General features: G+C 38.2%; 1 long non-coding RNA gene across 1 annotated transcript; it reads left to right on the top strand.

The window, feature by feature from the left end:
- Positions 1–17,934: 17,934 nt before the first annotated feature.
- On the top strand, positions 17,935–34,867 carry LOC119087384. Its single transcript, XR_005090805.1, has 5 exons — positions 17,935–17,996; positions 20,012–20,134; positions 31,804–31,858; positions 33,707–33,816; positions 34,489–34,867. It is a non-coding gene; the product is annotated as an uncharacterized LOC119087384 (long non-coding RNA).
- Positions 34,868–72,089: the final 37,222 nt, after the last annotated feature.

A 72,089-nucleotide genomic window follows, 5' to 3' on the forward strand; every position in this document is an offset into this window, starting at 1 on the left:
GCCTCTGAAGGAAAGCATGGGGATACACCTGGGTGAGAATTAGATTATGAGGTGCACGGTGGTGGGGGGATCAAAAGGATAAGAGAAAGGAAAGTAAAAGAAAGAAAAGGCTAGATGACAGAAAGAGAGAATCCACTTAAATCAAGGCTGGGTCACATGACAACCCTACAATCCAGTGTTGTAAAAGATTTTACATACAAATAAGGCACATGCAATCATTCTGGTTAGAATAGGGAAAAGATCAAAGGGATTTCCTCAAGCAGGGTAAGGTGGCATTAATATAGAAATAAAGTAAATATTGGCTAAGTGAGGATTTCATTCGACTTGCTAATGATTGAACCTGCATTCTTCTTAGACTCTGGGTGCTGGATTGACACTCTTGGAAGAACCACCAAGCTTCAGAACTTGAGTGGGACACAATCATGTAACTGTTGACTGTCCCATACTGTTGTCAAAATTTTAGGAAATACCCCTTCTCCTTTATAGATGTTTGTAGTTCAGGCAAATAGAAAAGGAAATAACCAGTGTCAGATGTTCATGTGTGAAGAGGACACGGTGAGGAATTGAGAGGCAGCAGGGTGCAGGGGGCTACTAATGAAGAAGAAGGGTCACAGAGCAGTCTTCAGGAGTCAGGGACAACAGACAAAGAACTCTTACAGCAAAACTTCGTGACATAACCTGACTTCATGACTACGGTAAAAATGGGAAGTCGGCTTTGCACCTGGCAGCTCACTACAGGCTCGTATGTTATTTTCTTTCTCCTAAAATGTCACATCACTTTTACTATGTTTTAATTCTTTGCCAATGGACAGATAATTGGCAGAGAAGACCGAGAACAGACATTTTCTTAGAACATCCTGGTTCTGATTTGTAAGCTTCTGATCTTGTCTGTCATGGAGAACAGGAGCAAGGAAGTGCCCAGGTGGTGTCAATTATTCCTTCCTTTGCATTGAAATCATCAGGATCCAGTCACCTCTAAGACATCCAGGAACAAAGGAACACAAAAATTAAGCTTGCTTCTAAGTATGATATTTGTAAGATAATTAATAGTTTAATTAAAATTCACATTTCTAAGTAAGCCAAACTGTTACACTTTTGGATTTATTATATATAGATTCAAAATAGAAGATGATCAGCTTCCTTGTGAATTAGGTTAACTGATAATTTCCAATTTTGTATGTGTAGGTATTTTGCTTGCATATATGTCTGTGAACCACATGTCTACCTGATGCCAACAGTTATCAGAAGAGATTGTCAGATTCCCTGGAATTGGTGTTATAGATGGTTCTTAGCCATCATGTAGTTGCCGGTAACAACCTGATTCTCTGGAAGGAAATTCAATGATTTTAACCACTGAATACTCTCTCTATGCCCCATTAATTCATGTTGAGACTTGTTTTCAGTCTATAGTACAATCTGACCTGAAAGTCACTTTTGTAGGCCTGCCACTTTGAAGTCATGGCAATCCTTGTGTCTTAGCCTCCCAACTGGTGAGAGACAGGCTTGAGCTACCACAAACAGCTTTACTTTGTTATATTATGATTAAATGAAATGAGTATCAATTATAACATAAATCAGTAACAAGGCAACATAATAAAAATTTTGTCGGTATTCTTTTATAGCATTTTATTATTATTTATTTTATTTTACCTTATTTATTTTACATCCCGATCATAGTTTCCCTTCCCTCCTCTCCTCCTAGTCTCCCACCTCTCCTCTGCCCCTCCCAATCCTTTCCTATTCCATTTCTACTCAGGAAAAGGCAGGCCTCCTGTGGATCTCAACAAAATATGCATCAAGTTGCCATAAAACTAAGCACCCCCCCAACCCCTTGTATTAAGGCTGAAAAAGGCAACCCAATATGAGGAATAGGTTCCCAAAAGCCAGCAAAAGAGTCAAAACACAGCCCCTGCTTTCACTGTTAGGAGTCCCACAAGAAGTCCCTCAAGAAGCTATAGTGAGGTCACATATATGCAGAGGGCCCAGGTCTGTCCCATTAAGGCTCCCTGGTTGTTGGTTCAGTCTCTGTAAGCTCCTATGAGCCCAGGTTAGTTACCTGCCTAAAACATCTGATTGGTCTAATAAAGAGCTGAACAGCCAAGAGCTACGGCAGGAGAGAGAAAAAGGCAGGACTGGTGGGAAGAGAGAATAAATGGGAGGAGAAATCTAGGGAAGGGAGCAAGGAGAAAGAAAAGGAGAAGAGGAGGATGGCAACAATCTAGCCACCCAGTCACACATCCAGCCATGGAGTAGAAAGGAAAGAAAGATATACAGAATAAAGAAAGGCCAGAGGCAAAATGTAGTTAAAGAGACATGAGATAATTTAAGTTAGAAAAGTTGGGTAGAAACAAGCCAAGCTAAGGCTGGGCATTCATAAGTAAGAATAAGTCTCCATGTATTCATTTGGGAATTGGGTGGTGGGCCCCCAAAGAGGAAAAATAAATCAACTACATACACGCCATTCATAAAAGCTGAATAAGTAACATTTCACAGTTGGAGGCATCATCTATTAAACCATATTCCAATTTTTTTTTGTCCTTATGACAAATACACCTTCCCTTCCAACAAAAACAACAAAAATCTTAGAAGAAAGGTTTATTATTGCTTTCTGGAGTGCCAGTGTATCACAGTAGAGATGGTGTGGCATAGCCCAGTGATTCACATCATGGCATCAGGGAAGTAGAATGTGAGAATGCCCATATTGGCAGGTTTTCCCGATTTCCCCTCTTTTTGCTCTATCCAGGCCTCAGTCTATGGGTTGGTGTCTCCCAAATTCAACACAGGTCTTCATATCTTAGTTAATCCTCTCTAAATATTCTCACTGAGATACCCAGAGTATGTTTAATTAAACTCCTACCCATATCTCAATCTTGGTGAAAATCTTCATGTTGACAATCAGAATTAACTATCATGCTCTGGTATGAATATTTAAAGATTTCAAAGCTTTCTACACAAGTGATATGTAAAACCTCTACAAATATTTTCAGATTTTTTTCTGCTTCTTATTGTATTGAAACAGAAAAGAACTACCACACATATGAACCTTATCTTGAAATCAAAACAACCTTAATAGATGCTCTAGTGGGAGTGTGTAAAGTAGGATGTTGGTTTTGAGGGTCTGTTGTACAATAAAGTATAAACTGAAAATATTCGTTATTGAAATATCATTTGTGGAGACATAAACCTACTGTATAAAATCTAGTAGGTAAGCAAGATATTGTACTTTCATAGTTCAGTCTCACTAATAAAGCCAGGTGCCTTGTAGCTAAACTAATTGTAACGGATTGGAAAGGAAGCTACTTGTTTATCACATAGTGGAGGAATGAAGAACAGAAACCAAGTCTTCTTACAGAATAGAAAAGGCATGCACTTTGTTACGGTCTGAATTTGAAACCCTTTCCATAGGCTTATATGTTTGAACACATAGTCCCTGCTGTTGGTGATATGTGGAGAGGCTGTGGAACCTTTGGAGTTGGGAATTAGCTAGAAGTGGATCAGTAGCTGGACTGAGCCTTAGGGTTGTAGCCATGTCCTGGTTCTAAACCTGAGCTCCCTGCTTCTTGGTCTGCTAAGATGCAGGGTATCCCAGGCATAAGCTTTTTTAGCCACAAGTGTTCCTTACCACCACGGACTACAGATTGTGAGCCCAAATACATCAACCCTCCTTTAAGATGCTTCGGTGACAAGAGAAGTAACTATTGCACTCTTGTTGCTAAACATTCAAAGGGCCAAATTTTGAACAGAGGCAAAGGAGGACCCATGAGGTGATGATTGATTCATACCATGGGTTCTGGGTTTTTTTTTCCTCAAAGGACCTCAGACTGAATGCCCATAACATATACATAGGAAACATTTCTAAAGCAAAGCCTCAAGAACCACTGCATATGGACTAGAGACTTATTCCCAGACTTGATACCTCAGCACCCATGCACATTCAAAATGAACAAATGGCATTATACACAACTTGTCCCCTTAATACTCCAAGATGCCCTATGAGGAAAAAAACTCCAAAAGTTAATTGGAAATGTGATTGATTTAGAGAACCAACTGAGGGTAAAGTGAGGTATGCATTCATTCTGTATTGCAGATCTTCTATGATAAAATATTGTGTTTCTTAAAAAGGAAAATTTCCCAAGTGATAAATTATTCATTGATAACATTAGTTATTGACAATACTCAGTTAAATAGTCTAGGCTGGCCCACTCAGATTTCAATGTTGTCATCAGGTTGATAATCTTATTTCCACTATATTTTCTTCTTTTTCCCCCTGATTTTAATAAGTAGGAGTAGGTGGCATTTATTATAATCTCTCTTTCTGTGTCATGGTGAAGAAAAGTGATGACCAGTCTTACATATGGGAGTAGGACCGAGGTGGAAATTGGCTTGGATGGTCTATACTCTATAACTTTGTATGCATATGGCAGAACAGCCAAGAAAAAAAAAATCAGAGATCTCCTGTGTGTCTTTGCTTTGCTCTTTGTTCACTCTGGCTTAGCCTGCCCTTGTCTCCAGACTCACTGGAATCTGAAGTTGGATTGGGGCTGATCCATGTGTGTAGGAGTGACAAGCAAAGACCTTGGGAGTCATTCCTTCTCTGAAATCATAAGTCTTAAATGCAGTTTGCTTCCAGCCTTCTTCTACCATGGGTCCAGGGCCCTGCTGCTTTCCAAATTTCTCACAGTTGCACAGTGCCGTGCAGCAATCAAAACCAGTGATCTTTCTGATTTCTCTCTGTTCCCACCTGAACAGGTTATTGTGCTGCTCCATAGACCTTATTCAACACACTTTTCGTCAACACTTGAGTGACTTTTCCTTCTCTTGGCTTCTCTTTCCATCACCTTTGTCACTCACTCATTTATCCAAAAAGTCTAGAATGTGCTACAAGATTGTTATTGAGTTGAGCACTGTGCATTAAAAACACTAGTATTTCTACATGTGAACCAAGCATAATGGAAGAGTTTTTCTTAAACCATGTAGGTATTGCTTTTAAAAACCTATTTATCTGACATTTCTTTTCCTCCTCTACATAGCCTTTACTCTGATTGCCCATTTACTGTTTCCCAAATGTGTCTAAAATATTTGGGAAAGCATGGTTCTGCCTTAGCTAAAGATCCCTATGTCTCCTCATTGAGGTCAGGTCAACGTTGCTAAGCCACATGACTTGGTGCCATTCCTGGATGAATGGTTTTTTTAAAGTAAATGAGGCAATGCACACACATACAATTATAAGGCTAAAATAATCAAGTTTACATAATTTGTTTTGTTTTTCTCTTTTTGGTATTAAGATATAAGGTCATTCTAGATAGATTTTTTTTGTTTTAATGATATTAATTGGAGAGAGTAAGAGGTGATGAAATTCTTTGTTTTTCCATGAAAAATTATGGTTCTGTGAACTTTTACTGGAAATTTCCATTCTATATCTACTGTTTTTGACAAGTTAAGTCATGGCCCTGAACCTTTGGCAGGAAAGCTTAGCTGCCGGTGGCCACTGTTTCTCCCGAGTTCCTCCTGCACTTTCCACCTCTGTCATCCATTCATTTATTCATTCTTCATTTATTAGAATGAAGCTCACAGCCAGAATTACTATAAGATGGGTACTAAGCTGAATACTGTGTGTATGGTAATGAAGAGAAAAAGTTAACTTTCTATCCTCCAGAAATTTGAATTTTACTAGGAAAATACAACGACAGAATTATAATTGGGAAAGTTAAAATAAGGAAATTTGCATAGAAATTTCTCAGATGGAAAAACGCTTTGAAGAAAAAATATTCTGAAGAAAAAATATAATAGATGAGTTTTTGTGTGTGTATGTGTATTGAGTGACAGGTGGCTTTGGAGCCCTACATGGTGAGAGTAGGTTGTTCAACAGAAGCATGGCTGTGTTAGTGCTGGTAAGTGGGGCATAGCATATCCCAGTTAATAAATTACATTGATTTCAGGACCAGTCTGTGCTATATCCTATTTATTATTGTCAAAGGCAATTTTAAATGTCATTATATTCCAAAAAGAAGCTAAAATACCCATTGCAGGTTTTTAGTACAAGGGATTCTAGATATCTGGAGAGCATCTTCAGATAAGACATAATATACTTAGTATTATTCTACATAGTTTACAGTCTGGTAGGTGACCCAAAGGAAACAAAAGTCTGTTATATTGTATAGTGATACAGACTATATTAACTCTAAGTAGACAGCCTTTCTTTTTCCAAGAAGGAGAGTGACATTTTATATAACTAATTAGTAAACCATTTAGGAGCCTGGATAGTTTTGAAAAAAAGAAAAAGGTTCTTTCAGGCAAAAAAATTGTTAAAAATTTGTGTGCTTGAATAAATTGTGTATTATTTAAAATAAATTCAAGCAATGAGTAGGCAGTAGTAAGCATAGGGTGGTGGGGACAATGGAGAGTGAGCTGGGCATGTTACAGAGAAGGAACAGCACACACAAAGATGTGGAGGCTAGAGAGATCAGTGTTGAAGAAGAATCTTTGATTATGACAATCTGCTGCTTGTTAGTACTTCCCAAATGGCTTAATCCCAATACCTTATATGAAGATTCAGGGTACATGAAACAGAAGCATCAGTCTTAACCAGCTGTCTGAAATAATGCATTGTGATCATCTCACTCCAGAAGATGGCATACTGAATTGTCTTTCTGCTGAGTCATGTAGGGTTTTCATTGGCACTCTTAGACATAATACCCTCAACACATTTGCTATTCCACATTGCTTGTGTGGAGTCTTTAAGGTATCAGGCATATGCATTGTTTATATCCTGAAAATGTCAAGCTGCTAATTTTATAACAACAACACAAAATATGTAAATTCTGGGTGCTGGCAAAATGGCTAAGCAGGTAGATGTGTTTGCTGGAATGCTTGGCAGTCTGGGTTAGGTCTCAGGACTCAAGAAATAGAGACAAGAAGTAACTCCTACAAGTTGTCCTCTGACCTCCACACAAGCCTTGTGGCATGCTGGCATGCTGGCATGCTGGCATGCATCCCTACCTATGTATCAATAAATAGATAAGCAAATGCAATTCAAGATTTTTAAAAGGTAATTACCGAGGCTAGGCAACTGAAAAGGTAGACTACATTATTTTTAGCAGATTCCCAATTGAGTTTTCAATTGAAGGGAAAAGCTGGAGCAATAAATGGAAACAAAGAGAGATGGGTAAAATAGGTATAGAAAATCCAGCTTACAAGTGAATCATCGCACAGTAGAAGTGGTTGGAGTTCTAAGATGATCTTATAATGGAAGAGTGATAATATATCTTAACTAGAAAATTGATTAGGCCACACTCATCCTCATCAAGTGTTCCTTCACAAGGACAGAATATTATTAAAATTAAGAGATTTCTTGGTATCAGATATTTAAGAAGTTTTTGAGGTTCCTTTGTCTTAAAAAAAACAAACAAACAAGATCCCACTATGTTAACAGAAAATGCCAAGAATACACTTATAATCTAAAGAGAATTTATTTGGACTCATAAAATGGACAGACTTAATAGTCATTAAGTATGCATTACGCAGATTAGGCTAATGCTTTTGGTTATTGCTCAAGTTGAAAAAGGTGGAATTAGAATTTTGCAAACTCACATATTAAATATGCAGAGTTGAAAATATTCTTGATATTTTTTTTTTTTTTTTTTTTTTTTTTTGGTTTTTCGAGACAGGGTTTCTCTGTGTAGCTTTGCGCCTTTTTCCTGGAGCTCACTTGGTAGCCCAGGTTGGCCTCGAACTCACAGAGATCCGCCTGCCTCTGCCTCCCGAGTGCTGGGATTAAAGGCGTGCGCCACCACCGCCCGGCTTTCTTGATATTTTTTAATAGTCTTGTTTTACAGTCAGGGACAGATGGTTCTTGCACAGAACAGGACCTTAGAGGAGATGAAATGTGACTAGATGGCTGGAAAGAATATGAGCAATACTTTAACAGAGAGGACACAGTGGTTACACTGCACACTATCTTTTTTTGTGGTAGGTAACTTCCATTGGGTAGAATAATCCAAGTTTTGAACAAGTTCCTTTGAAATTGAGCTTTTTTAAAAAATGAAAATCAATGTCTGTTTTCCATTTCTATGTGATTTATACATTCCATATTCAGGAAGAAGTCAATTTAAACTGGCAACTTGGGAGTGATAATAAACTTTACAGATATATTCAGTGAATTGGAATCTCATATTTGTTTCTAAACATTTTCAGCATAGATTATAGATATTTTCATCATTTTTTTCTGATAATAACAGCAAAAACAATTCATTGGACTCAGCTACTGATTACTAGTCAAATGATTTTAAACCTTATTGTGTCTCTATGAAGAACAGTAATTTTTTTTCATTATGAGTTAACAATTAAAAATTATTATTTACTTAAAAAGTTATATAAATTCTTTTTTGAGATTCTGAGTCCTAGAGCAGAAGAATTGAAGAATTTTTGTAATTGTAAGTAAAAAAGTAATGCTTACATAAAGACAGGACACTTGGCCTCTTCATATGACATTTGCACATACCAGAAGCAGGAAGTCTGAGTACTTTGATCTTTATGTACAGAAAGCTTGCTTCTACATATGTACGTATGTAAGTGTGTGTGTGTGTGTGTGTGTGTGTGTGTGTGTGTGTGTGTGTGTGTTTCTATGCCCACACGTGCAAAAGTTTATCAAATATCATGTGAAGCAAGTGTTTAAGGTTGGAATTCCAGCTGAAACTGCAGTTCTCTCAGAGAATCCCTACATGATCCTTACAGAGTCAGGTTTTGTGTTCACTCTGTTTTTAATTGGCTCACTAGGGGCTTATTGACATTGCTACATATGAGAATATAAAAACTCAGAGCTTAAAGTCAAGATATTTATTTGCTAAGTTACCCTAATTCACAATAACATTTTTCTAATTTCTTAGTGGTCGTGAGTGTATGCGCTCACATATGTGTGTTTATGTGTACAAGTGTACATTGGTTCTGCACTGGGGAAGTTTTCAAAAATTTCTAGCCAGGAAACTTAAGGAGATATTTTACTTTCTATACCGCTCAAGTTGTTTTAAGAACACCTGCCATCTCTCTGCTCTCCAGAGAGAGTGCTGCTCTATCAACTCAGACATACAAAAAGCTATCTTGGCACAAAGTCTGTGAAGAATTTGAGCTTATCACTAGTCAAAAACACAGATTCTCAGCCCATACATTTAAACAATTTCCTTTCTTCCACTGATAAAAGCAAATAAATTATCATTTAAGTCGATAACAAAAGAACTATCACCTGTGTATCTGCCTTCACTTGAACATTTCTGAGATAAAGGAATAGATCCATGGTGTGGCCACATCCCTTTCCTTTTCTCATCATTCTTGCCTGCATTTGCCTTCTGCTATGCAAACAGTTACTCAAATCTAAGATTTAAAGACTGTATCCTTTTGCAAAATGATACTATGGTTTTGACAGAGGGGTTATGTGTAGAAGACCTTAATTTATTTCCCTTCTTCTAAAATTTCCTACTTATCAGCCGAACAAAGCTAGTGTCATTGTAGGTAGGAAGAAGAAAAGAAGAAAGAGAAGAAGAGAAGGAAGAGGAAGAAAAGGGTCAAGGAGCTACCTAGATAGAAGAGAAAATAAATGATATTATAATAATACTCAAATCAGCAGAAGGGTCCAGCATGAACTTTTGACAGCCAAGTCAGATCTCTTTCCACTTGTGTGAAGGTAAAATATAACCTTTGTTTCTCCTGTGTTTTGAGGGTTTTTTTAAAGTGAAGTATATGTACACATAAATACTGATAAATAGATGTGCAAATATGTGCATCTGGACTTGTCATGTGACGATTCACCAAGAGCTCTGGCTAGTTCAAATTGAGATGTACCATAATGTAAAACATGTGTAATATTTTGAACACTTAATACAAAAAATAAAGTAGCTCGTCAAATTTTTCATATTTTAAAATAATATTGTAAACCCATTATATTAAATAAAACATGAAATCAATCTCAGCCATTGCTTTTTACTATTTTAAAGTAGTTTATAGAAACTTAAGGTACATATAGATTGGCTAACATTTTTATATTGGGAAGTGTTGGTATAGAGATATAATATAAAATTTTTTTTCTTATACTGATATAATTAGGAACAATCCCTAGTGTTAACTGTAATTCATTTTAGTTAGCTTTTTGTCATTCTCTTGATTTTTAGACCTTGTCAGTAGTGTACTTCAGACTAAGCTCTGAATCTGAAATTTTATTTATAATTTAAACTAGATTAAAATTTCAGGCATATAGATCTTCTTTCAATTACTTCCAGTAAGCAGACGGTACACACATACTTTATTTTTCCTTTGCTTCCCACTGGATCAATCAATGTTTAGTGAGATTGGAACAAAGTGAACTCTGTGGTGATATATTGTGTACCCTAATAAACTTACCTGAGGATCAGAGGATAGAGCCAGCCACTAGAGTAGACATAGAGGTCAGACAGTGGTAGCACACACCTTTAATCCCAACACTTGAGATCTCATGCCTTTGCTTGGGAAGCACACATGTCTTTAATCCTAGGAAGTAATATGGGGGGGGGGCAGAGAAAGGTATATAAGGCATGAGGAAACAGGAACTCCCTCTCTTTTGGCTGAGGATTTTGTAGAGGGAAGAACTAGTGGCTGGCTGCTCTACTTCTCTGATCTTTCAGCTTTCACCTGATATCTAACTCTGGGTTTTTTTTAAATTAAAAGACCATCTAAGGCTGGGCGGTGGTGGCATATGCCTTTAATCCCAGCACTCAGGAGGCAGAGCCAGGCAGATCTCTGTGAGTTCAAGGCCAGCCTGGGCTACCAAGTGAGTTCCAGGAAAGGCGCAAAGCTACACAGAGAAACCCTGTCTCGGGGAAAAAAAAAAAAAAAAGACCATCTAAGATTTGAACAACACTTAGAAATGTATCAATCCAATAATATTTATTCTATCATAAGTCCTTCACATAAAATAATTCAGTTCATTCTGCATATACCCACAAAGTATTGCTACCTTCCGTTTAGGAATACTCTACAGAGAATATTGGTAAGGCACTTATTTAGAGATGGGATATAGGGCTGCTAGAACTCTAATGTAAGGGCCAAAGTTTCCATTTTTCACCATTCTAAACACTTTCAAAGCAAAAGAGATTTATTAAAAGTCAACCTTATGATCATAATAAGATCAACTAATTATTTTTGATTTGCATGTTTATTGTGTATCATATGAATGATGTATTTGGTATGTGGGTCAAAAAAGGAAAAACTGACTTCCCACACCATCAAAATAAGGAGGCCAAATGGTGTGTTTGGGTTCAAAGACAATAAAATATGAAAAACATCACACATAATTTAGAACAACAATGGTTTTATAAACAATGAAATTAATTAAAAATCTTCAAAGTAAAATATACAGTTATGTTTATTAGCTTGCTTTTGAAGTTACCTTTTCTTAATTTTTTGAAATTATTGACTTAGTTGCATCTTCCTTAAGACTCCCTAGGTCAAAATTTAATCCAATTTTGTGCTTGATCCATTTTCTAATATGCAAAAGATTCAATTTATTCATTGCGTGGATTCTTAGAGTCTTCAGTCAAGCACTGGAATCTACTCTAGGCTTTCAATTTTGTGTTGAGAAGACAGGCAAGGGTGTGGCACAGTCACCAGCCTGCTGTGTTTCACTGGGTAGTGAAAGATAAAAAGGTAAATAAGAACAACACATTGTGATGCGTGCTATGGTAAGCACTGTCCTTTTTTATAACCATGGAGAGCTGTAGCAGGCAGAAGTCATTGAGGTTTTGAGGCTCCTATTTCCTGACGAAGATGCATGTTCAAGTTTCTACTTTGAGTGTTGGCAGAACCAGTGCACATGGTGGACAGCCCTGACATCAATAAATCACTAATGAGTTGCATTTTAATTGAATCAAAATGCAGGTGATCCAGGTGAGGCTGTTCTGATTAGATGAATCAGAGGACACAGTTCCTTCCTGATATATGAGAGGAGCTACGTAGAAGACCAAGTATCTGTAATATGAATCTTAAAAGGTCTTATTAATAAAAACAAACCTAGAGCCAGGTACTGGGGTGAACACTGAAGATCATAGAGACAGAACAGGCCACAGCCAACCTCACCTCCACAGTTCCTCAGCTAAACTTGTTTCCTCAAACTGGAAGCCTCTGAGTCCTCATCCGGAATGAATCTCAGCTGAACTGCTACTAAAAGCCTAAAAGTTTAACCAGACTCTAGTTCATTGTCCTCATGCCTTATATACCTTTCTGCTTCCTGTCATTACTTCCTGGAATTAAAGGCATGTGTCACCATGCCTGGCTGTTTCCAGTGTGGCTTTGAACTCATAGAGGTCTTTGAAATGCTAGGATTAAACGTGTGTGTGCCACCATTTTCTGGCCTCTATATGTAGTTGTTGTTCTGTTCTCTGACCCCAGATAAGTTTATTAGTGTGCACAATATATTGGAGAACACAATTATCACCACAAGTACCTAGAGCATACACCTGAGATCAGCTTCCAGAGCTGATAACAGTCCCATGGCCAACTAGTAAGACAAAGACTGTGGTTCTATAACTATAAGACATTGATTTCTGCCAAAAATCCAAAGAAGCTTTAAGTGGATCTCATTATAACTGAGATTATAGAAGAGGTAAGTGGTTGACATGTTCATTCCATCCTAGTGAGATCCTCAGCAGAAGACTCATCCATGATGTCTCAGACTTCTGTGCTACAGGGATATTGGCTATATGCTGTGAAGTTGCTAAGCTGTGTAAACATGTTGTGCAGAAATAAAAAAAACGTGTCTAAGATTTTAAACCTCTAAGTCCAGTGTGGAAGGCATGCTGGTTTAAGGCAGGCTAACCAGCAGAACATCAAGTGAGTGGTATTTTACTGTATGATCAGAGGTGAGAAAAAGCAGGGAGTTGCAAAGTCAGATTTGTGAGCAGAATAGCTAGACTTTGAGAACTCATTGGAATTATTTGCAGTATTTAAACATAGCTGATACTCTCGTCCTCTTCTTAAGGCAATGATGTGGTGATTCTGACTTTTAGCCTGAGCATCAGGAATTTAAAATTTGTCCAAGAAATTCTACAACATAGCCTGAGTTGAGAGGTATGTTTTAAACAGAGAAACGGTAGCCCTTCAAAGTGGCTGAGTCAAGCGCTGAGGCTGAGAAATGAAAGGTAGTTGAAATGTGCAATGGGTGAAAAGCAACTGCCCATCTTGTACTCTGGGAAACTGTAACTTTCGTGATCTTAATTTGCTTTTCTCAAGTCACAGCACTCCCCCACGACTAATCATATTCCTGTGGCTTTTATTGTTGTAATCATCAAGGCTGGGAGATGGTCCTTCATTTTCAATTCTACAAAGTTGGTATGACTAATAGTAACAACAACACAATTCTACAAATTTGGTATGGCTAAGAGTACCAACAACGCAGAAGAATAGAAGCACAGATCATTAGTTACTTTAATAATTACGTAGTGTCCAGCTCAACAAACAGTCGTGTGGTACCATGGGTAGATTAGGTCAGAATGTATGAATGGTTGGCTTTAATTGTCAACTTTGGTTTTTCGAGACAGGGCTTCTCTGTGTATAGCTTTGCACCTTTCTTAATTGTCAACTTTGCACAACCTAGAATCACTGGGAAGACAGTATCAATGAGGGGTTATTGGTATTGGTTTGGCCTGTGGGCATGGCTGTGGGGGATGGTTTTAATTAAGTTAATTGATGCAGAGAGACCCAATGCACTGTTGATGGTGGCACCATTTCCTACAACAGGGGGTTCTCAAACTGTAGGAAACTGGAGAAACAAAAGCTGAACAAGCAAGCGCATGATCATGCTATTTCTTTCCTTTTACTCTTAACCATGGATGCAATGTGACCAGCTGTCTCCTGCTCCTTTTGCTGTGACTTCCTCACAGTAATGAATGGTAAACTGGGATTATAAGATGAATAAACATTTTGTTCCCATGCTTCTCAGTTTGGTTTGCTTGTTTGTTTTGTTTTGTTTTTGTCAACTTGATACAAGACAAGGCCATATGGGAAAAGGGAACCTTAATTGAAAAAATTCCTCTATCAGATTTAGGCAAGTTTGTGGAACGTTTTTTGATTAATGATTGATGTTGGAGGGGCCAGCCACTGCAAGTAGTGTCATGCCTTGGCAAGTGGTTCTGGGTTTTATTTTTTTAAAAAAGCAACGTCAACAAACCATTGAGAGCAAGCTGCTAAACGGCACTCATCCATGGCCTCTGCCGTAGTTCTGTACTCCAGGTTCCAGCCTTGAGTTCCTTCCCTGAGTTTCTTTCATGATGGACTGTGAACTGGAAGCCAAAATAAACCCTTTCTTCCCCAAGCTGCTTTTGCTCAGTGTTTCCTCACAGAAATCAGAAAGCAAACTGTCAGTTTTTATCAGGGTATTTTATCAGCAACAGAATGAATCGAGAAAAAGAGATAAGGGTATTTGAGTAAATTGCAACTAGAGTGTTTGCAAGCCTTGAATGCATTGAATCACTCAGTTTTTTTCAAACTATTATGTGCTTTACACTGTACCCATTCCTTAAAAACATGTTTTGCATTTATTATAACATCGTGCTTCATTTAACATTAAGTGAACTCATGAAGTTAGGGGTTAGAATCTCCATTTTTACATATGAAAATCAAATACCATTAGCAAGTTAGAGCACAGACTGGACTTTTGACTATGACTCCTACTCGTGTTTTGGAAGATGAGGACAGAGGCTAAGGGGGCGATGTGCTATTGTAAAACACATTTCATCTTCAGATTGACAGCATAGAACTAGGCTGGCAGAAGCATTAGTTAGCATGTGATGTACATACAGTAAGGCTGTACACATCAGTTGGGAATTACCAAGTCAATGTTTGATGGTACTTATTTAGTAATAGTATTTAACTATTTCAGTATGTTTTTGTTTTAAACTTCTGGAATAGGAGTAAACATATTAAAATAAACATGCGAGATACATGACTCAAAAATCAAATTATTTGATCATAAGTTGTTAATTTTGCAATTCAGCTGCTGCATAAATGTCTTCATATACACAAAGGATCATCTGCTATTCAAATTAAACAACTCTCCTTTGTAAATCATAAAGAACATTTTCCATATATATTATTTTTAATATTCAGACTAGTAAGTTTGATCCTCCATTATTTAAGATGGAAAAAATAATAAAAATTGCTTTTGTATGGAAAAATTCACAATATGCTGATTCTGCCTTTTGCATAATGAACATTTAAGTCTTTGGGCCTTCCATGTGCTACTGTGCTAAAACATCATGAAATAATGATTCATTGCTTAAAAAAAGGGAAGCTTTTAATATTGTTATAATATGTTTTCTATTTATATATTGGCTAAATTTTAGTTTGGATTTGCTACATGCACACTTCTTTTAATTCACCAAAAGCTATGAAGTTTTGTTTTAAAATGACACATGTCAACTGTGTAGAGGTGACTGGCAGAATATGATATTAATATGTTATTGACGTGTTAGGTCTTAAGGAGCCAAAAAAAACATCTTGTGCCAGTACTGTGATGCACTGGAGGTTTGTTTCATTGATTGGTCTGTTTAGCCCATCATCTTCAGGCATTTAAACCATGATATACACTTGACAAACCTAATATTTCATTTTCTATCTGGGGACCATGCAGCAGAAATTAAAGGGAAGAAAGACAAATGGACAGATGTACAAGCAGAAGATGATGATAAATGTGAGAAGGAAGGAAGGAAGGCACAAATACAGCACAGAAGAAAGTTTACATCGATAAATTCTGGATCAGTAAATGTACAACCCAAGAGCAAACGAAACTCCCAAGAGGTGGCTAGGAGATAGAATTTCTTTTGTGAGTAAAACCAAGGTGTAGATACAAAACACCAGCAAACTAAATAAGATATCAAATGTATAATTTGATTATTTCTGGGAGAGAAAGGCATAGACAAAGGGAGGAAAAGAAAGAGAAATGAGAAACAAATGGAAAGAACAGGGGGAGAATAAGGGGGAGGGAGGGAGGAAGGGAGAGAGAGAGAGAGAGAGAGAGAGAGAGAGAGAGAGAGAGAGAGAGAGAGAGATATTAAGGATGTTAATTTTGAAAAAAGGTCATCTTGGTACTTTATTTTTCCTACTCTTTATTTTTCCTATTCTTTAATAATCCCTGAAGGAGATGTGGAGATGAGAAATACCTCATCTTTCTCTCTTTTTTTATAGTTTTCATTTTTTATACAATTCAAAACATAGAATACTTTATAAAAATCTACCTAAGGTTCCTTATATCTATTTATGGCATGATAGAGAAGAAATTTAATGAACATAAATATTGCCAGGTGATGGTGGTGGCACATGCCTTTAATCCTAGCACTTGGGAGGCAGAGCCAGATGAATCTCTGTGAGTTCGTGTCCTGCCTTGTCTACAGAGCGAGATCCAGGACAGGCACTGAAACTACACAGAGAAACCTTGTCTCAAAAAACAAAAACAAAAACAATAAAAAACCCCAAGATAGATAGATAGATAGATAGATAGATAGATAGATAGACAGATAGATATAGACAGCAAAATTTTACTCGATTGGTTATTTGTAGTATTTTGTTCTGATTAAAATTCTTTTCTTATATATTGTGATTCAGGAATACAGCAGCCACCCACTGCCTTGTCTCAGGCATACAAGTCTGGAAGGCTCAATCAGAATAGCTAACAACATATGCACCTCACTTTATCTCCCAGGAGAGGCAGGGTATTGGGTGAGAAACAATCAGAGTGAGTGTCAAGGGAGCCATATCCCCATTCACACACTTGGGTATCTGGAAGACTTTATCATAGGTGCTTCTTCAGATCTGTGTTATGTTGAGAGTACACAGATTAACTTACTTATGCTCATATCGGCTGTGAAGAAATTGTGTTATGTATTTAAACTTTAAAAACTTGAGTATTGTATTACATAATTTGCAACCCTTCCTTTACTACCTTATACTCCCTTCTGTGTCCTCCCACCCCTTCCTAAATTCATGAGCTCCTCTTTAGTCTCTTCTCTCTCTCTCTCTCTCTCTCTCTCTCTCTCTCTCTCTCTCTCTCTCGTACACAAACACAACACACGCACACACACACACACATACATACATACATACATACATACATACATACATACACACAGAGTCTTCTGAGTCTATTTGCTGTTCCTTGTATGTTTCTATGTATTTAGGCATAACTTACCATGGAGATTTCCCTGGAGAAGACTTAAAGACTTGTTTTCCTTTTTCTTAGCAGCCACAGATAGCTTGTAACTCTTCATATGGGGTAGAGTCTTTTGACATTTCCCCCATCCTCACTGGCATCTCAAACAGTGATTTTTTTATGCAGGACTTGTTTAGGGAGCCACATTATTGGGATTTCATGGGGGCAGCTTTCCTGTCATCTATAGAAGACACTGTCCCATAATGGACATTCTGGTTCTCTGGCTCTCAACAGTCTTCCTGATTCTCTTCTGTCATGTTTCCCGAGCCTCAGGTGTAGGGATTGTGTCGTAGATACATCATTTGGGGTTGGATGCCCCACAGTCAGTTATCCTTGTATTTTGACCACTGGTAGCTGGAATGGTTTCTACCTCCTGCAAAAAGAAACTTCTTTGATGAGAGGTGAGAGCCACACTTTCCTGTGGGCACAAAATATGTGTTTAGAATGCAGTTAGGAACTATAGTGGTTGAGGAAAGTGGCAGTGGTGAGTTCTCCTCGAAGGTCCATGAAATCACCAGCCCTGGGGAGCTGGCTAGTTTACTGTACCAGTATTGAATTCATACCTATTGAGTAGGCTTTAAGTCCAGCTGCTTGTTGCCTTCAACATATAAGTGTCACTATTGTACTTCACTGGATATCTTGCCATGCTTGTAATAGTTGTGATTCACAGGCTTTATAGCTGGATATGACTATTGATTATTTTTCTTCCTAGGCAGATTTCAAAGCATCGGCTGAAACCATGAAACTCATTCTTTAGTGAACAGACTACCAGGTCAGTTTCCACTTGATTCCTCCAAGTCCTGTGTCTGAAAGTGTAAGGTTTCTTCAACAATGTGGATTTATGTTCAGTTTCTGAAGGCAACCAAGGGCAATGGCAACGGCTTATACTATTTTGAGTTTCTTTGACTCTCCTGACAAACAACTAGAAGGGAGATTCCCTATACTTGGCATTGGGGATTTTGTTGCACAATCCACCATTGTCTCCCTAAGAGATGTAAGTTCATTCAACACACACACACACACACACACACACACACACACACACACACACACACACACAATCAATGTATTTTAACTAAGCTTATAAAATAATATTTTCCTTATGGCTTTTCTGAACATCTTTAATCTTATTTACCCTTCCTCTCTCCTTCCCTTTATATTGCCTTTTCTCTGCCTTTTCATGTTAAATCCTCCTCATTAAAAAAAATTTTTCCTCTTCGTAGCACCTTTGTCTTACCATCCCCATCTCTAAAGCTCCTTATTGCCACACAGGATCCCTTTTCTGTGATTTTTTTCTAGGTTTTTAAATATTATCCAATTTTTCACCAGTTCTCCTATGAACTCCAGAAATAACATACTGACAACAAAGTCTGCTATCTAGTATTCTGTACTCTGTAAGGTACAGAGCGTTATGTAGACAAATAATGGCCATCAAAGCAATTAACTGAACTGAGCCAAATTGGAGTCACCTTGCATGTGTAGGCTTTTCAAGATGTATAAGAAATCTTGTAGGAATGGGAAATTTTAAGGTAGGTTTTAAAAGAGAAAGCAATCAGAGATATTCTTGAAAAGCCAGAGTTTGGATCTACTCTAAGATCTGGACGTATTACTCTCTGACAGATGTTGAGATTCAGGGTGCTTCCAGTTAACTCTGTGCCTGAGTATCTGCACCATCATCTGTCCAACCCAGGAAAAGCTATCTCACTCCTTATCTTTTTTTGTTTGTTTGTTTTCCAAGACACAGTTTCTCTATGTAGCCCTGGCTGTCCTAAAACTCACTCTATAGATCAGGTGGCCTTGAACTCAGAGATCCTCCTATCTCTGCCTCCTGACGGCTGGGACTATAGGTGTGCACCACCACTGCCCAGTTTACCCCTTATTTTTCTACTATAGATGTAAGCATCTAATGGTACCTCGATAAGCATTTGTTTCTATTGCCATAGGAATAAATGACCTTAAGGGAGAGAAGTAAAATATTATATGCAATTATTGTCACTAACTTTGTTGTTCATTTCTAAATAGCATAGAGGAAGTATCCAGAAAATAATTATCTCAGGCCATGAGATATCCCCAACAAACTTGAAATATTCTGTTTCCTCCATCTCACCCATTGCTTTAATTCTCGTTTTAATTGAAAAATATTTTTCATACAATATATTCTGATCCTGGTTTCCCCTCCTCAACTCCTTGTAGATCCTTCCCACATCCCTACCTTCCCATCTCTACATCCTTTCTTTCTTTATCTCTTTAGAAAGTAAATTAACAGGCAAACAAACAAAAAACAAAACAATCCATAATGAAAAAAAAAAACATTAGAAACACATACATTTGTACACACACACCCACACACCCACACACCCACACACCATACAAACACAAAATAGGAAATCATTCTGGTGAAAAATGACTAAGCAAAGAAATATGAGACAAAATGTTTACAAAAATACCATTTAGTTTGTTTTGTTGGCTATCTACTGCTGGGCATGGGACCTACCCTTAAGTTTGATTAATATAACCAATGATACTCGATTGGAGAAAATGAATTTTTCTTCGCAAGCCACTGTCAATTAGAGTTAGCCTCTTGGTTAAGGGTGGGAGCCCACGTCCATTTCCCGTTTTCAGCACTTGCACCCCATCAGGCTTAAACCTGTTCAGGCTTGAGCATATTGCCATAGCATCTGTGAACTCATACATCCATCAGTAATGTTATATCTGGAAGACATTGTTCCTTTGGGGTCATCCATATCCTCTGGCTTTTACAGTCTTTCCATCTCCTCTTCTGCATAGGTACATAATTCTCTGTGTCCCGAGGGAGTCAGAGCAGGGTCAAAAGAATGACCCATGGTGAACAATGCCTTGAGGAACCATGAGAGAGGCTCCAGGAAAAAGGCAGAAATCCTTTTACCTCAGGTGTGTTTTGTTCCATGAATTATTCTTGAATGTGATTTCATGTCTTTTGTGACAAACACTTACATTCAACTCATAAGACATGTTTATTCCTGTTGGATGTCAGAACATAGCTATAGAACGCAATTTAGTCAATGTACCCTGAATCTGGATATGGCCTTCTGCCTTCCTTTCCAGCTTTTCCAGATATAATTTATAAGACAATTGTGTTTAAATTGGTCTGTCCTGAGAAAGTTCTGGGAAAGGGCTGCTCTGTTAATATTTAGTAGGTACTTACTGTTGTTTACTTATACATTTTTCTGATCATGTTTTTCTGCACTCAAACAACTTTCCTTAGGTCATTCATTGCTTTCTTTGTTACATCCGTGAATAAAGAACACTGAAACTGAAGTAAGGCTGTCCACAGCATTTGACTGTAGTCCATTCCATTCTTTCAGGTCCTCATACCCCAGGTCCAGCAGACAAGATCTGCTCAGGTCGGCTGTAGCATGAATCTTAACAGGTCTTATTAATAAAATCAAACCTGAGGCCAGTTATTGGGGTGAATGCTGAAAGATCAGAGAAGCAGAACAAGCCACAGCTTCCTCACCTTGTAATTCCTCAGCTGCTCCTGTTTCCTCTGACTGGAAGCCTCTGTGTCCTTATTCAAATGGATCTCAACTGAACTGCTTCTCAAAAGCCTGAAAGCTTAATCAGCTCTAGTTCCTTGTCCTCAGACCTTAAATACTTTTCTGCCATCACCTCCTGGGATTAAAGGCTCTTGTTACTACCCTGGCTGTTTCCAGTGTGGCTTTGAACTCACAGAAATCCGGGTGGATTTCTGCCTCTGGAATGCTAGGATTAAAGGTGTGTGTGCCACCATTTCTGGCCTCTATATCTAGTGGCTGTTCTGTTCTCTGACCCCAGATAAGTTTATTAGGGTGCACAATACTTTGGGGGACATAATATCACCACAGTTGGCTGAAAAGTTGACATGAGGGAAAGCATTTGATGAAGGCATTCCATTTAGGACTGAGTTTTCGAAAACCTCTCAGTCTCTGAACATTGTCTAGTTATGAGTCCCTGTGTTTGTTCCCATTTGGCACAAGAGGGAACTTCTCTGATGGTGGTTGAGCAAGGCATTAATGTATGGATATAGAAGAATGTCCACAGGAGATATTTCATTGTTATTTTACCTTAGAAGAACAATAGTATTTGAGTTTCTCCTAGGCCTATAGCCTATCCAGTTTAAGGTTCTTGGTTGCTCGAGTAGTTTCAAATGTGTTCCATATGTGGAGTGAGCCTTAAATTCAATAAGAGAGTGGTTGTTTATTACCACAGAATTTGGTCACTATTATACCAGAATATTGTATAGACAGATCACCATTGTAGGATAGGTCTGTAGCTGGGTTGATAGTTACCCTTCTCCTCTGGTAACATGCAGAGTATATTCTAGTAACATGAACAGTAATTGGTAAGGATAAAAGCTCTCGTTAAGCACCAGCTCAACTTCTCTGGGGTCAATGAAATATGTAAGTGTTGTCTTCAGTAATAGGACCTTATCATCAGTTTGTAGAGAGAAATCAATAGACTTGTCAATAGCTTAAGGCATTTGGGGGTTTCTATGGAACCCCTCCGGCCAACAACTCAACTTGATGTAACCCATTCCTGGCACTGGAGGTTTCAATTGGTTATAAAAGATGTCTACTTTGGGCATTATCTCCGGCATTATTTGGCAACCCCATTTATATTTCTTTCACATGTGTTTATATTAGGAAGCTCCTATAGTAGTAGGTTTCCATATGACCCAATCAAGTGGTCCTCAGTGTTAGTTGTCCCTCTCCATATCCCCTCTTTCACTGCTTTTATCCACCTGCATCCCTATTTAATCCTCTAGCTCCAGCCCTTCCTTCTCTTACTATATATTCTATTTCCTCTTCCTTGGGGGAAATCTTCCCTTTGCCCCAGCTCAATCCCTTACTTGATACCTAACCTCTGTGGCTATACTTATTTTAGCACACCCATTGAAGGGAAAACTGGGTTGGTTAGCCTGTCATCTTTCCCTCATCAACACCATCAGGACAAGCTCTATAGCATTTCCCTGGCTAGCTCACCCACTGCACCAGGCAGCAAGAAGCAGGGCCAGTTCTCCCGCTCTCATGCCCTTGGGGCCAGCTCATCTGCACCCATAACACCAGAGCCAGTTCTGCTATTTTGTCCCTGTGAGATGCAGGGCCCACTCTCCTGAGTGCTGCAGTTGGTGAGGTGCTGGACCAGATCTCCTGCCCTTGAGCCCCTGAGGCTGGCTTTCCCACCTGCCACATGTGACAAGGGGTGGGAGAAGATTGTAGCAGGGATCTTAAAGAGTCTTATTAATAAGATCAAACCCGAGGTCAGTTATTGGGGTGAATACTGGAAGGTCAGAGAGACAGAATAAGCCACAGCTATCTCACCTTGCAAATTCCTTAGCTGGTCTTGTCTCCTCAGACTGGAGGCCTCTGAGTCCTCATCCCAATGGCTCTCAGCTGAACTGCTGCTCGAAAGCCTGAAGCTTAACCAGCCAAATGCCTAACCAGCCAAAATGCTTAACCAGCCAAAATGCCTCTAGTTTCTTGCCCTCACGCCTTATATATCTTCCTGCTTTCTACCACCACTTCCTGGGATTAAAGGCTGGCTTTCTGGGATTAAAGGCGTGTCACCATGCTTGGCTATTTCCAATGTGGCCTTGAACTCACAGAGAGCCAGAGGGATTTCTATCTCTGGAATGCTAGGATTAAAGGTGTGAGTGCCACCATTTTCTAGCCTTTGTATCTAGTGGCTGTCTGTTCTCTGACCCCAGATAAATTTATTAGAGTACACAATATTTTGGTGGACACAATACCACCACAGAGACGCTTACATTATTTTCCATATTTTGTTACTAGCTTGAGATGCAGCCTTGGTACACCTAGATGACAGTTTTTGGGTGATAACTCTGAGGAAATATTTACCAGAATATTCTACCTCAGTGATATTGGTTTATTATTAATTAGAGCTGATTTTTTCAGCCTCACCTGAACAGTATCTCTTATCTTAATGCTAGGATTAAAGGTGTGAGTGCCACCATTTTCTAGCCTTTGTATCTAGTGGCTGTCTGTTCTCTGACCCCAGATATTTTTATTAGAGTACACAATATTTTGGTGGACACAATACCACCACAGAAGATGATATCTTTCCCTCACCCATGCCATTACATCTTACCTTACTTCTTAATGTTAGTTTTTCTTGACTAACATCTAGGTCATTTGATGGGTGTTGTTATTTTAATAGGTATACCCTTAAAGCCAAAATCACAGGGAGTCTCTATTAAAACTATAGTGCTTTGTACACTTCAATGTTATAGGACTCAGAGTATAAGACATCTGTTTATCCTGTGTAGAAAAGTCTCACAAATATTTATTTACTTAATGAAAACAAAATAGACAAATGTATTTGACTTTACTTGTAAGGAATGAGTAGGGGTTTTTAAATGATGTAACTGTTCATTTACTTATTCATTTATTTAAAATACTTTCAAGCTCTTCCACACAGACCATAAATGCTTTTCTGATCTCTATGATATTTCAAATGAAACACATATATTGAGAGGGTGTAGTTAGAAGTTTCTCCAGTCCTGCCTGGGCCCTGCAGTCCCATGGCCTGCTTATAAAATAATCACACAGAGACTTAATATTATTTATAACTGATTGGCCATTAGCTCAGGCCTACCACTGACTAGTTCTTATATCTAAACTCAGCCAATTTCTGTTAATCTATATGTTGCCACATGTTCTGTAGCTTTACCTGAATGCCATTACATGCTGTTTCCTGGTTGGCAGGCTGGCGTCTCCCCTGATTCAGCTTTCCTGCCTTCCCATAATTCTTTTTGTTTGCTTATCCCACCTATATATCCCACTTATACTTCCTACCTGGCTACTGGCCAATCAGCATCTTATTTATCAACCAATCAGAGCAACACATTCACAGCATACAGAACATCCCAAAGCAAGAGATAAAATACTCTGGTATAAAGAACTAAAAGGGAATAATGAAACAAGTGTTAAATTAGGGAGAGGAGGTGATGGTAGAGGAGACAATAGAGGGAGAGTAACCCTAAAGGAAAAGTCATATGGAAAACTTCTACTGTGGAAGCTTTCTAATACATTCATACACACACACATACACACATACACACACACACACACACACACACACACACACACACACACACACACAGAGAGAGAGAGAGAGAGAGAGAGAGAGAGAGAGAGAGAGAGAGAGAGAGTTAAAATGGAGCTACTCTATAATAAGGCAATAATGCCCTACCAGATACCAAAGAATAAAAAGTAAAAAGCCTAGTTACAAGAGTAGGTTACTTCTTTTGGACTTGTTGGTCAGTTAGGTCCTGTAGACTCCCAAGCAATATAGGTTATTGGCAACACCAATGTTCTTGGTTACTCTTGAGAACTTGATGGCAAGACCCTATTGCTGAAAACACTACCTGGTTGGGTCATAGAAAATAGAGAAATCTAGCTGGTACTGACCAGGAAACATAGTGGATAGCTTTACACTTGATCTTAGCCAAAAGGCCAAGAAACAATAGTGGATAGCTTTTATAGTACTGGATACATGCTACCAGAGGAGAAAAATAATCATCAGTCTTACCCAGATGTGAATCCATCAGCTATTACTATAATAATTGGCCTGGGAAGACATGATCATTTATGCAATAGAAGCATGGATATCACAGGGATAACTGAACACTTTCTGATAGACTTTAAATCATATCCCACCAGATTAAACCATTAGCTGGAACCATTATTGTGCTAACAACCTATGGCTAAATAGGCTCTAGGGGAGAACCTACTAGTATTATTCTGCTAAATGGACACAATATTAAAACAACTCCTAGTGACTTATTGTTACACCCATAGATTAATGCATACCTCAACCCTGATCAGAAAAGCTTCTATTTGCAATAGATGATGATTAAAACTGAGATGTACAACTGACCACAGTGTAGAGAATAAGAGAATACTGATTGCTAAGCCTTAAATAGAACATACTTACTGTACCCTTCCTCCCCAGGCTTAGGGATCACTGTGGAAGAAGGGGTGGAAAGAGTGTAAAGGCCAAAGGTGGTGAATAACTATAAGGAAACAGAATCTTCTGGATGCAGCAGTGTGTACAAAACCTATGCAAATTCAAGCCAAATCAAATCAAAGCATGGATAGGGGAGTTGGGCATGAAATACCATTCCTAGCCATGAAACTACTGGCAGTTTAGTAGCTGCTGGGATAGAGAGAGTTAGTTTCCTTTAGGAGTGTTGTCTCTGGTAAGTCAACCACTATCCAGTAGATAGTCAGCCACTACCCACATATCCAAGAATATTTGGATAGCATAAGTTGGTATGAATGTATTTAAACAATTCCCACAGAAAATAAAATAAAATCACCAAATTGAGTGAATGAGGAAGGAGATGAATCTGAGAAGCACTGGAAGAATCGGATGCATATAATCAAAGCACATTATATAAAATTATATTTACTAAGTTACACCCAGTCGAAATACAGTAAGATCATTTTTAAGTTACTGTACCAAGTTCTGAATATCTGAATGTCAACATGAAAATTCAATTAAAAGATGCATGTTATTTTGTGTCTAAAATAACCACAAAATTATGGCTTTAAATAAATGTCTGAGTAAAGAGTTGAGATGATAAAGTTATCTGCCAAAGGCTTGAAGTGGAGAAATTAGTAGCTTTCTTTGAACTCTGTCAGACAAATATATATTTTGCTTCAATTTCCAATTAAGATTTATACAGGCTTCAGTAGAATATCTGGTCAAATCTCATCGTGTAACAACGTCAATAATGATAGTAATATTGCAATAGAATATTTGACGCCTGGAACTAAGTAGTCAGATCATTGGGACTGAGGATAGGAATCAGAACGATATTAAGACATAAGCTTCACCTAGCAGCTTTCATTAGAGTCAGAATGAAATTCTTCATTGAAATTTGCAACACTGCTAGTAGTTCATTTTATTACTTTTACAGAAGACAAACAGCCGTGTAATTAGAGTGTATTTGCAGTATTACACGCTTATTTGTATGCTGAAGACTAGATACCAATTGGATGTTATCATTTAATGGCAAATATAATTACCATGAAGCTTGTTCTCTGCATCTAAGTGTTTATATTTCAACGGTACTACAACAATACAATGTTTTCATTGGCTTACATTTGTATTATTATTTATTAATTATATGCATTCAATATGTAATAAGATCATTTCAAGCTGCTGTGAAAATGAATCAGTTACACACAGCACAAAATAAATATTTTAAAATATGGTACTTTTTGCTTTTATCCTAATTTCCAATGCAAACTATCACAACCATATATTTGATTTATTGGAAACATGCACAGATATGACTTAAAAGATTTTATGTTTCCTTTAATAATAATATTATCTGCCATATGCACAACTTATTTACAAAGTGCCTTCATAGGGGTTGAACTTCATACAAACTTATGAGCTTAAGAAGAAGAGCAACTAGGAGTCCTCTTCAACCAGAAGGGAGTTTGGGACACAGAGGAGTTGGGCTCAGAACCTACAGAGAAAATCTATTTTCCTGTAATTTGTAAACAGTATCTTTTTTAGCTAGAGTTTTTCTCCCTAGTTTCTGCCAAGCCTTGGCAGTCCCATAGCCCACTTATAAAATAAACATACAGATGCTTATATTATTTAAACTGCTCAGCCATTAGCTCAGGCCTATCATTGTCTAGCTCTTACTCTTATACTCAGCCCATTTCTGTTAATCTATATGTTGCCACGTGTTCTGTGGCTTTATCTGTTGCCTTTACATGCTGCTCCCTGGGTGGCAGGCTGGAGTCTCCTGACTCAGCCTTTCTGTTCCCAGAATTCTCTTCCCTGCTTGTCCCACCTATACTTCCTGCATGGCCAATCAGCATTCTATTTATACAGAATGATATATACAGCAATCTTTCTCTTTTGCAATCTGTTGTGGGAGTTAAATGACAGCATGACCATCATTTGAAGATCTTTTCTTTTTTTCTTTTCTTTTTTTTTCTGTTTGTTTTTTGAGACAGGGTTTCTCTGTGTAGCTTTGCGCCTTTTCCTGGAACTCACTTGGTAGCCCAGGCTGGCCTTAAACTCACAGAGATCCGCCTGCCTCTGCCTCCCGAGTGCTGGGATTAAAGGCGTGTGCCACCACCGCCCGGCTGAAGATCTTTTCTTTATCAATCATTAATTCACAAAGATATGCAACCCAGCTTAATCAGGATGAAAAAAATCTGGCCATACTGAGAAAGATGAAAATAAAGACCAAAGTCACTTAGTGGTCTTTAAGTCAAAAGAAAGACAGATGAACCAGAAATGCATGGGAGTCACCATGAAGACATGTCTGAAGCCAATGAGAAAAAGCACATGCCATGTTAGATGAGCCATTAGTCTTTGTAAGCTGATGCTGTGCTGGACAATATTAAACAACCCTAGGGAATAAAGCCCATATTTGTGGCATTTGCTGATTTTCACGGTGTAAATTATCCTACTAGGGTTGATTTCAAGTTAACAAGTTGTGTCCCTGATTGTGCATTTTGGAAGAGAGAGGCAAAATCATATCCTTCTGTATTATTTCTATCATGCAGACATGATAGATTTAAAATATACAACTATTAGATGATGATGATGATGATGAGTATTGACTATATTTCAATTGTATTACTTAATTATAAATTACAATTTCATCTTTAATATTGGCTTTGTTTATCCACTGAATCACCCAATAACTGAAAATTTAAAAGGCAATTTTTCCCTCATCTGATGCTAATTAGTGTGATATGCAATGTCTCTGGAATACCACTTCACAGAATACAGCAAAATCGACATGCTGGGCCCTATTTTAATTTGCTGGGCCTGCCATAACAGAGCAGCACAGAGTAGGTGGCTTGGATAATGGAAATATGTTTTCTGACTTTCCCGGAAAGGTCTTATTATGTTGGGTTCTTTCAAAAGCTGTGAGGACAAATATATCCCACGCACTCTCTTAGTTTGTGGAGATTTGCCTGCAAATGGTTGGTGCCCCTTGGTTTTTGTGTTTATATGGGTATGGCAAAGCTGGTATGAGCTACCTGAATGACTTTATCTTAACTTATGGCACCTGTAATGACCTTATAAAAAGTTACTTTCCAAGCTATTGAGGGATGGACTTCAATGCTCATTGTTTTCTGGGGACATGACTAAGATGTGCTCTGACAGTAAGCATTTCCTCCTCTCTTCATAGTATGTTACTTTACTCCTCATGAAAGAGACTAATAGTACGTACTGATTTTCCAGATTCATTGACTCTTCCACACAACCTCTGTGTTTTTCTTATCAATAAAATGTAGGTAATTTTCAGGGTTGTTTTTTGAACTAAATGAGATCACATGCTAAGACTATAGCTTCTTCATATCTACTACAAACCACATGCTCCCTCAAGGCCAGCTCCCTTGTTGCTGAGGATATTTCTGCTCTCCCTTGTGAGTGGTATGCTTATAATTCTGTGGACTGGTGAGTCTATGGATGCCCATTGGGTACTAATCACCTAGGAGCCAAAGGCTGACCTACCACTGATCCTTATCACTGGCACACGGCTGTTTCTCTGTGTTGAGTGGATGTAAGTACATGTTTTTAATGCTAATATTTTGTGACTATGTAATGAAATACTTCCACACGAGTCTTCAGCCTTTTAAAAATGCATTTATTGTTTAGGAATATATATGCACATACATATACATGTAACAATGTTTAATGAAAAAATAGAGTATAAATTTGAAAAAGAGCGAGGAGGCTTTGGGGAGAGGAAAGGAAATGATGCAATTATAATCTAAAAAATATTCCTTTGCAAAAGAAAAAACTACATTGTATACATGTATAAAATTTTCAAGGAATAAATAAAAATATTTTAAATGCTTCATTTTATTATTATTTGTTGAGAATTTCATATGAGCACTGTGTTTACATCATTTCCACTCATCCTTTTTCTTTCTCAGCTCCTCCTTGGTCCTCCACATTCCCTCTAAACTCTGCTGCCTTCCTCTTTAATTATTAGTTACATGTCCTTCTCCACTCACTCTCAACTTCACGATTTGTTCTTCTTTAATTATTACTATTTTACACACACACACACACACACACACACACACACACACACACACACACGTTTTTCTGAGTTCATTTAGTGTTATTCACATTTCACATATGTTTAAGGAGACCACTGGATAGGACCTATGAAATTTTTCCCACTCACATTGTATAGTCAATTAATACTGGTATTGTTTAGACAATGCTGTTAAGATTTCATGGGTGCAGCTTCTTGTCATATATGAAAGACATTATCTCACAACACATATCCTAGTTCTCTGGATCTTATAACATTTCTGCTCACTCTTCCATGATGCTCCCTGAACCTAGGTGCAGAGATAGTGCTGTAGCGATATCACTTGGGGATGAGTACCCCACACTCAGTTGTTCTCTGTTCCTTATCATTAAAGCCACCAGTGGTCCCACAAAAGAATGGATAATAATATGTGCTTCAAGTGTCTCAGGTTCTTAAATTTTACTTTTAAGGGAAAAACACAATCACTAATGTTACCAGCAACAAATAAAAAACTGTGTATTTTGCTTCTAGAGTAAAACACAGGATATATTTAACTAGGTAAATGTTTAGATAATAATATATGGCATTTTATCAGCAAAATGGTTAATAGCAAATGAAAATGTCATATAGAATCAGTGAGGCACACTTCTGGGAGCATCTGTAAGGGTATTTCCTGAATGGTGGCTTGGCTTTCATCCATACATTTCAGCTATGCATACTTCTAGATATGGAAAAATGGGAGGGGCCAGTTATCAGCTTCTAAATTTCAGGATTGCTTTTCAGTGCTTGCTCATTCCTAAAATGGAATGAGGATTGTTTATAAGGATGGATTAAGATAGTATAAATCTAGCTCCTAGGAATGCCTAACATGTAGCAGTAGCTCTAAAGCCTTAGAGCTTCCTCTTCAAAAAAAATTAGGTGTTTATATATATTGATGATAATTCATTCTATCTTGCATATCTTATATTCCTTATCATTTTAAAATAAAACATGCATTGAGGAAATACCAATGAGAATTGTTTGTTAAAAATTTGGAGATAGAAGTTTACCCTGTGCAGAAAAACAGCAAGCCTGAACCTCCCTATTTAAAAACAGTTTTGTTACCATCAATGGGGGAAAGCTCACAAGACCTCAACCCTAGGCAAAGAAGTACAGGCAACTTAGGAGTGCTCAGAATGAGAGAAATCCTATTCATCTGAAAAAAGAACCAATTGCCTATCCAATACCAAATGGTCAACCCTAGAAACATATACATACAAATAACATTATACAGCCTGAGAAGACTGTATTTATATAATTATATACACTCATATATACCAACATGATGATAATCTAAGTAACAACAATTAAAGGAAAAGAGGTCATGGATTTGAAAGAGAGATCAGGGGGAGGTACATAGAGTTTAGAGAAAAAAAGAGAAGGGGGGATGATGTAAGTATATTATATCCTCAAAAAATAAAAAGTAATTGTTTTTTGAAAGTTGTGATCAATAAATAAATAGGAAGAAGCAGGGCGCTAGAGCGCCCACAGAAACCCACAAGGATACCTCCACAATAGACTACTGGCAATGGTTGAGAGATAGCCTGAAATGACCTACTCTGGTGATAGGATGGCCAAACACCCTAATTGTCATGCTAGAAACCTCATCCAATGACTGAGGGAACCGGATACAGAGACCCACTGTCAGGCCCCAGGTGGAGCTCCAGGTGTCCAATTGGTGAGAAAGTGGAGGCTTGTATGAGCGAGAATTGTTGAGACCAAGGTTGGAAAAAGCACAGGGTCAAATAGCCAAACGAATGGAAACACATGAACTATGAACCAATGGCTGAGGAGCCCCCAACTGGATCAGGCCCTCTGGATAGGTGAGACAGTTGATTAGCTTGATCTGTTTGGGAGGCATCCAGGCAGTGGGACCAGGACCTGTCCTCAGTGCATGAGCTGGCTGTTTGGAACCCGGGGCTTATACAGGGACACTTAGCTCAGCCTGGGAGGAGGGAGAAGGGGACTGGACCTGCCTGGACTGAATCTACTAACTTGAACTCAATCCTCAGGGGAGTCTTTGCCATGGAGGAGATGGGAATGGGGGGGTAAGCTGGGGAGAAGGCGGCGGGGGGGGGGGGGGGCGGGGAGAACAAGGGCATTTGTGGCTGATATGTAAAATTAAATTAAGTTATAAAATAAAATTAAAAAATAAGTAAATAAATGTCATAAATATGACTCATATTAAAAACAACAACTTTCTGGAATGTCTGGGTGTAGAAAATGAAAATTGACACCAAGTCCACTTGATAGGTAACTAGTGAGTAGGCTGTATGACAAAGTTGAAAGTGAATCACACTAATGTTATTCCAATTCCCTTTTAAAACAATGGTAAAAATTTTTTACATTTGTGTACCGCTTTACAGTTGAAAAAGATCTCTCACATACATTATCTCCTTTAAAAGAGACTAGAAGGCGCCTCCTGCCCTGATTGATGTTTATGAATGTTCTTCTTCCCCCTGGGCTGCAGTCATCAATAGTCAATGAGAAGCGAGCCGGCCTTTTTGGAAATGCGTTGCTGCCAGGTAACTGCATTAGCTCACTGCTGTTGAATAGAGCATGTATTAACTGTGCCACAGGACATCATCCATAGCAACTAATGAATATTTGAATTCCTGCTCCTTGTGGAGCAGTGTTTGAGACCTGTTCCTCTCTGCTTACCCAGCCCCCTCCCTTAGGATCTAAATCCTCAATAAGATTCTGAAGGATGGCTCTAGACATTTCAGAAAAAAATCCACATTGAATGGAATTTAAGTTCTAAAGAAAAAAAAAATGCGTAAGAAACATAAACAGGTAAAATGCTGTATGGAGCAAGGATTATACTGATCGGAAGGTAGAACTGGCCCTATTTGTTGATGTCATGATGTCATGTCACATTTCCTGTCTGTATAAAGATACTTTTATAGTAAGAGTTGGCGTGCTAGTGAGATCTTGGTCTTAGAAAAGATTTCATTTATTTATTTATCTATCTATTTATTTATTTATTCATTTATTTATGTGTGCATCTGTATGGTGTATATATATATATGTGTACTGTATGTGTGCATATGTGTATGCATGTGTAAAGGTACATTCACCTATGCATCTATATGTGGAGGCGAGAAGGTGACCTTAGATGCCTTAAAATCTTATTTCTACCTTATTTTTAAAGACAAGTCTCTCATTGATTCTAGAATTCACAAGCTTGTCTGTACTGAGCTGGCTATGAAAAGGTCCATGTCCACGTTCCCTAGCACTTCTTCTTGCTGATGTGCTGTCTTTTATCTAGGTGCTGAGGATCTGAATCCAGATCCCCATTCCTGCACATCAGTACTGTACTCACTGAGCCATCTTCCCAGCCCAGTCTGAGGAAATAGTTGACAGTATGGGATGAGACAGAAATCTCTTTAGAGGGCTTCCAATCCTGTTTGGGAATCCAGGACAGATGATTTCTAAAGTCTCTTCAGACACTAGATTCTGTTTTAGAGCCTCCAATTGGTCTTCTTAAAATTCCCTCCATATAGTTTTAAATTTTGTTTTTAATTAAAATATTATATAATTTTCTTGTGTTCCTCCATCTCTGTTCTTCAATCCTCATGTCTCCTCCCAACATTCTCCTTCTAAAATATATGGCATTTTAAAATTAGTGTTACACACATGAAAATAAAATATGTAAATAGAATTTGCTGAATTTGTTTTTTATTATTACTTAATTTTTTTAGGAATGACTACTCCTATTGGATAATCAAACAATGGTTTCATACCTGGGGAAGACTAATTCTCCTCTTAGAAGTCATTAATTGCTTAGTCTAGGGCTGTGGCTCCATGATATTTTCCTCATGCACAATGGTTGTCAACTGGTGTCAAAATTGCATGGATATGTGTAACTATCTCCTCATCATAGAAGCTTCTTTTTGCAGCAGAAACCATTACAGAACCCCACGAATGGTAATATTGCAGAGACTAATTGACTGTGAGGTGCCTAGTCCAAGTTGATTAATGTGCAAGCAACTCTATAACTAAGGTTTAAGGACCAGGATGTGTCAAGAGGTGTGTCTTCTAGTTATGACAGGGAAGCCATACCATGAAATCTCAACAATATGGCTGCTTACACTCTCTATATTTTTCATGATGTCAAATAATGTTCATGGTGTGTACACTGAGAACAGGGAAAAAACAAACAAATGAACAATCAAGCACTACATTATGCTCTCTAGGAGAGTTTATAGGAGCAGGGGTAGAATTAATTTTATGGATTGAACATCTATGAAGCAGAATATCACAGCTATACACCTTTATTTTATGGTAACATATGATTTATTCAATCTTGTCGATTATTTGTGATTTCTAGAAATAATGATGCTTATGACATTTTTCCATCTTAACTTCTCAAGCTTCATCCTGAGACTTGCTCCAATTAGTGGCTCCAATGCTTCTTAGAGGCACCAGTCAGCTCCCCATATGAGGACAAAAATTCTTCACGCAACTTGGTGGAGTCCTCATGGTAGGGTCTGTTACTCATATCACTAATTTCCAGTAGAACTACTCGTATCTCTTTTAGTTGCATATGGTAGAAACCATATACTAATATGCCAATATCTTAAGTGAGCTGTGGATGATGATGAAGTAAGTGTCTCTAGTTTCAGGGAGAAATGAGAAAAGAAATTGATGCTTTGGAAGACAGTAAGGAATCAGGACTTTGTACAGCATCCTGAGGGCAAATACAAGAAATTCAGTGTATTGGAAAGAACAGATGGTAACAAGTTGAGGCAAGACATGAAGCTAGAGAGATAGGCAAAGAGGGACTATTTAGACCCCTAGTGACTAATGCCAGAGTCATCTGGGATAAGGGGAATCTCACTTGAAAAAATATTCTCACTAGGGTGGCCTGAGGCCAAGCAAACCCATGAGGCATTGTTTTTGATTATGGGCCCAGCTCACTGGAGGGAGTACTGTCCCTTGGCTGGTGGTCCTGGATTGCATAAGAATGCAGGTTGAGCAAACTATGAGGAACAAGATAGTAAGCAGTGTTCCTTCATGACCTCTGCATCAATTCCTACCTCCAAGTTCTAGTCTTCAGTTCCTGCCCTGACTTCCCAGAATAACATACTGCAAGCTGTAAGATGAAACAAACCACTTCCTCTTCACATTGGTTTGTTCATGTGTTTCATCACAGCCGTGGAAACCCTAACTAAGACAAAACCTTATATACTACAACCTGAAAACATTGTTACAAATGGCTACTGGGGGAAGGACATTAATTCCAGAATCCTGAGCAGTATGTGTTACTTCCGTCATGCTGAACCGATAAAATCAGGTTTGTTTTCCAGTGTCTTCTTTTCCTTCCTTTTTCTCAGCAACACTATTTTTTCTCATGTCTTGATATTATAGGGTGCATTTATCGGTATATTCATTTTCTTTGTGTCTGTCTTCTCTAATAGAGTATAAACTATAAGAGGGAAGGATTTTGTCCAATCAGTTAAAAAAATCTGTTCCATGTTTAGCATGATATCTGAAAGTAAGAGTGGTAGCTTAACACATTTTTTTGGTAACGTTTCTTTTCTTTTTATTAAGAAATTTTCTACTCACTCCTCATGCTATCCACAGACCCCCCTTCTCCCTCCTCCCACCCCAGCCCTCTTTTCCAAGCTACCCCACATGCCCACATCCCCCAAATCGAGGTCTCCCATGGGGAGTCAGTAGAGCCCAGCACACTGAGCCTAGGCAGGTCCAAGCCCCTTCCCACTGCACCAAGGCTGTGCAAGGTGCTTAACACATTTTGATTGAAGCAGTTAGTGGGTAGCATTGGTAGCCTATTTCCACACCAACTGTGGGAAGTACTTCAAGAAAGTCTACTGTAGAAGCTGTATGAGAGTAACCTCTAATACTTGTCCCATTTCCCTAATTCACAAAAAAAGGAGCCCTTTAGTGCAAGTACCAGATATAAGAGAAGATGGCCTCCTTTCTTTCTGACTATTGGGTGCTCTGGGCCCCTGTTTGTGTGACATCAGATGACAAATCAAGGTTGGCTGGCTACATGCCAAAGCAGAGAGATGTGAGAATTTTGCATATATTTCTGAACACGCAATCTCAAGTCCTCTTAGCCAGAAATGAAGAGGATTGCGTGTTGGAAGTAATAAACGAAGGAAGTATCGTCTTAATTTTTACTTAAACTCAAGCCCATTTGTCATAGAGTGTCATCTGTGAGCTGCTTTAGTTACACAAATGCAATGTGCAATTCAATTAGGCAGGCGTTTGGAAATTATAAAAACTCCAGTTGGAAATTGTACTAAATCACCAGTCATCAAAGTGAACGGAGCTATGGTAAGGTTTGGTTCTGGTCTATCAATACTAAAAATCTTCCTGCTCCATCATAGTCAGGGCACTGTTTTTCACTTTAAAACTTGAAGACATATATAGAAGTTTTCCTTATATATTTATATCCAACTTTGTAAATTGTGTTCAATTGACTCCAGTAGAGAAGAGGGCCAAACCGGCATTCAACACACAGCTATGCCCCTGCTCTGTTCACCTCACTTTGTATAGAATATAACTCTTAAATTTGTTTTTACCTACATAAACTATCAATTTGACTAATAAATCAATTTAATTTCTCTTCCCTTCAGTGAAGAACTCTACTTTCAATAAAAACATTTACTATTGAATTATCAAATATGAGACAAAGTAGAAGATAAACTACTTAATAGAAGAGAATGGATAGTCATTCAAGTAAAAAGCATTATGGCAGCCTTCTGTTCTTACATTATCATTGTTTTAGGCTTAGTACTTGAACATTAACAATGCCATATTTTTATCCCTAAAACAAACACAGCTCATTGTTTGGGTACTTAAAACTAAACATTTAATACTAATTGTAAATGTGCAAATGTGCATGTTGAGCAAAACCTTTAGATGACCATTTTATATCTGAAATATTGATAGTCTCTTAACATTGTTTTAAGAGACATTGCATAGATGCTTCTCTTAAGGAACTCTTTTTTAGAATTGACTACTAAAAATTTGGGTTTGAGCTGATGCTGTTTGGAACTAAAACAGCAAAAAAATCAGTTATATTTGGAAATGCACATTTCTACATTTATTAGAACAATGCTAATATGTGCTTGCACAGATTCATGAAGAGAGCATCATTGTCAGCACTCAGAAATCCAGATGGAAGATTCCAGGTAGGGAGCCTCCACCAAGACCTGAGACTACTGTGAGGATTAAGCAACAGTCAAAGTAATTACTTTATCAGATAACTATGAGTATTAGATGATATTTTACTCAATGACAAGAATTAATGCAATTTCTTATAGAAGCAAGCTGAAAATTCATAGGAATTTGGGCATCCCAATGAAACTCCTTTAAGTGGATCCTTAAAATGCACAGAATTTTCTATAGGAATTCCCGAACCATATAAGCATCTACAGAACTGACATGATCCATCACTGCCATGGAAACTGCCATGGATTTTTTTTCTGTTTTAGCTCCAACAACAACAATAAAAAAGATCAAAATATAGTGCAGTGGGGCTTATTTGAGAAGACAGCAAGACATCAGACACATCTCAAAGGAGATAAGTTAGCTAGTCCAAAATTATTTTCCATACAATCTTAAAGTACTTTCCATACAATTTTAGTTTATATTTCTCTTCTGAAAGGCTTAGTTAAAAAACTATAGTTGTGAAGAATGAAAAAATTGGCCTGAGAGACTTGGGTTTTCTGGAGGAATAAATTGAAGAACCTTGGCATATGCTTTATGAGAGTTTAAATGTGTGGCTGGAAGATCTTTCCTCGCACACATTTTGCACTCAATTGGGCATTTTTGTGGGTGGTAGGTCCGTTCCTTCTTTGGCAGATTATAACCCTTGGAGAAAAGCAGAAGGCAGCATCAGTGGGGGCAGGCAGACTGTGAGGGGCACTTGGGGAGGGGAGATCAATTAACTCTCCCCAACTGTAAGGAACTAGCTTCTCTTGATCTCAGTAGACTTCAGCTAGTGGCCAAGCTTCTTTTCAGTGAGTGAAATGGAGAGCCATGCTGCTGTACCAAAGAGGAGACCCGCCCTGGTCTAGCATTCACAGAGAGAGAACTTTTGTAATGATGCTATGGATAAAGGACTGAGATCCTTAGCAGCAGAGGGAAGTACAAATAGGGTGCCTCGGAGCTGATCTCTTGGAGCCACTTCACCTCTGAGCAGGTTCGGGGCTTTCAAGCCCCTTGAAGTTTTTAAAAGGCACTGATTTCAGCATGAGATGTTTGCTGCACTGTGCTCAGCTGGAATGAAACGACGGGGAGGAAAAGTAGCTGCTTTCTTGCATTCAGAAAGCAGAGACCAAATGAATGGATTCTACTCCAACTGATTGCGTTTGTAGTTTTTGAAAAGAAAAGAAAAAAAAAAGCTAAGAAGTTTAAATCCTATTCACTAAGTTCACAAAAACAAAACCCAGTCACAGAAGGACTCTGAGAAGTGCACACATCCTTACAAGAGATGGACAATTTAAAACAAGCTTCATTAAATAAGTCCCTTTCAAACTGACTGCTTAGTAAAATTCAGTAGCACATACAGCTTTGCGTTATTTTAAAGCCCCCCCCCCTTTTTTTAAAAAAACTGTGGACTGGTTTAAATGATTTTCTTCTGTATGATTTGGGAAGTTTACAAAGGTATATTGGTTCATTGAGTTAAAGACAAAAATGCTTTTATATTTCCTCTTTGAAGAATAGAAAAATCTATTTGCCAATTATCATCATGCTGCATAGCACAGAGCACCATAGAAGTGTTGAAAAGTGAAATCTGGTTATTTTTATTTGCTTGCTCACTCTGTGCATCTGACATCTCCAGTTGGTCAAATGCACAGGACACTGACAGAACTGCTTGCTGCCTTTCCATTTCTCCTCTGCTCATGTAGAACCTTGTTCTTTTACCATCCACTTAATTCACACAACGATTTAAAGCTTATTCAGCTACTTGAACCTCCTTTGTATATGTCTGCTTTAGCATTCTTGGGGTTGGTCTGAGGGCCTCTAGAGGTCAGGAAATTGGACATTACTTCATTTTGTACAGGATCTGAGAGGGCACCATATCAGTTCTGTGTTTAACAAAAGCTTTTAGAAAATGATGACAGTGGTAAGCAGATGCTATTCCAGCTGCATATGAGGACCCTTGTAGAGAGTGGGTCAAATATGTAACACAATGTCTGTTGAAATTTGCATTTAAGGTGATGGATTGGCTGCTTTGGGATGTAAAATACCTGTTTGATTCTTAGGAACAGAGTTACATCTAATTAAGTGGTCTGAAACTGGCATTAGGCTACATCATTAATGCACAGAGAAGAATTGCCACTTTTACCTCGGTTTTTAATCCATGAAAAATAAATCACACAGTGATTGGGACTTAATATTTGTCAATAAATGAGAAGTTAATTCAAGGTAACATTAAATAATTTTTATAGTCAGTACTTTGTTGTGTATGAGTATGCAGCAATGGAGAGTTCCCATTGTAATATCCACACTAGAAGGCATATATAACTCCTAAGCAACTGAAAGTGATTGTAAACATCCTGTGATAGAATTGCCCAGTGAGCTGAGAGGGGAGACCATAACTGGCATTCCATGAGCTTTAAGCTACTATTTAAATTACTGGATAGTAGCTATGACACTTGATTGCCTTTTTTTTCCATCTCCATCAATGTGAGACCTCAGTATGTTAGTAGGCACAAGCACTGAGACATCATGAGGGAAAGAATACAGCTCTTCATCAGCTGCGGTTCACATGCTGTGGAATCTCTGTGTCCCTTGAATGATGCTACAGAAAATGCCATTTGGTGAGATGATGGATGACAAATTAAAACCAGGGTTGGTACAATGTTTCTATTACTGAAAGCTGAGTAGTGGAAACATAGGAAGTACACACAGGGTATGAACATGGACTAAATTGGCTTCCTGTTTTAGAAGTTTCTGGTCAGTGTAGGCTGCTGTCACCCCCCCCCCCCACTTTGTCCTCTTCATCCTTCCTATTATTGTTACTGAGTGACTTGAGTTTACTAATGACTCAAACCTAGGTTTGAAAGGAACTTTGGACATCTGCATCTCTAGATTTACCTTACCTTACTACTACTACCCAGATTTTTTATTTGTCCTGTCAGGCACAGTGAATTATCTTTCCTTTAAAGAAAATAGTGTCAGGTGCCAAGTGGGCTTCTCTTACTTTCAGTCATTTCTCTCTTCTAGTGATCAACCCGATGTAGAAATACTTCAGGTGACTAGGATAATTTGCACATCTGATTGAAATTTTTTAACAAAGTAAAATCTGATACTAAACATTTTTTCTTAACTCGGTATTTAACTTGTCATTTTTGTTTCTGGCAGCAGAATACTCTCCTCTCCATCCTGTCCCTATTAAAGAGGTTTTATGCAGCACTTAGCTGTGCTTTCAGGGTAGATTAGGAATAAGGTAATATGAAAATATATTCATATTTGGTTTTGAAGATTAAGTCAGACTAATTTTTTAAAGCAAAACATGTAACAGCTTTTGAAAGGAAACCGATTGAGTAGGACCTATTAAGGTTTGTATCTGTTCCAGTGACTCCCTTCTCCAGGGAAGGTAAATTATACCTAGGCTCAATTGAGCTGCTGGAAGAGAGATTGAACTTCTCTACCTCTGGGCCCATCTTCCCTTATTTCTGTCTACAATGAGAACATGGTAGGGTTTTCCTCATCTTCCTATGAACTGGGAGTTCTCTGTTGGCCAGTTTAGGAAGCTAGGTAAAAAGTCATTTCTGTGTAATGTGACACATTGATGAGTACAAGGCACAAGATGGTAGCTGTGGTGTTGGTAAGGAAGACAATAGTTGGATTTCCATGCTAAACTGTCTTCCAAGCCAACTGGATTAGAAATATTTGATTGAATAATGATAACTGTGTAGGGAGTTCTGAGTATAATGATCAAACTGGATGGAAGAATATTCCTTTACGAAGAACAATGTTTGCTCAGGAAATCTGGGTACATTGAAAGAACTATAGACAGGATTCATGACTAGAGATGATACATCATTTAGGGATATTCCCACTAATAATATGACAAAATGAAAAGAAAATTTCCCTTCCAATTGTGTTTTCTGTTCCTCAGGAATCACTTTGTACTCTGAGATATGTATCTTCATGTTCTCTTGTTTCTTTGTAGGCTTGACGTACTTCATCAAATTGATCTTACTGTATCATGTCTCACATAAACAGCTTCATATCAAATCTCCTTTTCATCTGTATTCTAAGCATAATTATTTCAGTTTTTTTGTTTAGGTTTGTTGTTGTTGCTGTTGTTTTGCTTTTGCTTGTTTTGTTCTTTTAGTTGTTGGTTTTTTGAGACAGGGTTTCTTAATAATAAAATAGGGACATGGAAAATCTAAAAAAAGAAAAAAGAAGCTGTGATAAAAAGACATGATATTTGAATCCATTTAAATATCGAATCGAGACTAAACAATTTAGGAGGTTACTGCTATGGAAGAAAATACGGACACTATTAATCAGTGGATGGAAAGAAGATATTGTCATATTTCTAGGCAGCAATATACTGAGATTATTTAGTATGGAAATACATAAGAAAAACTACAGCATCTCTGATTCTAAATCCTTTGAAATATGTTATATTTGTTAGCTTGATGTTTTTTTGTGAGACTTCTAACAGTGCTAGTGGGGATGTCTCTGACTCTCTTGCCTATTCTTGGGACCCCTTTCCTTCTTCTGAATTGGCTCATCCCCCCATAGTCCTGATATGAGAGTTTGTGCCTTGTCTTATTATAACTTATTATGCCATGTTAAGTTGATATCTTTGGGATGTCTGCTCTTATATGAAGAGAAACTGAAGAGGAGTGATTCTGGGAAGAGCAGAGGTGGAAGCTAATTGAAGGAGTAGAGAGAGGGGAATCTACATTTGGGATGTATTGTATGAGAGAAATAAAAAAAGAGAAGTCAGGTTGAATCTCAGGCATTAAAGACACAGTAGAAAGAATGGATATCTTGGTCAGTGAAAATGTTAAATCTACAAAAATTGTCAAACAAAATATCTGGGAAGTCTGGGACATTATCAAAAGACCAGGTCTTAGAATAGTAGGAATAGAGGGAGGAGGAGAGACCCAGGTCAAAGACACAGAAAATATTTTCAACAAAATCATAGAAGAAAATTTGCTCAATCTGAAGAAGGAGATACCTGTCAAGGTACAAGAAGCATACTTAATAACAAATAGACTTGACTAGAAAAGAAAGTCCCCATGCCACACAATAATAAAAACACTCAACTTATAAACCAAAGAAAGATATTAAAATATTTGAGGGAAAAAGACCAAGTAACATACAAAGGCAGACCTTTTAGAATAGCACCTTTGCTTTCAATGGAGACTCTAAAAGCCAGAAAGTCAAGGGCAGATGTTCTACTGATTCTTAGAGACCACAGATGCCACCCAAACTATGATACTTAGCAAAACTTTAAATTACCATTGGTGGAGAAAATAAGATATTTCACAATAACCAAATACAAGCAATATGTATCTACAAATATAAGCCTACAGAAGGTTTGAGAAGGAAAACTCTAACCTAAAGAAGTTAGCCATGCCCAAGAAAACATAAACAAAATTAAATAATCTTAGACCAGGAAATCAAAAGTCAGGAAACGCACACATGAACTATGCACACACATGAACTATGCACACACACACACACACACACACACACACACACACACACACACACACCGGGGGAGGGGTAGCAAAGCACAACAACAAAATAACAGGAATCAGCAAACACTGCTCATTAATATCTCTTAACATCAATGGTCTTAAACTTCCAATAAAAAGATTAACAACTTACATCTTTCATGCATTTAATAGAATTGCTAATTTCTTCTTCCATATTTTGAATATTCAAGATCTTCATACTCTCATACTTTTCTTTAAAATAACATCTGATTTATATTTGATAAAAGCATATTTATTCTTTTTAATTACATATGCTGAGTATAAATTTTGTTTTAAAGTGATAAAGTACTTGTAATTGATTTCAGATAAAAACTACTAAGGGACGGTCAGTGATTAATCCTGCCCCTAATCCATTAGAACTACATCTTTCACAGTATTAAGGACAACAACACATTATATCATTTTACTTCATTTGTGGGGTTGGTAAACAAATCTAGTCTTCTATATTTTGTAAGTTTTGTTTTACTCATCTATTTTATGTTTTTTTCTCTTCCTCTTTTATCTCTGATTCTTTTGAGTTCTTGCCGTGGCTTCATTTTTATTTTTATTTTTTTGTTTTATTTTATTTCTTTTAATTTGTTAGGGTTTATCAAATGTTCCATGATTCATTCTGAAATACTAAAAAGCAAGGCTCAAAATCTTCTAAGAGACCCTGAATGTATTAGTGAGCTTGTTTTTTATTAAACATTGTGTAATTAGTTTATTTGAAAAAAAAATATGTGAAAGTCTTAAATTTGTAGACATTTCCCCTCCATGACCTTTGGTTTCTCAGACACTAGTCCCAAGGGTATGTGTAGACAGTTACACACAAATCTACCAGCTGGTAGAGGGGCAGCAGGAAAGAGAAAGCAGTGCAACAGCTACTACTTGGGATACCTGCTTTTCGACAGTTGTTTCTGATGTGACATTTTGTTCTGGGCTTCCACTCTACCTGGAATGTCTGATCCAGACCACCTTAGCTACAGTTTTTCAGGTAACATGTGAAAATTTCCCCACAGGGTAGAGTCTCTTCTGCCCGCTTCCCACCTCCAGATCATGTAATTACTCTTCATATAATTTCAGCCTCTCCCTTTATGTTCATTCTTCCTGGAGCTTTACATCCTAAGATTTTCTGGTTTTGTTCTTATTTCTCCTCTCTCTCTCTCTCTCTCTCTCTCTCTCTCTCTCTCTCTCTCTCTCTTTCTTCTTTTCCTTTCTTTCTTTTTTTCAGTTGCAAGTCAGTCAGCTCCTTTCCCTGGACTAAATCTTTCTATCTTTGAACATCTATTAATAGGTAAATTCACTGTTGCTTCATTTCATTTTCATTACTCACATGTTTAGTGAGGTTTTCTTTTTTGCACTGTTTTAGAAGTAATGTTTCACAAGGCATGTATTAATTTATTATAAATGTATTACCAACTTTCCACCAAATTTGAGGAACTTTACAGTTACAAGCACAGTGCAAGAACAACCACAGTGCAAGAAGAAAGAAAACTTACCGTGTCAAAAATAAAGGCAGCCAAAGAAATAAAAAGAAAATAAAGTTAAACTCAAAGATGATATGACTAAAAAAACCTGTAGCCATGAACCATACAACTGGGTCCAGGCTGTTAGTGATCATCCTGGAAAGGAAAACATCATCACCATTTGTAAAAATTTAATCGTACAAAGAATAGATGGATGTTGTGTGACCAAGGTATAGCATTGTAGCCCCAAGATTTAATGTTTTATTCTATGCAATTCTTCCATTATTCTACTAGTATTTATTCCTACCAATGTGATTAAGCCATTCTTTTGTTTAAACCTTATGTGTGGATTTTATCATCTCCAGTGGGAAATGGAAGCAGCATGTGCAACCTGGACAGTCTTATGCCCATTTCACTAGCCTTATCTCCAGCTACTTTGATAGATGGATGCTACATATATGTTAGGGTCATATAATTCCTTAAGTCTCTCCCACCTCTGGGCTCTCCAGCACAAACTTCCTGCTGATCTTGGAGGCTCAGTCAAATTTCTCATCTTCTAGGGGGTGACTCTCCTGGCCAGTCTGTGAGCATCTCCTTGTTGCCCTCATTCTGCTGTTGAAAACTCTGTCATGACACTGATGAAATAGTTCGCTTATTCTTTTCTGTCCCACCCTTTAGTACATAAACCAATTAAGTAGGGATTATTATTCATTTTAGGATTGTAGGGATTATTATTCACCTTAGGATCCGTACTATTTACTGTTTTTTTCTCCTGGTTATCTAGTAGGCATTGAGTACATATATATGAATACCTGAATAATAAATAGAATCCAACCATGTAGCTTTCTTCAGTATTTTATAAAATATTTCCTTTTTTTAAATTATGTGTATGTGTGTGAGAAATATGTAAGTATGCATGCAAGTGCTTTATGGGGCATCAGATCTCCCCGAGGTTCAAAGCTGCCCAGTGTTAGTACCATGAACAGAATTTTATAAGAACAGTATGCACTCTTAATTACTGAGTCATCTCATCAGTTCTGCTTTCTTCAGTCTTGCTACATGAATAAAGCTTGGGAAGTCTTGAAGAGTTTACACGACATAGAGGAATACCGTATCATGTCTCAGCTGTCTCAGATAGACTTTGGAGAACAACTAAGCAGCAGGAAATTGCAGGCTGAGGTTACCAGTGAGAAACCTGAAAAGAAAATATTCTGTATCATTGTCTGAAAGCAGAGAGCCATCCACCCAGGATGCCAGTTGTTGCTTTAGGGTGGGAATGTGGGGCTCTCTCAGCTTCTGTGCTTGAATGAGGGCCACACTACCAGTTCTTGCACAATTGCTCCTGGATCCTCTAGAATGTCTGGCCTGCAGAGTCCTCTGCTCCCCCACCTCCCACCACGTCCATCCCAGGGTGGAGCAGCAAAGCATGGCTTTCTGCCGCTGGTTCCAAAGTCTTCTAATTCTCCCCTTTGATTGAACAGTGATGTGTATTTGTCATGTTTGATTCGGGTATCCTTTATAAAGAAATAAAATGTTTCAGGTGTATCAGACATTCTGTTCAGTTCATAGCCATCCCAGATCAAACCTCCCTCTTTTCTTCTTCACACCCAGGGGTCTATTCAAAATGATTGTAATACATTTACAGATCCACAAAGTACCAGGGAACAGGATGAAGGAAGGTTTCTGTTCAGTAGCACAAGACTGGGAAATAGGTGACTATCACTAAACTACTACTAGTTAAGATAGAGTAGATTTATGAGTATGAATTTGTACCTTAGGCCTGTCATATTTTTTCACCTTTATGTTAGTTAATTGCAGAATAACATAAATTAACTTTGGAACACAAGCAAAAATGGGAACTTTATTTATGAATTTCTTGGATTTCTTTACCTCAAGCCAAACAACTAAATTGCTACTTAGCATAAATTATTTATGGGCCCTGGCTCAATAGCATCCAGCCCCAGCCCCTGGAGGTATGGGAGATATAAAAGATTTAAAGCATCTCTGCGACAGTGTTCGGGCCGCCACGGAGCCGTGTTTCTTTCCAGAAGGGTCCACTTTATTTTGTTGTAAATAAATAGAGGTTGGATTTCCAGGGAGAGAAGTTAGCTTCCAGCAGCATGGTAGGAGTGTTTTGCATATGTTAATTACACAACCCTTTTATGACAGATAGACATGGTGTTTGCGCAGCTAGTTCTCAAAAGACCCATAGACCAAAATGGATCTTTTCATTTCCTGCCAGACAGTTGTTTCTCTCAATGCAAATGCTAAAGTTACCAAAGCACAAAGCACACCCGCCCCTCCAATTCACCAATGAAGCTCCTCCCTTCCCTCGCAGGACTAGCAAAATCCAATGCACAGGTACATTCCTTAATATCCAAACGGTAATCCTCGCTGACACCTGTGACAAACGCATTCTCACTTCCTAGGATGCCTTTCCATGACTCCAACCTCAGCATGTCGCCTTCGCTCCAAAATACCTGTATATACTGTTTCACAGACACAGTCTGATTCTAAGACAAGGCCATTCCCTCTTCTTTGGTTCAGACACATTTCAGTTGTATCACAGGTTGTTTGAAATAAAAACCTTATATAAAAAAAGTATAAAATTTCAGTTTTTGTACAACTTCCAAAATTAAAAGTCTAATAGACTCAGATTTTTTCTCTGTATGGTAGTTGCTTTTGGTATAGAAAGGTTCTTGCCTTTCTCTGCTCTCTAGTTTGCCCAGTTCCTATTTCTCCCTAGCATTACACCCAGCCTGTTAGCCTGTCGTATGACCTCCCTTACCGGTAAAGGCCTTTAGATGATTGAGGCCATCACTTGACTACCACATTGAAAATTCCTTTTTTTCCTAAGTAACCACTATGTATTATATGTTACTAAATTCAAAATAAAATATTGTGGCAAGTTTGAAAATCACCTTTTCAAGGTACAGCTATACTGACACAGATTAAGTGGTTTGGCTCATCAGGGTTTTGGAAAGCATGGTGACTATAACCAAAAACAGAAAATGTCTCCATACCATTCATTTATTTTAAATGTTTGATATGAACTTTGAAACCCTACTTTGCTTTTTACTTTCTGGAATTCATTGTTGTCTTCCTGTATTATCCTAGCACAAACACATAAGCTATTTCCAGCTTTTGTGGCTCTATGGAGTACTTTTGAAATTGTGGCTATGGAATGATACAAGGAAAACCCATATTCTTACAATTCAGTGTTCATATATACTCTTACTTAACACCAGTAAGGTCAAGTGTTTCTTTTGGTCATTTCCTTGGCCTTGGCATGGTGTGCCCTATCTATAAACGGAGAAACAACCACCACTTTGAAATCCTCCATGTATGACTTCAGCTGCATATATTAAAGACATTTGTTGATCTGCAGTATGGGGTTGTGTTGTGGGACACAAATCCTTTCCTAAGTTACCATACTCTTCTTGCTTTTACTACCTTATGAAAATGAAGTCTTGGTGTGTATTTTTCATTTTATGATGAAAGACCTTCTGTGGCCCCAAATGCCTTAACTTTGTCCTGTCCCAAATCTATCCTCCGGTGTGTTATTCACTAAGGAAAACAGAAAAATGAAGGTTCTATGGGATCTGGGCATGGTGGCATGTACCTTTTATCTCAGCACCCAGGAAGCTGAGAGAGGAGGTTCTTGAGTTTGAAAACAGCTTGGGCTACATAATGAGACCCTGATTGAAAAACAAAGAAACAAGCAAATAATAGAAATAAAATAAAGCTGCGGAGGTAGAGCTGGTAAGGCTGGGTACAGGTCAAAGCTGAGGTCGTTCTTCAAGAGCATTGAGACAACCCCCACAAGGACTAGGAAGTTTGTTTTCTCAGCCACACCTAAGGGAGAATGAAATTGCTCGGGTGATCTAAGTTTTCCCAGATTGCCTATGTTTAAAATTGTGTAACATTATGCAGATAACCAGAACGTGTTATGCTGGTTAATGCTTCAAAAGAAAGCATTGGAAGGTTGCTTCTCTTTGTCCCACATGTCTGTAGACTTCTTTTTAATATTTAATGTTCCTAATAGTAATTTAAATCTCAAAGGTAAGGAGGTGTGTGGTATTAGAGACAGAATGTTAAACAAATGTTACTGGTATATTCTGGAATTTGCCTTCATATTCTCATATCACACTAGCATGATCGTATAACCAATTCCCACATTCGTAGCTTTATGAAGTACTTTTGAAATGGTTGTTATTAAAAGATATACAGAGCTGGGCGGTGGTGGCGCACGCCTTTAATCCCAGCACTCGGGAGGTAGAGGCAGGCGGATCTCTGTGAGTTCGAGGCCAGCCTGGGCTACCAAGTGAGCTCCAGGAAAGGCACAAAACTACGCAGAGAAACCCTGTCTTGAAAAAAAAGAAGAAAAGAAAAAAAAAAGATATATAGGATATCCACACTCTTACAATTAATGTTCCTAAGTACATTTTAGTCTCTCCTCACCCCCTGCCTCTCTCTTTCTGTTGGGACAAGTTCTCATTATGTAGCTCTGACTGGTCTGGAACTCACAGAGATCTGCCTGTTGCTTCCTCCTGAGTGTTGGCATGAAAGGAATGCTCCACTGCACCCAAAATCAGTAAGTTTAACCCCCTGTCTTTTGCATGACTTTTCTTTTTACTTTACATCATTTAAAAATATATGGTGAGAGGATGCTAGCAACATTGGCCTGTCTGTCGGTGACTGCTGAGAGAAGAATGTGTCCATTGGTCTGATCACTGAGGGACTGCTATCTCTAATAGCTGGGGTGCTTGACAGTGCTTTGTCTAATGTGCTACATTGCCTGCCTGCCCTTGTTCTATGCAAGGCTATTCACTTGACTACTCTTGATTCCTCAGAAAAAGAAAGAGGATCCTGGTTAGCAAGATTATGTCACTCAAGTTCTTTGTTTAAGTATCAGAAAAGATTTAATTATGATGTGTATGTTGGAATCTTTTACATGTGAATGCATATGAGCATGTATGTGTAGAGATTCTGGACTGATGGCTGATTGGAAGATTGTCTCTTTCCTACTTTTCTTTTGTGTGTGATGCTGTGGATTCGATAAGAAAAATTTCCTGCTGAGATTCAGGGAGTGCTGGTGAGTGGGGAACAAGGGAAAGGAGAGGAAAGCAGAATAGAAAAAGAAAATAGAATAAGCGATCCCTCTTGATGATGGATTGTCCTCTAGAGATAGTTAGAAATACCAAAGGAGTGACTGAATCTTTAAGCTTACAGTATAGGATAGCCATGATTGCCCTCAGCTTGCATTAAAACACCATTCTCTCTTAGCCTGGAATCATATTGAGGTTGTTGTAATTGGCCCAAACTCAATTTTTGTGGGGCACTATGGGCAGGCACATGACAAACAGACACGGTTAAGGGAAGTTTTTTAAAAATGCATGCTTTATTGCTAAAAGAAGCAATTTGAAAAGACCTGTTCTTTTTTTTCTCCCATGAACTGGACTCAAAATGTGTGAACTTTGCATTTAAACTTTGAATGTGCCTAACATGCAGTACAGGAAGCTCTCCTGGGTAATTTGAGGAAATATATGTATTAAAATGAAGTTATGAAAAATTGAAAATTGCTTTTGAACATCCATGTTTGTAAAGCCCATATACTGCAACTTTCTTACTATTTTACTATGAAAATTTTAAATGAAAGTTAAGTAGCTGTGCCTTATAGCATTTGTGGAAGGATACATAATTTTTTCTGTATATACTTATTTTGAGTATGTCTATCAGTTCCTTTCATAATTTGTGTTTTAGCATCTTGTTATTTAAGGAGCATAACATATTAAATGCTTCTTAAAACATACTAACATTTAAAAATAGTGATCGCGATTACCAATTTCCAATGAAATCATGCACCCAATGTTTATGGAACTGAATATTCTGTGAGCGGTGGCTGTGAAACATAGTTCTTGCAACTATCTTCACTTAGGTACAGCCTGATATATGTCTATCTTTTCTTCATTGTGATCAAAGTTGCTATTGCATATGACCTTAATATTGGGTATTGCTCTTAAAGAGACATGTCCACTATCTCCAGTACAAAGAGAGACAGTCTAGGGACCTCTCTAGAAGATAATGTAAAATAGTGGGTTGACAAAATGGCTCAGGAGATAAAGGGCCTTGTTGCTAAGTCTGATGATATGACTTCCATCCCTGGTATCTACATGGTAGTATTGTGTGCCATCATTCTGAGGAGACATGAAGAAATGTCTACTCACTCTAGATAAGGAACTAATATATTGACTACAACTTGGTGAACCAATGTGTTTTATTGGGGTTACTTACAAGCATATTAACATAGGGGTTGCTTACAGCTCAAAGACAACTGTATCAGCAAAGTCTACTCCAGCATAAGTGACAGCTCATGAAAGATGAAAACCTGGATTGCATTGTATGATAAGTTGGAGAATGTCCTTTCCAGGTGGCTCAGTTGGTCCAAGCCTGCTCCTGGTAGCTCAGCTAGTCTCTCTACTTCCAAATATTTTGGCTGGTCTCTCATTTTACAGACAGTTTGGCTGATATGCCTTTTCTATGTCATTGAACTGCTCTGAGAGTGTCTCTCCGAAGTACTTACTGGTGATATACCCTTGGAAGGGAGGGACTTAGTAAATCTGATCAGTTTCATTAACTTCATGAAGCTTTTGAATTGTTTCCTGAGCTTAAAACCATCCTTGTATGATGGAATGTTAAACCTCCCCTTAGAACATACCATTGTTTCACCACCTCCTCACATCCCCAACCTGATTTTAACATCCTGTGTCATAATAAGCATCCTTCCAGAGTAGAAGATTTTAACCCTTGAGGAAACTTCTACAAAGCAAGTGATAGTAAAAATGGACACATACAGGTTGTCCCCTAATCTTTGTGTGCACATGTCATGATTTGCATATGCCCACATATATGCATACATACCACATATATACCAACAAATAGAAATAAATGAAATTTGAGTTTTAAGAAGTAGGTTATAAAGGGTTCTGTGAGCTCAGGGGTGGAAGGTCCTTTTGATACTGCCTTCTCTTCATCTATTCATGCAGTCTCTCTGCCTCTTCAGAGTTATTCAATAAAAATAAAATAAAATAAAATAAAATAAAATGTGTCAATTGCATTTTAACCATCTTAAATACTTTCCATTTCAGCTTTTCCCTAAATGTACAAGGGTATTGTATACAAGCTCTCTAAGCTATATGGGCCAACTTAAAAGTGAGTGTGAACATTCACAATTATTTTGATCTCTTTTACCTGAAAGAAGACGGAAAACCAGAGTAGATACTTGAAGCAGCAGTGGAGGTGTTCAGGAATTCAATCTCATTTGGGGACATGGGAATGGAGAGGGTGAAAACCAGTGATTTTTTCTATTTGAGGAAAATTAAAAGATTCTCTGTAAGGGTGGTTGTCTGTGCCTTATCCTGAAGCACCACCCCTAGTGAAGCAGCAGGTAACTGCTAGGCACTTGCCTCCCCTGGGGCATGGCCTGGACGGGGACCCAAGACCTGGGATGGCATACATGCTGGCCCTCTCTTTGCTGCCTCATGATCTTGGATGCTAGTGTGGATCAGGGCAGAGCTCTCTGGAAAAATAGCACTGGGCCATGTCTCAATCCCTATTTCCTGTATTGTGAGCTACCCCCACCACCACCAATAAATTCTTATAATTATTAAGGTATTTCTATGGATGGGTAGTGATTTCATCGCATTAGTTCTTGAAAAAAGAGCACTAGGGGAAAATGACAGGGTAACATAGGAGGAGGGTCCTGGAGTCAGAGACAGAATAAAGACTCCCACACCCTTCTCTTTCCCTTATTGGTGGCATAACTGAAGATCACAGACTTGCTTCCGATTTGGTGTTCCCCTGTCTCCCCTTGAGGCAGACTTGTCTTCTAAGAGTCACTGCTGTGATACCTAGAATAGAATGGTTAGCTCAAATGTGCGCCCATCTCAGCTGGGATCCCATTTAATTGAAGCCACAGTTGATTCTTTTCAGAGACTCAAGTTTTCCTGAAGCATCATCACATTTGCTCAGTTCATTCATGGAAACCTTTGTCCACATAACCCCTCCCTGTTTCATGGACCTTGCATTCTTGACACTGATGTTCACCAATTGACACAAATGGCTCTCCCTAAGTGGCTGTGTGTGTGTGTGTGTGTGTGTGTGTGTGTGTGTGTGTGTGTGTGTGTAACAGAGGCACAATTCATCACTTGGAGAAAAGTATGGTATGTTCTTCATTTTCTAGGATTTGTTTCCATGTTATTACACCTCCACATATAAACAAAACCAACCCAGCCCTGTAAGGTCTCTTGTGTTTCCTCTGTCCAGTTGTTCTAAAACCTCCAGTTCTTCTAGTTGGTGGCACACCTACAAATCACCCATCTGTGTATTTTTGTTCACTGGTGACTTTAGAAACTGATTTATATCTGACTCCTGTTTTAATGTGGTCTTGCTGGATGGACAGGCTGAAAAGTCAGATTCTGTTTCTTCATTTAATTGTTCTAGTTCCTCTGTCTCCTTCATAATTCAGCCATTCATATCTCTTTGTTGACAATAACCTTTCCAGGAACTAATCTACAACCAAATTTTTAAATTTAGCATTCTAGCCATAAATCGCTTTGCTTTCTGTCACTTTCAGTGTGGATTGTCATTATTCCTCACAGTCACTTCCAAGTACCATAATCACAATTGTCTGCAGTGGGGCTCAAGACTAGGCCCAAGAGGAATGGAATTTCTACCTTAATCCCAAAGTGTGAAATGTTGTCAGTACCTCATGAAGTCAGGGTAGTGATGTCTTCTTGGTTGGGGTGAAAAGGGGGAATAGAAAACTACATGTCCACAAGATGATTTCTGACAGAGTCAGAATCCAGAATCTGGTTCACTTGGTTTTGGTATTGTTTGGCATTTTTTTCTTTTTTGTTTTCCTTTCTTCCTTTCTTTTCTTTTTTTTTGTGTAACTTAATGCACAATGAATTTATTTGTGCTAAGTTAGGATATATTAATCTATTGGGAAGAGAGCATCAGCCTCTAAATCACAGAACAGTAAATCTGCTTTAACAGTATGCTTTTTGATTTTCTGTTAGAAAACAGGAGCTTTACTAAAGAGGGTAGAGTTAGCACGACTTAGGAAGAAGCACAGTCATATATTTCTGATGATGACTGGACAGGCATCCAGTCTATACGTATAGCAGAATATCATTAGAAATCATTTTATTGTTTTAATTTTATTTTGTTTTGTTTGGCTCTTCTCTCTCTCTCTCTCTCTCTCTCTCTCTCTCTCTCTCTCTCTCTCTCTCTCTCTCTCCTTTCTTTCTTTGTGCCAGTTATGTTTGGTTCTATACTAGGTCTCTGGGCTATCCTGTTTCCAGTTACTGACTATCCAGGCAGTCTAGGGCATGGGCTCCCTCTTGTTGCATGGGCCTCAACTTAAATGAAATATTGATTGGCCACTCCTACAAGCTCTGTGCATGATTGGGATTGCCCCTGTACATCGTGCAGGTGGGAAAGATTGTATAGGTCAAGGGTTTGGTGTCTGGGTTGGTGTTTGTGTTTCTCTTTTGGTGGCCTACAGAATGTCTTCCTGCCCCAAATAGACTACAACATAGGGGCGAAGACTCAATGCAGGCATCAGTTCAACCTCTCTGTGTTTGGATTCCTCAGCAATAGATCCCAAATCTCATTTTTATGAGAGTGACAGTCCTAGCATCAGCATATTTGTATGGGAATCTATACGGGACATCTTCAGCCAACAACTTGATCCGATACAACCTTGGTGCAACATTGCAGGCCTTGTCTGGCTACAAAAGATGATCAGTTCAGACTCCATATCCTCCATTACTAGGCAGTCCTCACTAGGGTCATCTTCATAGATTCCCAGAAATTTCCACTGCAATAGGTTTCCTTAAGGGTCCTCCTGATTCCAACTGTCTCTCCCTTCACTCTCTCCCTCCATAACTCCCCATCCTCTCCCATCCCTCCCATTCCCATCTGCCCCTGCTCCCATTCCATCCTCAAAATCTATTTGATTTCCCTTTCCCAGAGAAATCTATACATCTCCTCTAGAGCCCTCTTCATTACGTAACCTCTTAGGGTCTGTGGATTATAGCTTGGTTATCTTTTACTTAACAGCCAATATCCACTTATAAGTGAATACATACACCATATTTGTCTTTTGAGATCTGGATAACCTCACTCAGGATGAATTTTTTCTAATTCTATTCATTTGTGTACAAATTTCATGATGTCTTTGTGGTGATATATTGTGTACCATAATAAAGCTTGTTTGAGGATCAGAGGATAGAGCCAGTCACTAGATTGGGCATAGAGGCCAGACAGTGGTGGCACACACACTTAAACCTATCATTCAGGAGGCAGAGATCACTCTGGATCTCTATGAGTTCAAGGCCACACTGGAAATTGAGCCAGGCAGTGGTGACACATATCTTTAATCCCAGTACTGGGAAGCACCCATGCCAATAATCCCAGGAAGTGATGGCAGGGTAGAGAAAGGTATATAAGGCATGAGGAAACAGGAACTAAGGCAGTTCAGTTGAGACCCTTTTGAGTGAAGACTTAGAGGATTTCAGTCAGAGGATTTGTGGAGTTGGTGAGGTAATAGGTGGTAGTTGTGGCTTGCTCTGCTTTTTCTGATCTTTCAGCTTTTACTCCAATATCTGGCTCTCTCACTCTCTTTTTTTTATTAAAGGACCATCTAAGATTCAAACAACATGTTTTTTTTTTTTAACCAACTGAATAATATTCCATCATGTACCACAATGTGTACCACTTTAATTTTATCCATTCTTCTGTTGACAGACATCTAGGTTTTTTCCAGTTTCTGGATATTATGAATAAAGGCACAATGAAAATAGTTGAGCAAATGTATATGTTGTAGTATGGAGCATCCTTTGGGTATATATCCAAGAATAATATAACTGGACATATATAGTGGAGGTAGATCTATTTTCAATTTTCTGAGAAACTGCAATATTTGTTTCTATAGTGCCTGTACAAGTTTGCACTCTCACAAGTAATGGAGGAGTGTTCCCCTTGCTCCACAGCCCAGCCATCATGAGCTGTCACTTGTATTTTTGATTTTAGTTATTCTGACAGGAGAAGATAGATTCTCAAAAAAGTCAGGGCTGGAGAGATGACTCAGAGGTTAAGAGCACTGACTGTTCTTCCAGAGGTCCTAAGTTCAATTACCAGCAATGACATGGTGGCTCACAACCATCAATAATGAGATCTGGTGCCCTCTTCTGGCATACAGGCATATTGTATACATAATAAATAAATTTTGGGGCTGGAGAGATGGCTCAGAGGTTAAGAGCACAGACTGCTCTTCCAGAGGTCCTGCGTTCAATTCCCAGCAATCACATGGTGGCCCACAATCATCTATGATGAAATCTGGTGCCCTCTTCTGGTCTGCAGTCATATATGCTGTATACATAATAAATAAATAAATCTTTAAAAAAAAAAGAATCTCAAAAAAGTCATTTTGATTTACCTTCCCCTGATTCTAAGGATGTTGAACATTTCCTTAAGTGTTTCTCAGCCATTTGAGATTCCTCTATTGAGAATTCTCTGTTTAGATCTATATCCCATTTTTAAATTGGTTTATTTGGTTTTTTGATATCTAATTTCTTGAGTTCTTTATATACTTTAGATAGTAGTCTGCTATCAGATATGGAGTTAGTAAAATATTTTCCATTCTGTAGGCTGCTGCTTTGTCCGATTGGCAGTGTCCTTTGCCTCACAGAAGCTGTTCAGTTTCATGACATCCCATTTATTAATTGTTAATCTTAGAATCTGCACTATCCGTGTTCTGTTATAGAAATTGTCTCCTGTGCCAATGCATTCAAAGCTATTACTTAATTTCTCTTCTATCAGGTTCAGAGTATCTGTTTTTATGTTGAGGTCTTTGAGTAACTTGGACTTGAGTTTTGTTCGGGGTGATAAGTATGAATCTATTGGCATTGTTCTACATGTAGACATCCAGTTTGACTAGCTCCCTTTGTTGAAGATGCTTTTTTTTGCCTCAGTGTGTATTTATGGATACTTTATTAAAAAAATCAGGTGTCCATAGGTCTGTGTATTTATGTCAGGGTCTTCAATTCAATTCCATTGATCACCAGGTCTTATTTTATGCCAACAGTATGTGGTTCCTATTATTACAGTTCTGTAGCACAGCTTAAAATCAGGGATGGCGATACCTCCAGCACTTCCTTTATTGTTCAGGATTATTTTAGCTATCCTGATTTTTTTCCATATGTAGTTGAGAATTCTCCTTTCCAGATCTGTGAACAATTGTGTTGGAATTTGGATGGGGATCACATTGAATCTGTACATTGTTTTTTGTAGGATTGCTATTTTTACTATGTTAATCCTACTTATCCATGAACATGTAAGATCTTTGAATGTTCTGATATCTTCTTTAATTCCTTTCTTTAACAATGAAGTTTTTTATCCTACAGGTGTTTCACTTGTTTGGCTAGAGGCATTTCAAGATATTTTATATTATTTGAGGTTATTGTGAATGGTGCTGTTTCCCTGATTTCTTTTTCAATCCATTTGTCATATTTATGTAAGAGAACTACTGATTTTTTTTTAATCTCGTATCCAGGCTCTTTGCTGAAAGTGTTTAACAGCTATAGAAGTTCCAGCTAGAATTTTTAGGATCACTTATACATACTATCATATTACCTGCAAAAGATGATAGTTTGACTTATTCCTTTCTAATTTGTATACCCTTGATCTCATTTAGTTGTCTCATTGCTCTAGCTAGAACTTCAATTACTATATTGAATAGATATGGAGAGAGTGGATAGCCTTGTCTTGTTCTTGATTTTAGTGGAATTACTTTGAGTTTCTCTCCGTTTAGTTTGATGTTGGCTATTGGTGTTCTGTAAATTACCTTTATTAGCTTTAGATCTGTCCCTTGTATCCCAATATCTCCACTACTTTTATCATGAAGAGGTACTTGATTTTTGTCAAAGGCTTTTTTGTCAGCTAATGAGATGATCATGTGTTTTTGGTTTGTTGGTTTGGTTTTTTGCTTTGTTGGTAGGGTTTTTTGGTTTATTTATATGGTGGATTACATTTACTGCTTTTTGTGTGTTAAACTCTCTCTGCATCTCTGAGAGGAAGCCTACTTGATCACAGCCAATAATCTTTTTGATGTATTCTTGTATTAAGTTGGCAAGTATTTTATTTGGGTATTCTTGCATTTATGTTCGTAAGTGAAAATGGTCTGCAATTCTCTGTCTTTATTGAGCCTTATGTGATTTAGATCAAGGTAATTGTGGCCTCATAAAATGAATGAGTATTTAGTAATGTTCTTCTTGTTTCTACTTGGTGGAATAATTTGAGGAATGTTGGCCATAGCTCTTCTTCAAAAGTCTGATAGAATTTTGCACCAAAACCATAGGGCCCTGGGATTTTATTTTTGGCTAGAGACTTTTAATGACTGCTTCTATTTCCTTGGAGGTTACAGTTCTATTTAATTGTTTATTTGATTCTGATTTAACATTGGTAAGTGATATCTATAGAGAAAATTGTCTGTTCTTTAAGATTTTTCAATTTTGTAGAGTACTGCAGGTATTTAAAATATGACCTAATGATTCATTGGATTTCCTTGGTGTCTATGGCTATGTTCCTCTTTTCATTTCTGATTTTGTTAATTTGGATATTCGTTCTTTCTGTGTCTTTTAGGTAGGATAAAGGTTTGTCTATTTTGTTTGCTTTCTCAATGAACCAAACCTTTGTTTCATAGATTCTTTTTCACATGTTCTCTTTGTCTTTTATTGATTCTAGCTCTGAGTTTGATTACATTTTGCCATCTGCTCCTCTTGATTTTACTTCTTTTGTTCTAGAGCTTTCTCTTAACAAAGTTAGTGCTCTGAACTTTCCTCTTAACACAGCTTTCATTGTGTTCCATAAGTTTGGGTATGTTTTACATTCATTTTCATTGAATTCTAGGAAGTCTTTAATTTCTTTCTTTCCTTCTTCCTCCCTCCCTCCCTCCCTCCCTCCCTCCTCCCTCCCTCCCTCCCTCCCTCCCTCCCTCCCTCCCTCCCTCCTTTCTTTCTTTCTTTCTTTCTTTCTTTCTTTCTTTCTTTCTTTCTTTCTTTCTTTCTTTCTTTCTTTCTTTCTTTCTTTCTTATTTCTTCCTTGACCCAGCAATCATTCAGAGGAGAATTTTTCAGTTTCCATGAATTTGTAGGCTTTCTGTTGTTGAAAACCAGGTTTAATCTGTGGTGTTCTGATAAGATCCAGTGAGTTCTTTCAATTTTGTTGTATCTGTTGAGACTTGCTTTGTGACCAAGTACATGGTCAGTTTTGGAGAAGTTCTGTGAGGTGCTAAGAAGAAGACATATTCTTTCGTGATTGCATGAAATATTCTGTAAATATTTGTTAGGTCCATTTGGTTTATAAGGTCTGTTAGTTCCAGCATTCTTTATTTAGCTTTTTTCTATATGTCCTGTCCATTGGCAAGATTGGTATATTAAAGTTTCTCACTATCAGTGTGTGAAAGTCAATATGTGATTTGAACTCTAGCTATGTTTCTTTTACAAAAGTGGGATAGCTCTTCTGTACACAGTAATAGAACCTGTGATTAAATAATTTGAAATTCATCTGCAGAGAATATTGTAATCTCAAACGATTATTGCATCCAGTCCCTTAGTGCTAGCGTAGTTGATCTATTGGTCCCTCTCTGCAGCCCATCGTCATATGTAGATCAAGTTTTGGGTTCTGAAGGCTACTGTTTGTCATAGAGGATCACTTGTAAGGTCAAATAGCCAAGTTATACCAGGGTGCCTCTTCAAGTACATGCCATTATTGACCCTCCGATCTATTATCAGGTAGAATAGCTACTATAACACCTCTATGAGTTAGTAGTTGCGTTATATACCTTTACAAGAGTGAGCTCAACCATATAGCACGTTACCACTGGTTAATAAGAATATATTTCATTGGTATGAATATTAATTTAAGATGTACTTGTTCTATATGTTTAGTACCATTAATTTCAATTAGTGTGATGTGGCAAGTTCTGGATCTGGATCATATTATTGTTGTTGTGTGCTGTATGTTGTGGCTGTTAGTGCTCAGGTCCGTATGTAACCCATATTAAATTAGTGGTGAACTGCTTCTCAATTCATTGGTATTGAGGGACCTAAGGCAACATTTCGTAAAATGAACCTTTTCTGTTAGAAGCACATATTTTTCAGAATTTCATTGGATTCTTCAGCTTTGCTTCTCTTTCTATTCTTCCTAGGTGTATCATGGTCTTCTTTTGCCTATGAATCTCTCCGAGATGTTAGGCCATGGATGTTTTGAAGTCCTTTCTTGCAATGCTCAGGAGTTTTATGTTAAATTAGCTTCAGTTGATTGAGGAAGTTGGTCATTCTATTCCATATTCTGACATATGGCTAAGCCTTTACTCCGAGTAGGACAATAGCTAGCTTGTCTTTGCAACGTGCCTGAATGATTCCCCCCTTCCATACTGTAGGCGTAATACTAATTTTCTAGATTTGGACGTCTCTATATAGCGTTCTCGCGGATTTCTGCCTCATATACATGATCACCCAATTCGCTGAATATCATTCACACTTTGCATAGAAATGTCCATGCTTCTCAGTTGATGATATTTTCTCACTGCTCTACTTTACTCTAAATTAACCAAGCAGAGTTAAACGTGAAAACTGTCACCATATATTAATCTCCCATCCTACATATACAATCAGTCCTCATCGGCACCCTGCTCTACCACCCTGATGAGAGATTAAATTCCATATTTCCTCTCAAATAGTCCTGCGCTTATAAATGTTAATCTCCTCTGAGGTATTCGTCGTATGTGAGTATTTTATAATCCAAGTAAAATTTCCTTTAACTACGTATTACAACTCGTAACATGAGTGTTTATATATCTCATGTAGTTGTCTCTGAGAGTTTTTCACTAAGATCATATTGCAGACTATGTGTAATATTTAGGAGTTTCTATATTGTACCTATTCACAAAACAACCGAGCTCAGGTGGATATAATCAATATTCTCTCGGTCTGCTCTAATAGTGATATATGATCTCACTCACTAGCGCTGATGACGAGTCACTTGTTAGGGCATTTAGCTGGTAATGTGATAGATCATGATATATTATGGAGCCTGATTTCCAGGTTTGGTCTTTGTTTGATTGCTACAAGACAGAAAGTATTTTGCTTCCTTGGCTATCCTGTCAACAACGTGTTCATAGATTTTTTCAGAGGCAGCGTCGTCGATTTAGTTCGACTTTGTGTCCATTTTTGTTCCGATGCACTAAGACTAGCTGAGCGTCGAGCCCTCAGTGTGGTAAGCTTGCCTATAAGATGGGAAAATACTAGGTAAATATTGAGAGAAGGCGATGCAACTGAGACTGAAAGAGAGTCTGCCTGGGTTGGTACTCTCAGCTGTTAGGTATCTCACAGGACAGTGCTGTACGGTTAGCGATGCAGTCTCCAGTAAGTGCATGGGCTACAGCATACTCGTTTATGTCTGCCCTGGCATGTTAGGGGTGGCTCTGACTCGATTGTGTACTGAGGTGAAGAAGAAGTGCATGGTTTGACGAGAAAGATGGCAGAAAATTCTGTGGGCAGTGCCTATCAGCTGGAATCTTCAAAAGCTAGGAGTAAGACGTCTCCACTATTCTAGATCGCGCGGTGAATCTCTGTACACGATTCATTCACATTCATCTCATCACCAGCAGCTTAAGGCTCACCTAATTCCTTATTGGAATACCAAAACTCCAACTAACAGCAAAAATAGAAGACTTTTGGCTTAACCCCTCGCTAGATAAATTGCTTTCACACTCTTGGTCACTGTGGAAATGTCTTTATTGCTTTTTCCCTGCCCCAATATCACCAAATACTATAACCCTCTATCTCTACATACTGAGCTTCCTTCCAATATCATCCTATCACAATATTCTCCCAACAGGATATCTAGGTGCGTGAAGCATTAATGGAGCTCCCCTGAATTGACTGGGAAGGGTAACATTCCGTCTCCAAGACTTTGAAGTCGCTTTCCAACCAAGTTATCGCCAGAGCGAGCAGATCCGCATCCAAAGTGCCAGCGAATACTAAATTAATAATATCAGCCAATTATATTGTAAAGCCTTCACAATAGTGCTGTGTCCTGACATGCGCAGACTCTTCTTGCTAATCAGTATTATATCTAAACTAAAAATCTCCACTATTTATAGAAATCTAGCGTCTATGACACGTGCTGGTGTGTCCGTAATCCTTCCAATAGTCTCGGTAACACTAATCAATATACCACTGTAGCGATTTAAAACATAGCATTGCGGGTGTCTGGCTCGTCGTCTGCCAAGATAAAGAGACGATGTTACACACAACTCGACTTCTTCCTCTTTAGCACACCAACAATCTTTTCGCCTAACTAATGATCCTCTGGTATGCTATCGCGATTTTCATGTTCATATTTTCCCATGCGTAACTGGTCAATAGGCCACTTCCGATGTCCGTTGAGTCTACTGATAAATTCTAGATAGCTCAAGTGATCCATGCATCACTATATACTTTGTCTTCTTTCTATTTAAAAAAGGAAGGCTTTAACTTTAACCTGTCAACTAGAAAGTATAAATATACAACTATAATCATTAAATCAATTATCAATGTCATAGATTTATTGTACAATATTTAGGGATTACCAGAGATTAGTTTACTAAGTACATATAACTAGTGCTCTATGTGTAATTATATTTACTAGTGAGCAACCTCGAATAGGCTATTTAATTTGGTCTAATTGTCATTATATGACATAGACTATAGACTAGATCTACATAACATACAAACTGGGAAGAAACACAATAGGTTTAACAATTAAATATAATCTTAGTTCTAAACACACATTCAAGTACGCTGGAGCAAGAAAGAGAGTAACGATTACAATATTGAATTAAGTAATCCTATGAGAAAAATGGTACAAGGAGTTGGTACCTTCATTAGCCAATCATTTCGGCTCGCCTATGTAGCCCTGAGCTTGCAAGGTGAGACAATGATGGAAGTGAAGCACTCGCTAGGGGCGATGTTACATTTAGACTGATCATTCTAACCAATATGAAGTATAACTTTAACCATTGCATGTGCTGTAAGTGTATGATTAGACTATTTCAAGAGTGGCTACAGCCGTAGAGTATATGACACGTAGCCATTTGTGAAGCGAGAATTTGAAATGTACCATACTTACCATGTCATGGCACAGGTGTGACAGATGGTACGCTTTTATGCCTTGTGCCAGCTTGTTTTCTTGCTGGCACTAGTTTGCTCATGTTAAACTGATGGCCATTGCTATCTTACCTTGTAACTTCAGCCATTTGCACCACGGATCAAGAGTCATGTACTCTCTGTTGTATCCACAGTTTAAGCGCTCAATTTTCTCATCCTGAACCAGTAGTTGCCAAGTCTTAAATACAAACAAGCTAAGTCACAACAGGTGATAATTGTTCACTCAGGGATAGAGTGCCCCCTTAAGCGAAATGTCATCTTTAGATCCCAAAGGGAAATAACATATGAAGTTAACCTCCCAGGACAATAGCACAGAAATTCAATATGGTTTAGAGCACTGTCCAGTCTACCTTTCGGGTCCTCGTTACATCCTCCAGGGAGCGCTCGACCGTTGTGTTATCTTCTCTGACCCCCATCGGTCCCTCTGTGCGCGAGCTTGCCATTTGGTTTCTTGCTGAGAGTCACGCCTCTCTACTAACTCAAGTGTAGGTTCACCAGTTAGTCCATCTAAAAGTTCCTCCACAAATTTTCACAACACGTGTTAAATTAAAACCCTCCACTACGGCTACTTTCTATTAATACTTACCAAATTCTGAGGTATGGCCCAGTCCATATTGGCATCCAGCCTATTCTTATTACGTCGTCCTCTCTACAGATTTATAGTCTCTCTCAGAATTGAACCCGAAACTCTCTCTATGTGTATAAATACTAGGACGTGCTTGCACACAGTCTGCCCTGAATGGCGACGAGAAAACTTACCGGCGTCTTTACATGCTGCTTGTCCACAGCAATTCCCTTCCCCATCCATACTGAGAAATGATCCATTTTTGACCAAGAATGTTTTCATAGTTTCAAGTGTTTCTTTTAAAACAGAGAAGCCTGTGTGATAGCACTACATGTGATCCTTTGCAGAAAGTTTTTTCTGCTTCCTGATACAGAACTCACTCACTACAAAGGTATTCCTTACAAACCAGGAGTTAAGAAATAATTTTGTTTAACTTATATTTGATAAAAATCTATTGTCATTTAAATATTTTTACAGTTTTACTTATACTTCCTAATACTGTATTTACTATTAACTTTTACCTCAGGGTGAAATTAGGGATATATTATTTGCAATTTGGCGTGGAAGTGTATAAATTCAATTAGCTAGTGCAGAGTTATCGAGCTAACCACAGCGTGAGACATGTTCAACCTGACGGCTAAGAATGTGTTAAGATGTGAAGAAAGAATGCAACCTAATTCGAGCACTCAGTGTGTTTACTTACGCTCTGTGTGATTAGAGCAGATATCTCATAGTCCTTCAATGATAGCTGAAACAATTATGGGATTCACTTAACGTAAAATTACTAGTAGTGAAACATTGGACGTGGTAGGTGAGGGACGCAACATGGCTGAAGCTAATGGTTGACGAAATGGAACCTCCTAGGCCGTAATTAAGACATACGATAAAAAGAGGTTAGGCAAGATGAAAGTCAATCGGACTAGTGCCTAGTGAACAGGGAAGTCATAAGAAGGCAGTAATATTCACGTCAAAATGGGCCTAGAAGGCAGTGTAATGATGACTAAGAAAGATGAGACAGCGCTCATACACAAAGCGCAACACCTAAAATTCCAACCACCATCTAGTCTACCTACAAACCTCTACGAGAAGAACCAGGAGAGTGAGTTCTGGTCCAGTAATGCATCAGACAAAAGAAACCTCAGATTAGCCACCTAACAAGTTATTAAGTGGCATGAAGAGAGAGAGAACTATCCATGCACCAAGCATGAGGTAGTACGAGATGACTGCGAGAAGTACCGGCAAAAAGCCGCAATGGGTAAACTAATCGCAGAGCAGTGGAATCATGGACATGAAAATCAGGCAAACAAAGAGGAATCGAGTAACTAGCTGCAGTATAATAATATCTCCTTCCAGTGAACTGATAAAGAAACCATTGCTCTAAAGTGGGTCTGTGAACAGAAGAACTTCCCATGCTGGCCCAAAGGACACTTCCTGTAATAATGCATTGCGTGCAATACTAATCGCTTATACCGTGAGGGCACTTCTAATTTTCTTAACTTCAGTTTATTCGCTCTGGAAGAGCTTCTAACTAGAGAGGATGTACTTATGTGAGAGCTAATCTGATATTTGTGATGGGGCGCTTTATTTCAATGGCCATGTTACTAAATCTGGTGACGTCTGGGTGCAGTATTGGTTCCACCCTCGGGTGAATGGATAATGTTATCATATGCAGGTACAGAACTAATAAAGTCGAAAGAGAAGACAAGGAGTAGCAGAGAACATACAACCAGTTTAGAAGATAGTAAGAATTAAGAGGGCTTACCTGTGGAAACCTGCTCAGGTATAGTGTCAAATTTATCCTCTTGCAAATGAATTAAGAGAGGAGCGAGTAAAGAATAAATAATACATAAAATACACATAAATGAAATAAATTGAGGTCGCATAGTTCCTCAAGATGAGGAATAAGTTAACCTGAGACCGACATCTCTGAAGGACTTGAAACTTTAAATGGACTTAAAAATTAAGCTCAACATTGATAACCAAGGCCATACGTAACACTACCTCAAAGTATGAAAACAAGCTCAACCAACCTCAATGTTTCTTAGTGTTGATAGAATTGTATAGAGTACATAACACGAATAATGCCGATTGAGGCTGGGCAGAAATCATAGTCCTTAGGCTTTCATATATCCACGAACCGTGTTTTCTATATCGAGAAAGTGGAAGGTTAACGTTCTGGAGGGGTTAGATTATTTATAGTTTGTGTCGTGTGTCGTCTTTAGCATAATCTATATATGTCTACTGAGAAATTATTTCTAAATGTTGATGAGAAGCAACTGAAATATTTTTTTAGCATTAATAGTGAACAACATGAATTCTGTTTTCTGTTGCTTTATAACTACTAATTAGATGATTCAAAAATAACTATTCTTTTAATGTTTAGTTGGTAGTCTAGAGCCTCTTCCTCAAATGGATATCAGGTGTGACATATAAAGGGTTAATACATGTAATAGTATTCTACAAAGTATAACTGAATATACTTAGGTAGTTAGGCAAATGAACAGTGGAATAAAGAATAAAAAAATAAAATTGGCTGATATCGACACTCCCCAGCTAATTATATAATGAATTTGACCTAATTGGTGTGTCTGTGGATAAAGAGTTTAAATAATAGTAAAGATAAGTAACTTTAAAATGGGAATGGTGGAGTAGTGTCAGGGTTTCATGTGGTTTCTACCACTATTACGCATTCCATCAAAAGATAATGTCTGTGAAGCAGGTGGCTGAGTCAGTATATACAGGATAAGAGTGCTAACAAAATCAAAGTCTAGCCATTCTCAGCTCCTGTGGAATTGCAGTACAACCAGACGGTATCTCAGTAGATAAAATCCCACACAGCAGAACCTGAAATTGTTGGAATACATGAGTGTGACGTGTTATTAGCGAGAGTAATAGAACATGGGTCTCCAGTTCTCTCTTCAAGAGAGAAGTTAAAATAGGCTGCTCTCTGATATGTACCAGTGTTTCCCCTTACTCAACATACCCAGGAATTAAGCCACTTTTTTGGGCAATGTGTCGTGAATTTTGTAAGTTGACAAAGTGGGCCGCCCACAAGGAGTATTGCATGGTGTTATTAGCGATGTTGGCTCCTATTGTTAGGAGGACAGCATGATGTCACTGGTGTGGCGTGAGGGTTTTATTTGCGAATAAGGGTCTCTGGTTATGTCATTAGAGTCGGCGTTCCAGTTTCTCTGTCAGTTGTCCGACCAGAACAGCTTGACTTCCTGTTTGAATGGTGCCCTACTACCAGAAACATATTCACTTTTTAGTTACTGCTCTCTATCCACATCTGTGTAGGCGGCGTGCTGCCATGCTCCTTGCCATGATTAATACTGAGTTTCTGATAACCTGTATATTTCGACTGCCAAATCCTCGATTAAATATTAATGTCCGTTGAGTTAAGATGATTGCCATAAGTCATAGTCGTATTTCACTCTAGCCTCACACACCCCATTACTAAGACTAGCTCCTCGTCACTCCTATATAACACATGTGTTACTTTCACAGCAGCGCCAGAATGGTATCCCGTCTGGCTCATTCAGTTCAAATGCTCCTCGGAACATACATGAAGTTGGATAGTTTAAAATCTTTATTGGAGAGGCGACTTATATTATTCAGGTGTTTATTCCCTGCTTATATATTTGATAAGCTACAGCGAATCACAAATATAAATTCCACTTCCTACCAATGTATGAGTAGAGAAGGAAAGTGTATCTGATTGATGAGAGACAGACTGACAGAGCGACAGTGGAGCAGACATAGAGAGACAGTGATTGAGAGACTGTCGAGTGTTGATATATTTTAATCCCTCCCACACTCAAATAGAGGTAACTTATGCTCTCCATTCCCAAAATAGTTTGTGATCTCAAATACACCGTCATTTGTGATAGGCTTCCCTGACATCATACTTTTTGTCATTGTCTATCACGATTACATTGCAAGGAGCATGACTCAATTCCATGCGTATATAATAGAGTTATCAATCATTAGAATTGCAGATCTGTACAACGTAAGACTGGTGAAGTGGTCACAACACGCAATTACTCATAGTAACCAACTCTGTATCCTTTCTCTCCACTCTCTGCGAGAAACTAGATATATGTGGCTGATCACTAACACAATTTAATGAATGCTCAGAAGTAAAGCCAATATACAGATGAGTCAAGAGCGCTCAGGAAGGGAGAGCCGGACTATCACAGACGAGTGAGCAACATAAGATGCACTCTAACTATAACTAAGAAAACTATAGCAAGCTTTAAGGTCGGTATCTGAGAGCATGCTAAGAGCACCAAAGATGTGACACCAGTCATGCTGATATACCTAGGTAGCTTATGATCCGCAGAGGTCACACTAGGTAACGACAATGAATACAATAACTAATATACGCAGTGCATCGAAAAAAATTCCCAAAATTAGTGATAGAGGATGTGGATTTTGACTCAACCTAACTTATTTATGAACAAACTCTCCCCACATACTTTACATTGACAAATTCATTTCCAGGCCCTGTAGATCTATAGGATCTCAGTTGTCTTTTACTTTGCAGGTATCTCTGAGTTTTCTAACTTTAATATTAAACTTGAGGCTGCAGTTTACCTAGTGTATGCCCTCTGTGTTAGCGGTCATAGATCTGTAATCACATTGTAAGCTCCTTAAAAGCAAGGACCTTGCTTTTAGTACTTGGTATCAGTGTGAATGATTGGCACAAAGTGACTAATCAATAAATGATTGTCAAGTGAGTGGGTGACTGAATGGACAACTCAGTCATGTACAAATGCAATTATGATACTGCATGGAGCATGCTGTAGTAACAGTATTGACAAAGTTGGATGCTCAGGGGAAGCCTATCTGGGTAAGTTTGGAAAGCATGGCAGATCCATTTTGCTGGGGATTAAAAATACACTCCATAAACCAGAGGAGGAAAAGCACACCAGCATTTGGGGGAAGTGTATGTGCGAGCAAAGAGGAATACAAGTGCCTTCCAAAAACTGAATGTGACTGAAAAGCAGAAGTGGTATCCATGCCTGGGAAGAGGAAGGACACTATAGGGGGGCAAGATAAGAGTGTTTTACATCTTTGGTTTATGAAAGAGCAGCCTAGATAAATGAAGGACTCAGCAGGGGAAGACAACACTCCAGCTACTCTAATGAATACTCTGGCCTTGTCTGTAGTATGCAATAGGCCTGACTAATCTAAGGCAAAAAGTGGCATTCCTTTAGGGGAACACTGGTTTCTAAATACTTTTAATTCTTTCAGAAGCCATTCACAAAATTTAACCCTTTCCCACCTTCAAATTCTAGTGGTTGTAAATGAAGGAAATAAAAATTAGAACTTAACTGGCACTTCAGGGAAAACCTCCCCATTTGTGTATAGACACACACACACTCATCTCTTTATCTCTCTCATATATATATATATATATATATATGACACTCATATATATATAAATATATATCTTATATATTATATATACACATATATATGAGATATACACATGCATACATCATACACCTGTCTCTAATACAAAAGAGCCATCTAGGAGCTAACAACTAAACATAACAAAATAAAATACCATAAGATAAAACAGAAACCATCCTATTGAAGTTAGATATGACAACCCAACAGAAAAATAAAAAAGCCCCAAGAAAAGGCATAAGAAGAAGAAGCCCATTTCTTCACACATCCAGCATCCCATAAAAGTACTAAACTGAAAACTGTAGTATGTATGCAGAAAACCTGGTGCAGACCTGTGCAGGCCCTGTACATACTGCTTCAGTCTTGTGAGTTCATGTGAGCTTTGCTCAGATTTTTTTTGATTTAAATTTTTATTCTTCTCTCATCTATTACATTGCAGTATTATATACTGCAGTTTCCCCACCTCAGACAAGAGCAGGCCTCCTAGGGACATAAACCAAACACAGCACAACAACCTACAATAAAACCCAGCCCATATGATCACATCAAGGCTAGACGAGGCAACCAAGTAGGAGGGGCAGGATCTCAAGAGCAGGCAAAAGAGTTACAGATAGCTCTTGCTTCCACTGTTAGGAATCCCACAAAAACAGTAAGTTACTCAGTCATAACATATATGCAGAAGACCCAAGTCAGAGTCCTATTGGCTCCCTGATCTCTGCAAGCCCCCATGAGTCTCAGTCAGTTAATTCTGTGGGTCTTGTTCTCCTGGTGTCCCTTTCCCCTCTGGTTCCTCTGATCCTTCCTTCCCTCCTCTGCAGGACTCCCCGATCTCTGCCTAATGTTTGGCTGTGGAATCCCTGCATCTGCTCCCGTTAATTGCTGGTTGAAGTCTCCTTGGGTCTGTCTGATGACAATTCTGCTAGGCTCTGGTCCTAGAACACTACACAAGCAGGATAAATTGTAGGTAGAAGGTTTTGTGGCTGTGTTGGTGTCCTCATTCCAACACTTGTAACCTTGCCTGGTTACAGAAGATGGCCACTTGAGGCTGACTGTCTGCCATTACCAGCAGTCTTTGCTATGGTTACTCTCATAGATTTCACGGAGTTTCCACGGCCCTAGGTTTCCACCTTGCCCCCGAAATGCCCCTCCCCTCAATTCCAGTAATTTCTCATTTTTCTCCTCCTCCACCTGGTCCCTCCTATTCCCAACCCGACCCATCCCTGAGTCCACTGGTGAAATATATTCTATTTCCCCTTCCCAGGCAGATCCTGTGTCCCCCACCCACTCACCCACTCCCACCCCTTAAGCCCGCTGCTTTTTACTTAGCCTTCCCGGGTCTGTGGTCCATAGCATGATTTTTTTTTTCTATATAGCTTATATCCACTTATAAGTGAGAACATGCTATGCTCAGTTGTTTTTATAAGGCCTTATTCTGGGGTCCTCTTTCCCCCTCTGTCTTCGCAACTCCTACCTTCTCTTTCACTGAGTTCCCGTGAGCTCTGAGGGGAGCGATTTGGTGGAGATATATGGTCCTGAGCTTTAGAACACTGGGGTTTTTAAAGTGTTAAAAGGACTTTTAAAAACTTCCTATGATTTGAGGCAGATGAGAAAACCTGGGCACAGAGGCAGTGAAAGTTGAGCCCTGGGCAGAGACTCAGGAGATGAGAAATTTATTGATCCTTTTTCTAGAGTTTAAACTTCAAATTTTCAAACTTTGGCAGATACTTCCTTGACCTGGATCTTAACTCCTTCAGGCATTCCTGTTAATCAACTGTTTCTCCAGCTTCAGTAGATATCCTGGTTCATAGAGAAGCTCAGTAAATGATAAACAGAATAAGACTTCATCGCATTTACAGAATGAAGCACATTAAAACAAGAGAATCATCAAGAAAAACTCTATCCTTCCCATTTTATTACTTCATAACTTTTATTTCTAATTTTTAGTAGTACCATCATATTCATAAAAGAGAAAGACATATTGCTTAACATTTACAAAACAATTTTGTATATCTAACTTTAAGAAAATCTAATAACCCTGAGAGCTAACTTCAACCACATGCACTTTAAGAAACAGAAGCTTAAGATAGGAGCCAATAAAGTAACAGAACCTGAATTTATAATCTAATCTAACTTTGTAAACTGAGTATTTTCCCATTATTTTAAGAAGCAAATTTTTATACATGGTGTCTCTTTTGAATGAATCTCTCTGCCCCTTCAATATGACATTAGAATATAGCCTATTGTGCTGTTAAATTAGCACATAGCTTATTTGAAAACTCTGACAGTCTACTAATAAAAATAAAATAGTTTTATTTTTAGTGACATTTTGAAAAGCTCAAGTGTTTCATTCTGATGGTGAATATACAGTGACAAGGGTGTGCCCTTTTACCTGAAAGACATGAAAATCCTCTAACAAGTCATTTGCAGATGTCTCCATCCTGAGTTTCTTGGGTAAGTTTACTTTTGAGAGTAGATCTGCTTTACTCACAAGAGACATTATGTAAGTTGAATATAAATGAAACTAGATTCTGAGAGATTACAGGAAAACTGAGTTTTAAACATTCCATTGGAATTCTTTGGGTAAAATCTCAATTACAGGAAAGTAAGCATCCGACCAGCAAGGCTCAAAGAGTGAGCTGGCAAATACAATGTGCTCTTGTACAATTGCTCTGCGATATATAGATCAGCTTCTACTTCTGTTGGCAAAATAACATTAGAGCGACATTTGTATGGAGCCTATCATTGTCTTGATAAATTGATACTGAAACTGGTAATCAGTGGAATTGGAGGCATCCTATTTCCTGTTTGAATAGGAGTAAGGCAGAGACACAAAGAAAGACTCCATCTTGATGTGTCCTATATTTCCTTACTCAGGTTTTGCAAGCCAGTATCTCTTACTTGGTCCTAGCATAGGTGTAGCTTCCAGGATAGGTCAGTAACACAGTACAACCTAAGAAGTAATTATAGGATACTGAGTTAGTTGACTTCCCCTTATTAAAGCAGCCACATGCAGTAGTTCTTGTTGCATAAACAAATGGAAAATCTTTATGTGGGTCTCTGAAATCTGTCTTTGAGAACAGTGAATTTTGTTTGTAGCAAGCTCAATATCTTTTCAATTACTAAACCTACAGGTCCTATGCAGTGTGAGAATTTCTTGAAGAGAAAATCAAAGATGTTCAGAATCACATTAAATCCTTGATTTTGAACAGGAAAATGTTACTGTGCTCTCTTTAAGGAATCTGGATACACATAAGCTCATTTACAGAGGTTTTTTGTTCCATTGTTAAGTGGACATACTTTAGTTAGGAATGAGTTTTTGGAACCTTACTTTTACTGTTTTTGGTGACTCTCCAGTGAACATGCATTTCTGTGCTTAGACCTGGGAATTTAGGAACGGAGACCAATGCTGCAATTAATTGTCTCCTACTCATACACGCTGCTATTGTCTACTGAGTAAAGGCTCTACCCTGCCATTAATTCTTCCCCTACATTTCCTAGTGATTGCAAAGGGACTCCTACACCCAAATTAATGGCAGAGAATGTCCCCAGGTGCTAGGAAGTTTGCAAGTTGTGGCTCTCAAAACCATGAATTAGACAGTCACAATATATGGGTACAAGTGACATCCGAAGGCACTTTAACCCTCCATCTTCCAAAGTTATGGTCAAAGATGCCCCAATGTGGATATCATTTATTTTCTACTGAAATTTCTTATTCCCTGTAAGTTTGTGCTCTGAATTTAACACTGCGTGATTATGTTTCTCTGAGGATGTGCTGTATATACTGTTGAATAGCTATGAATATCATTGTGTAGCCTCTGATCAGACAATCATTTCTTTCTTGCCTGCAGGGTCTCACATACCACACAGCTAGTCAAGGGACTGGATGATTCTCTTTGTATCCGAGTTTATTTGCAATATATTTATTCTGTAGTTTAGTTGTAGTGTATTGGGAGCCTCAAGTATTCATGCCAGGTTTCAAAATATTTGGATAAAAATAATTCTTAATGCAAATGATAAATTTCTCACATTTATGTAGTTATTAAATCATTTTTTATATTATATCTTTCTTTGATCTTCACAGCAACAGTGAAAGTGAACTGACAGAATTACAAACCACTGGCCATGGATGGACATAACATATTCTGATGACAATTCACACAGCTCCTCATTATATAACATTTTTTTTTCCTTAGGGAGTTTAAATTCTTGCTCCTCTATTCCATGGCAGTCAAAACAGTATAACTTTCTAGTTTAAATAACTGGTGAAAATGCATTCCCTACCTTTTTCTTTAAATTCAAAATAATTTTACTTACAGAAATTTCTCTCT

Source organism: Peromyscus leucopus, chromosome 2 (assembly GCF_004664715.2).
Source record: "Peromyscus leucopus breed LL Stock chromosome 2, UCI_PerLeu_2.1, whole genome shotgun sequence".
NCBI lineage: Eukaryota > Metazoa > Chordata > Mammalia > Rodentia > Cricetidae > Peromyscus > Peromyscus leucopus.